Below are 55,362 nucleotides of genomic sequence, written 5' to 3' on the forward strand. Positions count from 1 at the left end.
CTCACTGCTGCTTTCTGAAGATTTCCGTTTAACACCTTGGTGGTGGGGAGGATTATAGCGGCTGGGACGTCACATGCTGGTTGTACGTACTAACAGTCACATGGTGTCAGACACCAATTAGAGAAGCAGAAGCAGGAAGCTAGAGGAAAGGGCATCAGACTTAGCAGGGAAAACACCCCTAGAACACCCACGACACAAACGCACCTAGAACACCCACGACACAGATGCACCTAGAACACCCACGACACAAAACGCACCTAGAATATTCAAACACAAACGCACCTAGTACACCCACGACAGACGCACCTAGAACACCCACGACACAGACGCACCTAGAATATTCAAACACATTCATATTCAACACCTAGACACAAATCTGAGTGTTAGTGCCATATCCAGCTTTGGTAAACAGCGACAAACCTTCTGCTGGATGAAAATCCATCACATGGACCTGATTCGTACGTTTTTCTAGCCGAGCGTAAGAGCGTCGTGCCATCAGTTTACATGCAAAAAGCAGCACACAGCGGCGCCCCGAATACTTTCAGCCGGTAGCTGAAAGCGCACAGGTGACGGGGCGACACACCAAATCGCACTGGCATAAAGAACAACGGGCACCCCTGTGCTCGCCTCTCATAATAAACTCAGCAGAGCCGCAGGTGTCTCTTTTGCAGCAAACACCTACTCGCAAACTCCGCTTCTTGCCGATTTCACTTCCCATTTTACTCTGAGTCCTACTTTGTTTTGGGGTCACAGCTGGGTCAGCTCCCTTTAACAGGCAGATTTCCTGGTTTGCCGCATAACAAAAACACGTATGCGTGAGATACTGTATAGTTACCGTCCACCTATTTGCTTATCTGACCATACACCTGTTTTACATGCCGGTTTGCACGGCACAGGGTCAGGCGGGATGCAATGCCTCTCCCTGGAAGCACAGAGCACAAGGCTTGGGAAATCCAAGCACAGTTAATGACGAAGCACAGCATACATGAGGGTGACCCTCACAAAACACAGGAAGAATACCTGTGTTCTACACAAGACAGAACCTGGAATCATAATAACAATAAATAATAATAACCATAAAGGCTCGTCAACATTTACTATTGGGAACTTTCCTCCAGGGGCATATCTAAGGAGTGCCCCCCCCCCCAAGTTGCCACCCCTCAGCAAAAAATAAAATCAAGACATTTAATTCTGGAACCCAGTCTCACATTTGATCACAAGAAAATTCATGGATAATGCTCACGATTGGCAAATTATATCGGGGTGACCCCCCCCCTTGGTCATTAACGAATGCCAAGGGGACCCCCCAGTAGGCAAAAATTACCAAGGGGGCCCCCCACCCCCTCCGGTCAGCAAAAAATAAATAAATACAGGGGGAACCCATTGTACAAGGTCTGCCAACGCCTCTGCCGTCCACCCACATGAACCTGTACCGATTAGCACTTTGCATTGTTTAATTACTTTCATTTATAATGGTCGTGCAAAACAAAACTTCATATTATATTTCAGATATTTATGTATGATAAAACAATAAACAGATTCAGGTTCAACAACACTCACAGTAACTGCTGTTTATTTTATGCAATAATTATTCCAATTGCAGTCAATAATCTTTATTAAATGACATTTATGTGTTGACTAAACAAGCCGTGCAAAAATCCATTATGCTTATAAATGATTCAGTTACTCTAAATTAATAAACTGTCATTTTAAAATGCATTTTAAATATTGGCTGTTTGTTTGTATCATCTGTGTAAAATAAATTTTTAATATGTACACAGCAGCATGCAGTGTTAATCTGACACGGAGTGTTCATTAAACACAATTTCAGACACTTTTAGTTTTAAATTAAGTCTGGTTGTTTGGTTGCTTTGTGGTTAGTGGGGCACGCAAGTTCAAAAGCAGAACCTCCCTTCTCGATACTGAAAACCTGGGAGGGGGGGGGGCAGGGGGTCACACCCAACCCAGATCAGTTTTACACCAGTGCTAAGAGGCCAGATGCACTGGTGCTGAAACCCTGGGGCCCCCCTAATCGTGCAAGACGCACAACACTGTCACGCCTCTGGGGGTCTGCAGCACCCACCCTGCAGGGCGATATACCTCCCCGCAGCAATGGTAAACACTGATTTGCTTATCTTTTATAACAGTTCTGCATTTAATCACTTTCATCCCTTACGCTCTCACTTGTGGAGCTGCTTTGTCATAAATGAACCTAGATTGACTGAGTGCGGCTGCATTCAAAGTGTAAGCATTTTTAAATACAGATCCCAATCACTGCACATGGCCTGGACAAAAAATGACTACTTTGTCACCGAGGCTGTAACCCTCAAGGGTCTGCCAATAATGCCCATAGCTGTAGGTAAATGTACCTTTTAATAAGGTACAGAAATGGACTCAGAGGAACATTTTTGTACCACTGGGGATACTTTAATGTTGTTTGTACCTTGGGGAACAAAACCGTACCAGGGCTGGCCCCTTTGTTTCTGACAGCGTAGATGTATGTTTCCTTCTTAAGATGTCAGCGGCATCGATCTCAGGGTATGCAGGGACTGTACCAAGACACACGGCCACAATCCCATACTGAGCAAGTCAGTGGTGTAACTCAGGGTGTCACTGAGATAGCAAAATACAACGATGCAACAGCATATCTCTCACAAAGCTCCAGAGGAAAAAATATCTGTCATTCTAGTTACTGAATTTCCTGCTGGCTTTCAATAATTACCTATACCATCCTATACCATAATTACCTACCATCACTACTACAAATACTGCCGTTACTACGAGTATTGCTGCTGCTGCTATTACTTCTACTACCAATACTTTTGCTACTGCTGTTCTAACAAAGGCACGAGTAAATGTGCTGCCTCGAACATTCTATCCAATCCTTACCGCTTCCATATTACGGCTCAACAACAAAATTGATACAAAAAAAAGTTACACATCTATGACGTCACTTGCTAAAATATTCCAGCTATTTTATCCGGTAGGTCTATTTGTGCTAAAGATAAATGAAATCTACATTCGTATTGAAATGTTACTTATGTTACTATTTAGACTTTATTCCAAAAGTCCGGGTTCACTACAAAAAGAAATTAATCCTGCATAATGACTGTGGTGATCGCTATATTATTCCCGGAGAACTAAGAATTTCAAATGAAAAGTTTCTAATGGCTTTAAAGCCACAGGTGACCGTGTCAGCTGTTTAAAGGTGGGCCATACACCTTGGTGAATGTCATTAGAGGGGGTGTTGAGGAAATTGCCGCAGATTGTCAGCATTCAGCAGGAGCAAAGCTATCGCTGGAATAAGTCAGTCCTCCGTGCGAAGCGAAGCGCCGCCGTGCCGAAGGGCATCCTGTGGAAACTCTGACACTAAATCAACATCTAAATGAAAACTCTTCCGTGAAAGAGGGAAAAAAATCAAGATGCACGCACCCAGTGTACACTGAGGCCAATTTGTTATTACATTTATTGTAAAATTATAGTATATTAAGTCTGAGCTACGGATTCCTTTACGTGCTCGGGTGTAAAGCAGCCTACTGTAACGGCACGCAGTTACGTGACACTAACTTTTAATAATAATAATGACAACAAACAACAGTCTTACCTTAAAATGTGAAGCAAACCAGTCGAAACTGAGGGTCGAAAACGCGAAAAAATAACGTGATTTAAATCCAAAACAAGACATAAGCGTAATCGCGTAATGAATTTACAAACAGAACTAAAAGCAATTGAATGATCCACGATCCTTTCCTTGAGTCACTTTGCCCGTATCTCAGAGCATCCAGTTACACGCCCGTATTATAAACCTTATGTGGCGATAATCTCCAGCCCAATGCCACAGTTAAAAAGTTGTTTATATTGCAAAAGCGAGGACATAAATCAAATGCCAGTCACTTTTCTATGCTTTTATAGGTTCCAGCCACTTTCGGTTCCTCCAGCACCCTGGTTAGTCATTGGCCGACGACGTGCACCGCCTCGTTACCCGTGTAAAATAACCAGTAATAATACCATCTCTTTAACGATTCGTTAGCTTGAATTTAAAGTTTAAACATATGATTCATAATTGACATAGAATTTTTATAATGCTAGTTATCATAGCTAAAATGTAGGCTGCTCTTTCGATCCTGTTCCAGGAAACGTGAGATGTTCGTTAGATCTGCTGTAGTATGCAAAAACCCAGTCTCCATTCCTTGTTTTGTGTAATTGCTTGAGTGCGAGTCGTTTGAAGTGCGTCCTTTGATAGCAAAACATGCCTCGGTGACACAGCTCGCCGGTAGACAGGCTGGCACAGCAAACTCCGCCAGCGCAAGCCGCGCCTCTCACATATAGGCCTACAAAATGTAAATACGCGTTTTTAACGCGAGGTATCGTTTTTACCGTACTGTATAAGGAGAATGAGGCAAAAAAAACATACTTTCTTGGCCACTTCCTTTGTAAAATAACTAAATTTTAAACAAATAAAAAACAAATAATGATAGCATAACAATTTAAAGCACTGTATTGTGTATTCTACTAATAAAACTTTACATGCACATTAGCTAAACAGGGACTAGAGTCCCAAGTGAGGTGGGGGTTAGAGTCTTCTCTGAGGTAGAGGTTAGAAGTCCCCTGTGGAGTAGAGGCTAGAGTCCCCTGTGAGGCAGGCGGTAAAGTCTCACGTCTTTAGTGATTTTGTATTTTTTGTTTATTTTTTTGTGCTTATTGTAATTTCTTGTGTGCTTATTTTCATTTCTTTCTTATTATTTGAGAATGTCTGTAAAGCACTTTGTAAACCCTGTGGTTAGAACAGTGCAAGAAGACTGATCTGATATACATATAGAGAACTGATCACCGACTTGTATGTATTAACGATAACTCCGTATATAATACTGTACTGCAGTGGACAGTGGACTGCAGTGGGCAGAGCTAACACTGTCACCAAACACCTCCAGGGTTTTGGGTCTGGGAGTTTGCATATTTCTCTTGAATTATGTGGGTTTCCTCCCACAGACCAAAGACACACAGTTAGCAGAGTCTCTAAATTGGTCCTGGACGCATATCTACAAATACAGTGAGAGCACCGGGTGTGTTTAGGGGGTTGGGGTTCGGTGCCGATTTGGTCCCTACACCCTATGATTTATGTGCCCTGCAAAGAACACACTACATCCTACGTGTACCCCAGGTATGTGCCCCCACACCTGAAACATTGACCAATAAGATCAACAGCTGGAAGATGGGTGGTTGTGTAATTCTTTCAGTTAAAAACTAAAAGCCTGTAATTTATGTTTTTTTTTTTAGGGTTACAAATTTAGCCATTTATGAAACTTCGTGTTTTCACAATGCAGCGGTCTAAAGTGTAATTGTTTTGCACCAAAATCGTTGCGTAATTTCCTGGTAGTGAGAAAAAGAAGAAAAAGCAACTTCATATTTGTTTATTTTTGTTCTCAGAACATGGGAGCTGGTGTTGATATTTGCTTGCTGCGACCTCGCCCATCGCCGATCGCACGGTGCCTTATGCGGGTTGGTTAAGATGTGGTTTACCTACCGCTCAGTGAACGTAATCTATGGAGTCACGTGGGTCCGAACATGAACTCTGCGGCTGTTTATATCCAGTGCTTGCACTTGAAAGCTGTTTCTGTCACTCACCACCCCGATGCTTAATGTTTTTAACCTTTTCAAATGTATATTTCCAGTACGTTTCTCTTCTTCCCAGTAAAAGAACAGAAGCAAATTACATACGTGAGGGCTTCTATCACTGTACCCCTGTTAAACTCACCTAAAACTTTGAGACACCATAATTGTTGCCCAAATGATGTTTTCCATGTCGCTGAAATCCAAAGGCGGTTAGGCTAAAAACTACTCACCCCTTCTGGAGGGTGGGTAAAAGCAGGATTTCTCGGTTAGCTGGGTTTAACTTAGCTAGAAGTCATGACTGTCCAATAGAAATGCTCCTTACCTAAACACTTATTGGACAATCATGAGTTCTAGCTAAGTTAAACCCAGATAACCAAGAAATCCTGCTTCGTGGAACACCCCCTGGTGTCATTTGTTTGTTTTTAATAAAAAAAAAAAAGTGTTGTTGGTCACCGTCTCTGCATTGGAAGGGACACAATCAGCAGCTGAGATGCAATCAGTTACTTCAGGATTCCTCCAACAAATGTACTTTTTGATAGAAGACAAGCCTTTAAGTGACATTAATTGCACTGTCGGAAGTATTTATTTGACATTCTGAATAGCACATGACACAGTGACACACTCCGATGCAGTGGAGATTATGCAGTGGAAGGGTCTTTTTATAGCTTCCAATGCAGACTGATGTACCCCTTCCCTGTGAAAAAGGCCCGTAATCAAAACCGAACAGTGCAGCTTAACAACTGCATGCCGCATTATGAAGAACTCGTAAGATCTGACAGAACTTCTTATATATATGCATACCTTTATGATTATCCATCCATCCATTTTCTGAAACCGCTTAATCCTAAATGGGGTCGCAGGGAGGCCCAGAGCGTATCCCGGGAACAATGGGCGCAGGCGGGAACCAACCCTGGGCAGTCGCCAACTCACCACAGTTATTATGATTATCGATTATATTATTTTTCGTAACCTATCTAGTGAGCAGGAAGCCAACCCAATGAACCAGATAAGTCCTGCTGGCTTCGTCTAATTTCTGTTTGTTTTAATTACTGATCAACATACATCACTGCAGCTCCACTGGATGAGCAGCTATACCAGGGGTCTCAAACTCTAGTCCCGGAGGACCGGAGCCCTACAGTTTTTGGTTCACCATTATTTAACACACTTGATTCAACTCCTTGTGCTAATTACCACACAGCTCTTGTGCTGAATCATTTGTGGTGGAACAGGGAAAGAACCAAGCTACACAGGGCTCCAGCTCTCCAGGACTGGAGTTTGAGACCTCTGAGCTATATAAAACAGGAGATTCACATATGCATACTACGCATCCTCATTACGACCAGCAGAGGGCACTGATACACCGGTATATCATTATATTTTCACATATACTTCAATCATATATGGAAGCTGTATATCGAAATCAGTGTTTGGCATCTCAGAATGTTCTAGAAACACTAAACTGTTATTGTATAATGAGACCATATTTGGACTGCCTATTATCATCTCTAAGACTGTTAAATTAATAGCAACTGATCGTTTGGAAATGAAACATTAGAAAATAAAGAGCAGAGTTCATTAAAATTAAATTCCCAGTGTTTCAAAATCAGATGTTTCAAAATGGCCAGTTACGTTATCCCCATAAGAGAACCAGCCATGGCCTGGTACAGAGTTCTGCTGTGACCTTTCCGCTCCTCTCCCGCCTGGCTGCAAACACTAACCAGCTGGGTCATCGTCCCACACTGCACTGGGAGACGACGGCACTGGGAGACGACGGCACTGGGAGACGACGGCACTGGGAGACGACGGCACTGGGAGACGACGGCACTGGGAGACGACGGCACTGGGAGACGACGGCACTGGGAGGCTCGTGCCGTTTAGATGTAACAGACGCCGCAGACTGGGCTAGTTAGAGACCAATGTGTAGTGAATGTGAAACCATACAAACGGAAGATGGCAAAATAATTTAAACATCCTTTAATCTAAGAGAATAATTCTGTATATTAAATTTTCTGACTATATTGTACAGTCATGTATATCTGAAAAGCACATTGGGACTAGTGTAGACCTTTCGAAGGCACTTCAGCTATAAGCCCTCATTCTGATCAGAGGTAAAGCGCATATCGAGACACACTTCAGCATCAAGGCTAACCGTTACTGCGAAAGGCTTCACCAAGACCGGTTCCCAAACATAACAAATAGTGCATAGCTGGTTCACCACAAGGCCCCCTGCTTCCCGCCCCCTTAAATATTACTGCAAACTGATGAAACCAAAAGTACAATGAAAGTTAAACAATGAGATTCAGAGACAGGCAGACGGACAAACACACACTAATCGGTGCTCCAAGGTTTTCCAACTCAGAAACCTAAAAAGGCTGCAGGACAGAGAAACACGTCACACATGCGTCTCTCGTTAAAAACATAATATACATATAGAACTGCTGGGCCCACATGCTGCCTAGCAGGATTCAGACATGACCGGGGGGTCTCGTCACAACAGGAACCGGGGTTTGAACACAGAGGGGCTGAGGGGGGGGCTCGGCTGGCGGGCACGCAGGATCCGGGAGTAGGGCGTGCCGGAGTGAGCGGCGCCGCGCGCTGGAGTGCCGTCCCGGGACGCGGCATACAGGAAAGGCTTCTTCCCAAGGTGCTGATCCTCTGGATCAGACCCCACACCCCGCTGGCTTCTCTTTCTGCACCAGCCGGTCGCGGTCGGGGCGCCATGCTGCAGGCTGGCCAGACTTTCCGTCTTCTGCCGGAGGTCTGCCTTCACCAGCTGCCAGTCCCTCTGGATCTGCACCAGAGCCTGGTTCTGAGGTGGAGCGGGTTCGAGGGTGGGCGGAGTTAGGGTCCGTGGGGGGGGGGGGGGACGACGAGTGACAGGAGGGAGGGATTCAAACACAGGAAGTGCAGCATGAGGTTAGTGTGACACCCCCTGTCTGGGATTATTATTATTATTATTATTATATGACGAGTGTGAGTTAATTCTGTGTTGGTCAGTCTTCACAAACATGAGTGAGAGTGAATTAAGAAAATGAAACGTAAAGTCAGGTTTTGTGCAGAAAGTAATATCAGGTCACAAATATCACCTTCATCAGGCTTCACTGAATGATTCAGAACAAGTTTACTGTTATAAACCAAAAGCGGGGAAGCCCTCACCCCTCAGCGAGCGAGCGCCATGCCCACCGCCCTCACCCCTCAGAGAGGGAGCGCCGACATTTTCTGAACCACCCAAAATAAATACAAAAAAGAGGCCTGAGTGCGACATGCTGTGGCTTGCAGGCCTGTTTCCGGGTTACCGGCGAGGCACCTGTTTGCCCAGCATCTCCTCCGCGGCGACCAGCATCCCACGCAGCCGCTCGCCACCCGTCTTGTGGCAGCACGCGTGTTCCGCTTCCCGCAGGCCCTGGCCCAGCCGCTGAAGGTCGGCACGCAGCTGCCGGAGGTTCTGCAGGGCGGCCAAAGGTGGCCGGTCACATGGGGTGGGGGAATCTCCACAGACAGGTGGGTTAGGACATCCATTCAGGGACGCACGGGGGGGGGCATGCATCACCAACGCAGACACACAAGGGGACCCCCACGGCAACGAAGCAGACACGCGGGAGAGACTGCGAGGCACGGGTGCAGACACACGCGGGAGAGACTGCGAGGCACCGGTGCAGACACACGCGGGAGAGACTGCGAGGCACCGATGCACACACACGCGGGAGAGACTGCGAGGCACCGGTGCAGACACGCGGGAGAGACTGCGAGGCACCGATGCACACACACGCGGGAGAGACTGTGAGGCACCAACCTTCTGCCCGTCCTCCAGCTTGCGGTCTACGGCGATCACGGTGAGGACACTGCTGGGTGGGAGTGGGGTCAGCATCGCGCTGCATGTCTTCAGCTCTTTGGGGTGGGAGGGGCAAAGATAAACAGTCAGTAACATGCCAGTTATGTGCAGGCTTGCTCCCAGACACCTGGAGAATGTCCCGGAAAGCTTAAAAGCTCGTGCTGTTGCATCACTGCATATGTGAAAGGATTAAAACATAGATGAGAATCAGGGAATGTAGCTTATTACTGCTATAAATCATATATTAAGCTAAATATAATAGAAATGTGTCTCATGTAATGAGCAACCCACCCTCTGGTTCCTCCTGCAGCACCGTCTGGCACTGCTCTCCGCCCGGCTCCCGTACCCCGGAGGAGGCCAAGCGGAGGGAACGGCGGGGCCCCTGAGGGTCCGGGGCCCCAGGAAGAGCCTCGGTCTCCCCCCTGCCCTGCAGCTCAGCAGTCAGCTCCCGGATCTGCTCGTCCCGCTCCTACAGGACAGGGGGGGGGGCGTGTTTGTGAGGCACAGAGCGTCCACCCTCATCCTAACCCCTGCTCCGTCACCACCGAGACACCCACAGAGATGGAAACAGACATAAGCAGGCTTTTAAAATACCCCCGGGGGCAATAGGCCTCTCAGCAGGCCGGATCGGAGCACAAACACGGCCCTGATCAGAGGAACCCGACCACCCTGTTGTGAAATAGAACCTCCACATTTTCTGCCATTCAGCGGAAACTTGTGCACAAAACAACATCTGAAGGACGCCACAGCGGGGCCCTCAGGGAGCTGCAGCCTTCAGACCGGCGTCCTGAGGCCTTCGTCATCGCCGCACACAGAGCACCGGCTCCCTGCCGCGGATTAAGAATCAAAGCCGGGGACTTTATTCTAAGAATAACACCGAGTCTGTTATGCTCTGCTGTATACAAACAAGGCCCCGGCCTCCCGATTCAATGGCTCTGTGTGCAGAGCGGTAAACTGACAAACGGGGCGTGGCTGCCACCTAGTGGCACAACACTGGTACAGCTACAGTTCCCTTAGGGAGCTCTTTCTTCTCAGTTTATCAGGGACGATGTTAAAACTGTCTTCCATCAAGCAAACTGCCGCGGCGGCACCCTGATCCCCGGCAGAATGTCATCGTCACCTTCCTCCCGCCCTGCCCTCTCACCTCCATCTCCTGCACATAGAACTTCCTGAGGCTCGTCTGCAGGTTGGAGACCTTCTCCTCATGCTTCTCCTCCAGCAGCGTCCTCTCAGTCTCCAGTGTCTCGCTGCGGGGGAGATGTGGTAATGCTCAGTGGCAGGGGGGGGGGTCCGGTTCCCCGCGAGCGGCCAGGCTTCCCGACGTACCCGAAGTCGTCCTGCATGCGGCGGATGACCTCCATCATCTCGGAGCAGACCTGCTCCCGCACCCTGGCCTCCAGCTCCTCCTTCTCCCTCCGCTGGCGGTGCACCTCTGCCTTCAGCACCTCTATGGCACGCAGCAGGGTCTGGGGGGGGGGGGGGTACCCATGGTGACGGTGATGGAAGAGCAAGAGCGGGTTTGTCGTTTCAATTCAATTTATTTTTACATAGTGGCCCAGAGCGCTTTACATGGGTGTGTTATGGTGCATTACAACATCATTAAGAGAGAGTAATACAAAAACAGAGAAAAGGGAGGAGAGAGAAAGAAAGAAAGAGAACCAGGTGACATCACAGGAGATGAGGAGAGAACAAAAAAAGAAAAAAGAAAAAGAAAACCTTGATGCCCAACCCCCCTCCCAGGCACGTTAAAAACTAAAATAGCTAGTTAGTAAATCCAGAAGATTGTAGCTAACTAGCTGGTTAGCAGAGCATGTTGCTTCAACAATCTCTTAAATATGGAACGTGTAAATTTTATAGTGTAATGACTATTTGTGGCCAACAGAGGGCCCCACAAAAGTGTGCGGTTTGAGCAGTGGTAAACGCCGGCGCTGCGGGCGATTGGGGGTTTTGGGGACGGCAGGGCAGTCTGTACCTCGCAGTCGAACATGGTGAGGTCTGCCTCGTCTTCCTCGCAGTCTTCCTCTTCCTCCTCAGCCACGGCGCCCACGCTGGCCTGGCGGTCAGACTCTTGCAGCAGGGACAGGATGTAGGCCACTCGTGTCTTGGTGGGCGGCACGTGGACGAGCTGAGGGGACACGCACACGCGGCTCAGGCCCCGCCCACCTGCCATTGCCCCGCCCACAGCCCCACCCACATCCCGCCATTGGCTCCTCCTCACCTCTGTGGCCAAGGCGGAGAACTTGAGGGCGTGTAGCGTCTCGTCGTAGCTGGAAGCGCAGGGGTTGATGTTGACCACCATGCAGGAGCGACCGCGGCCGCAGAAGAATCCCTGCAAGACGCGGGTTAGCTTGCTGTCCCTGAAGGGCACCAGCAGGGGGGGCCGTGACCTGTGGGAAGCAGGTGTGGTTTAGAGAGCAGAAATGTAACCTCATGACCCAAAGGTTGTTGCTTTGAATCCCACCCCTGCTCTGTGTGTGTGGAGTTTGCATGTCCTTCCCAGTGCCTCTAGTGAATAAATATGCCCAGTGATGGACTGGCATCCCAGCCTTTCTGCCCTGTGCTGCCTGGGATCCAGACCCCGTGTGACGCCTGGCGAGGATGATGGGTGGCTTTTGCCGATTACTCCCCCATCCAGAAACCCCCCCACAATAAAATATCTGCATTAATTTCCTAAACTGGTTAAACATTATTTTCCACCACAGTATAAGTTCATGGTGTGAAAATGAAGCCAATCTGAAGCAGCACAGGGCAATCGAGACCCCCGGGTGAGATTATATTAATAATAATAATAATAATAATAATCCATCCACCAATGCATTTTCTGAAACCGCTTAATCCTAACTGGGGTTGCGGGGGGGACCGGAGCCCATCCCTGGGAACAATGGGAGCAGGCGGGAACCAACCCTGGGCAGCTGCCAACACACCGTAGGAATAATAATTATTATTATAATAATAATACTAAATAGTGTTTGGGCAAATAAGTGAAATTCAAGAACAATGAAGTCCTTTCTATAACTTTAGGGTTATACAGGTCATACAGGAAATAAATGAGTAATGGTTCGGTCCCCATTGTGGACGCAGGCGCAGACGCAGGCGCAGACGCAGGCGCAGGCGCAGGCGCAGACGGACTCACCGGCAGGCCTGGTTGTAGCGCAGGGCTGCGATGCAGCGACCCAGCGTGTGCAGCGACGTGTTGATGCTGCCCGCCTCCTTCAGCCGCTCGCCGTCACGCTGCTCCTTGCAGCGTTCGGATCCGGCCAGGTCGCACACGCACAGCCTAGGCACGGGGGTGGGGTCAGGATGAAGTGCTACGGACGACCCCCCCCCCCGCCACGGGACATGGACGCGTCCAGATACTCACTCGCTGATCTGAGGGGCCCGTCCTTGCCCGTGATCCGGGGGCACGTGGAGCAGACGGATGGAGAAGATGCTGTGGCTGTGGGTGAACCAGGAACGGGCCGTCAGAGCAGCACCGGGTGCCACACACCAGGGGCCCGCAGCTCACACACACACACACACACACACCAGGGGCCCGCAGCTCACACACACACACACACACACACACACCAGGGGCCCGCAGCTCACACACACACACACACCAGGGGCCCGCAGCTCACACACACACACACACACACACACACCAGGGCCCGCAGCTCACACACACACCAGGGGCCCGCAGCTCACACACACACCAGGGCCCGCAGCTCACACACACACACACACCAGGGGCCCGCAGCTCACACTCACACACACACACCAGGGGCCCGCAGCTCACACACACACACACACACACACCAGGGGCCCGCAGCTCACACACACACACACACACCAGGGGCCCGCAGCTCACACACACACACACCAGGGGCCCGCAGCTCACACACACACACACCAGGGGCCCACAGCTCACACACACATACACACCAGGGGCCCGCAGCTCACACACACATACACACCAGGGGCCCCCAGTAGCGGGATTTTTATGAGGGTGCGACAGTCTCTGCAGTAATTGGGGCTTCAGGGCCTTGCTGAAGTGCCCAATGATGAAATCATTCTGCCAGTGCTGGGATTTGAATCAATAACCTTCTGATCACAGATACAGAATCCTAACCTGCTGAGCCACAAACCACCCCCAGACCAGCTGACATCTACATGCCCCACGGACACTATCAGGGCGCTGGGCCCTACCTGCGACTGGAGCTGTGGTTCAAGTGGGTGCTCGCAAGGCTCTGGTTCCGCCGGCCCACCTTCAGAACTTTCCAGGCCTCCTCGGCGCTGCGGACCTGCACCCAGGTCAAATCTGCGGGGAAATGGGGATGTCACGCCGGTGCAGGGTGGGGGCGCGGCCCCGGAGGACACGAGGGCATCCCTGATGACCTCACCTTTCACGTAGGGGTTGCCGTTTCTGTCGTCACACAGCCGCAGCGTGGCCCTCTTCCGGGGCGACGGCGCCCCCAGCAGGTCGTACAGGAACTCGTTGTAGATCTCGAAGAAGGACACCCAGATGGAAAAGCGCATGCCTTCCGGAAGGCCCTCCCCACCGCTGCCAGACAGGCTGTTGGCATCCAAGAACAGACTGGCCGAGTCTGGGGATGGGGGAGAGAGGCGCCGGTCATCGGTGCAGCCGAGAACCCGACAGGTGACGAATCGTACTGCAGGGTCCCCCCCCCTCACCCTCTGCCATGGACAGGCCTCCGATGCCGCTGTCACAGCTGGTGCTGGTGTCGCCCCGCAGCCGGGAATTATGGGAAACGGGGGATTCCTCCTGGGGGGGCAAATGAACACACATTTATTTTCAATACCTGCACCAGAATCCTCACCTAAAATCTGGGGGTCTCGATACGGTACCACCCCTATCAAACGCATCACACTGCACACAGACAACCGGGCTCAGGTAATATTCTGGTCCATCATCCATTATCGTAACCGCTTCTTCCCCACCGGGGTTGCGGGGGGGTCCGGAGCCCCTGGGAACGACGGGCGCAGGCGGGAACCAACCCAGGGCAGGCGCCAAAACACTCACACAACTACAGGGCCAATTTAGACACGCCAATCAGCCCACCCTGGATTGTGGGAGGAACCCGGAGTCTCCGGTGAAAACACGGGGAGAGCGTGCGAACTCCACACAGAAAGGACCCGGGATCGAACCACTGCGCCACCGTGCTGCCCACGTGTTCAGGTCCTTTTTAACATTTCTTTAGTAGGCACCCTGGATTAACTGAGATTAAGGGCCTCGCTCAAGGGCCCAGTGGTGAAATCACTCTACCAACCACAGGATTTGAACTAGTGACCTTCTGATTACAAGTACAGTATTCTGACCAACACATCGCCCCCTGGTGGACGTTGTGCTGGTGGTCCAGCAGAGTGACAGGGTAACTGCGCCAGGGTGGGCGGGGCCACACTAAGAAAGGGGCTGTTAGTACTGCTGTCTTAGCCAATCAGGTCATCCCAAAGGTTTCCCAATAAGGCGGTTTGTGTTGAGTCAGCAGGAGAATGACCACGCGCCGCTTAGCTGGGCATCACAGGCAGCCAGTAAGGGTAAAGTCATTGAACCTATAAGCCCCACCCACGGCCTTTGCCCCGCCCACCTCGCCAAGCAGGGCGTCCCTGCGGATCTCTTCGGCCCGGACCTCGCTGCGGCTCAGCCACCGCACCTCCCGGCACAGAACAGGCTTCAGGTCTGGGGTGGGGTACAGGCGAGTCCCCAGCTTCTGGAAGAAGGCCACCAGCGTCCGGGGGAGCAGCCCCGCCTCCCGGCCGGTACCTGAGAAATGCATGGGGGGGGGGGGGGGGGGTTTATGGTCGACACAGCAGGGAATGTAAACACCTAAGGATAGAGGCTCCCCGGAGACTCGTCAGTCTGGAGGAGACCCAACGGCCCATAAACCCCAAATGAGTCATGGTCAGGTTCCTCTCCTCTACACCCTGCAACCCCTAATGAGTCATGGTCAGGTTCCTCTCCTCTACACCCTGCAACCCCTAATGAGTCATGGTCAGGTTCCTCTCCTCTGCACGCTGCAACCCCTAATGAGTCATGGTCAGGTTACTCTCCTCTGCACCCTGCAACCCCTAATGAGTCATGGTCAGGTTCCTCTCCTCTGCACACTGCAACCCCTAATGAGTCATAGCCAGGTTCCTCTCCTCTGCACCCTGCAGTGACCTCTGCTTTTGACTGGGCGCCAAAAGGACTCTGGAGAAATCAGGCAAATAAGAAGTCTGCCTTCCTCCAACACTGCAACACCACTGCAACATCACTGCATGAAGTCTGCAGGCCATAAGGTGTAAAGGAGCACAGTAGCAGCAAAAGACGGCGCACCCCTGCCTTCAATGCATCAGTCCCTTTTCTAGCTGTTAGTCACCTTATAGTAAAAGGCCTCGAGGCAATGAAGTTACATCTCAGTGACCCAGAGAAGCGTCTTTAGACTTGTGAGCAGTACTGTATGTGTCTGTCTGCAAGCGGGCTGCATGGAGGACAAGAAACTGGCTGTTCCGGAAAATCGGAAAGACGCATAGAACAGCTTTGTTGCTTAATTGAGTTTTCATGCCATGCAAGCAGATTCAGGACTACATTCAGGGCAAAACCCAAACTGTAATAACTTATTAAAATAAACAACATGAGAAGGTTAAGAAAGACCTTTAAAGCCCAATCAGCAACCTAAAAGTTGTAAAACTCTTGTTAAAAAAATTCTGGAACTGCCTCTGGTTTAACCATAGGAATCTTGCTTAGTAATGACTGGGAAAAACATCTGCCTGGTAGCATTGGGTGGGGGGACACAAAGCTGTGCTCTAGCAGTGACCCGACAGGCTGACAGGGGTTCTGGGCTCACCCTGCACGGTGTAGGTCTTGCCCGAGTTGGTGACCCCATAGGTGTAGAGCAACCTGTTGTCGCCTCGCAGGACATCCCAGACGGCCTCCTTCATGGTGCCCTCGAAGAACTCCTGCTGTCCCATCTCGGGGCCGAAGATCTGCATGATAGGAAGGTCACGGCATCTCCTCAGCGAATATCAGCCCCCATAAAGGTTACGAGCGACACTCAGCTCCAGGTGAAATGCACACTCTGTATCTGAGGGCCACCTGCTGATGTACTTATGAAAGGTATCAGCACAAGAAGATTAAATTTCACAAGAAATAAAGGTCTGCTTTTCCCATTTCACACAGGAAGCATCCATGTTTAAATGTGATCCTACGTAAATAGCCTTGGGCCTCGGATGTAAATGCGATCAAACATGAGTTGATCAGGCGTAATGCGACGTATTTACATTCTGCACTGGTTGTATCCCAAGACGCTGCCTGCTTGCAAGTCAAACTGAACAACCAGGACATCACAAAGTATTCCCATTTAACATGATGTGCAGAGTGCCAAGCCATCCAACACTGTTTTGGGGGGGGGGGGGGGGGGCGCAGCTAGGAATTCTGTGCCCTATGACAAAATGTCACCTCGTAATTTAACAATTTTATGTATTCAGTGCCCCTGTAAAGGGCGGGGCCTCCAGAATCTGCCACGGTACCTGAGCCCCTACCGCAACCCGACATGCAGTACCTGCGTGAAGGTGAAGCAGTGCTTGCTTTGGGAAACCCCTCTCTCCGAGCTCTTCATGTTAAAGGAGTCCCTCGGGGCTCTGAGAACCAACGTTTGCTTGTCTTGGACACAAACGCATCCCTGGGGGGGGGTGATGAGAATCTCAAAAAGCTTGTCGACACGGTAACAGAACAAAACGCCAGTGGATTCCCAAATGACCTACCTGTTCCTCTCCTCTTTCACCCTCGCTTCCTATCAGAGGGCGAACACGTAAATACACCCGAACTCGATCCCTGCTGCCGTCATCCTGCGCACCGTCCTGTTTTACAGCGACAGGAATTTTACTACCAGCATAAGAGACATAGAAAGCAGCACATAACAGGACACTTTAAAACCTGTCTACACAGATATTTCAAAATGTCCCCTTTAAAACAATCACACAAACAGGGAATTTAAAAACATTTGTAAACAATTACTCCAAAGCAAATGCAGCAACTGCAATAGTTATAGCAAAAATAGTGTCAGCAGATGTCTTTAGTAATTATAAACACATTCATAATACTTCATGAATGCATTATAATGCATTATACACATGGCTAACTATTTATAAAAGGGCACAATACATTATAGCCGTTTATTATGCATTATGAATGCTTTATGAAGCTATTATCTAAAATGCACTACAGATACCTTCATAATGCATTACAAAGAATCCTTAATTCTTATACTGACAATTATAATGGTATCTATAGTGCATAATGGACGAGAGCTTCATAGAGCATTCATAATGCGTAATACACATGGCTATAATGTGTTCTTCCTATTTATAAATATCTATACCCATGTTTATAATGCTTTATGACTGCATTATTATTTGTTATGAATGTGTTTATGAATTACTGAAAACACGGCCTTAAGTAAAGTGTTGCCAAAAAAATCCATCCTGAATGAACAGCTATGGGGTTTTGCAGTGGCTTATTGCAGTGTTATGGTCTGGCAGGAGACAGTCTCTATTTGTCAAAAAAAAATCTGTAAACAATGAATAAAGTCCTGTCAGAGAAGAGTTTGCAAAAAAAATAAAAATAATATCGACACAGACAGACACACACACAACACAAGGGCCAAATCAGATGTGACACCACTTTAAGAAATAAAATCACCATGCCCTGTGGCTAGCCATAAAATACCGGGAATATTATCTTCTGTACGCTAGGGGTTCACAGTGGGCAAACCAGGAGATTTTGTATCACCTCTGCCTTTCGTGCTGAATTCTCCAGCCCAGGTGAGATGAATGAGACCTCAGGCAGGGCGGTCCCACCCTTCCGCGGCCCAACGTGCTCTGCGACATCCGCAGCCGTGGACTCCATGACGGTGGGTGTGGCCTCATCCTCGTCCGAGAGAGCAGCACAGGGTAACGCTAAGCATACTGCCATGGTGTCTAGAGGGGTACAGAAAGAGGAGTGAGAACATCCCACTCCACGGTAATCAGGTGTGCAGCAGCCTACCCTGGGTGTAACCCTGCCCCATATGCTGCCCCCCCACCGAATGAGTGGGTTGTTAATCATAACAACAGATTTAAAGTAGTGAATGGGTAAAGTCTCTGTGGTTGTGATGGAAAGGTTGCTGGTTCAAATCCCACCCTTGACAGAACAATCACGTGTCCTTGAGTAGGGCCCGAAATAAAATGTTAGTTACCTGTTTTTTTTTTATATATATAAACGTCGTTGGTAACGCTCAGGCAAAATATAGCGACTAAACGTTTACAAGTTTAATTTCTTTATTTCTGACTGGGTACATGAAACGGTGAGTACAAGTAGAAATCTCATGAGTACCATTCACAAGTATATATTGTTTATAGTTATATTATTTTCGTCACGTAATGGCAACGAAAAGCAATTCCGGGGCTCAGTGCTGTAATGTTAACGTTCGTTGTTATTGCAACAAATCCGGTTTGATCGCACGTAAGTGAATGTGCGTCAAAGGCTTTATCCCTGGATGTGCGCTGGCAGGGACAGTCTGACTCATGTTAACATGGCGCTTTAAATTAGCTTCGCGCCACTCTCAAATCACATATCTACCAGGGATCGATTATATATTTTTGGGGTTTTATTAACAAACATACACCCGACCCCCATTTAAATCACTTAAGAATAAATTTTGCTTCTGCAAAATGAACTGAACAATAATTATTGGACAAAAGAAAAACACCAAGACACAATACATTTATACATAAGCAGCTAGAAATAGATTATAGAAGTATTACTGTGGTAAGGAAAGGGCAACATTTAAATTAAATGACAGCCAAATGATAAGGTCCGTGACCTGGCACGTTACCCATTTTTGGCTACTTTCCAGCGCAGTGTGTAGAAACATTTAGATTAGGAAAATCTTCTACATATGCAATATTCAGTCGTTAAGTGAAAAGACGCTCAGCAAACTGGAATAGCAGCTATTAACTAGCTGGTTAATTTTGTTACCCGACCAACGAGGTCAGTCAGTTAGTGAACGTTGGGTTTAGTTAAATTACCCAGGGTAATGGATTATGAGACGGATTAGCACAGCGAGCACCTGTACCCCTAGTTACTCACTTTCTTATTTTACCAAAGGCGTAGATCTTCACTTCTCGGATGAGAGGAAAAAAGAAAGGGCCATAAACCGCTTATTGACCACAATGTGACAACGCCGTGCGACATCCAGGTACGTCCGCTTTGAAGCGCTAGCTGGCCACCAAACAATTCAAAGATCGCTTCCGAATGGCGCAGCCAATCAGCGCCCAGAGTGCGCGTAGCTGCCACCAATCAGACTTGGAGCTGCTGGAAGGGGTGGGGACAAACAGGTACTACAAGTGGATATGTGGGAAAGACTCGGGTATTGGGAATATAATGACTACTACTTTTAACTTATACATAATATATCACTTTCTTTATTTATATATATCAAAATTACTAGTGAAAATTAGCCACCTGCATATTCTTACTGGTAACAAACCACGATTCATTGGATTACAGCACTGAGGTACGTGTGCAGTCCAGAATAATATTAGCAAATTAGTTTTTGGGGGCTGCGCACAGCGTAAAATTTGGAGGATGCGGGCATCGATCCCGCTACCTCTCGCATGCTAAGCGAGCGCTCTACCATTTGAGCTAATCCCCCTCCCTGCATGAAAGATTGCTACGGACTAAGGTCAGTGGCGGAGCTAGACTTTTATTTAAGGGGTGGCCAAAGGGTGAGCAAGGTTTTCTCAGATGGGTCCATATAAATATGATAAATGAAGGAAAAAAATATTTAATTTATTTATTTAAATAGATAAATAATAAAACAACACTACAATTCAACATGTGCACTAAAACATACATACGTACAAAGACGCTGTCTAAAAGACGATCTATATCAGCACGAGCAGGGCTCGTGGCTAATTTAAATGAGACATGGAGCAGACAGTGCGCAACGCTTTCATGCTGCTATTTTTTATGTACTGCAAGTGTGTGACCACCTCTCATTAGGAAGGTAATACGGTGTAATATGTTATAAATACCTGCTTAACTCCTGCTGTTATCAATACCGCGGGTGTGTTTTGGATCATGTAGGAACGCGTGCCACTGCCAGGGCTTTTAGCCAATGACATGTCAGTAAGCAGCACGCACAGGGTACTGCTGCGTCGGGATGCGTTCGGGAGCTCTCGGAAATTACAGTTTTCCGTTCAAATCTTTGCCTGATCTCCTCATTGGTTTATTTTAATGTTTACCATTTCCAGCGGGGTGGCACTGGGAGTGGCAAGAGCTCTATTGGGGGTGGCAATTTCTACCTCTGCCACCCCTTTGGCTCCGCCCATGACTAAGCTGAGACTTAGGTGAGTTTCAAATTGTTAAAAACTGTGAAATGTGACTGCAAAGAATTGCATGACATCAGTTTTCGAAATTGTCTTTTGTTTCTTAATGCTGGAAATCTAGTGTAACTGATACTTGGAAGACATTAAGGTCAAATGCATCTGGTCTCCTTAATAGAACAACTGGCCCCAGGTTGAAATGGTGCATAACCGCTACTGTTTATCTTACTGGGAAAAAAAATACGATTCACATGAATCCAGCACTTGGATATGTGTGCAGTCCAGAATAATATTAGCAAATTAGTTTTTGGGGGATGTGCACAGCGTAAAATTTGGAGGATGCGGGCATCGATCCCGCTACCTCTCGCATGCTAAGCGAGCGCTCTACCATTTGAGCTAATCCCCCAACCCACATGAAAGAATCACACAGACTAGGAGAAATTAGATAGAATTAAGTGAGGTTATATATTTGAGCTAAGATATGAGCTGGAAACAGAAACATCCGTACGCGTATTTTCATGACTGACTCCTAACACGCATGCGCCGGATGGTCGAGTCGCTTCACTTGGTGAAAAGCGAAGTTATCGACAGAAAAAAATGATCAAGCTTATGTAAGCAAGAGAGTCTAAACAAGAAATCAGTTGCATATTTGTAAAAACTGCAAAATGTGACTGCAGAGAATTGCATAACATCAGTTTTCAAAATTGTCTTTTGCTTTTCGGCAATCTTGTGTAACTAGCTTAATACTTTGAGGACATTAAGATGATGATGATGATGAAACCCTTTATTGCTGTTGCAATACACCATGTCACTAGTCACAAGTACCAGCGAAAAAAACTGGCCATCAACCAGACCATACATATACACAAACATCACATTATAGGGGGTAGACCGGTCAGGGATATAGGATCAAAGATCAAATGCATCTGGAAACCCTAATAGACAACTGGCCGCAGTCTGCCCCCCAGGTTGAAATGGTGTAGAGCCACTACTGTTTATCTCACTGGGATTCACGTGATTGCACTACTTAAGTATGTGTGCAGCTCAGAACAGTATTAACAAATTTGTGGTCTGGGCAGAGCGTAAAAGCTGGAGGATGCGGGCATCGATCCCGCTACCTCTCGCATGCTAAGCGAGCGCTCTACCATTTGAGCTAATCCCCCTTTCCCTGTTACAGGATTACTCACACAGACTGTGATAATACAGAATTAGGTGTCCACCTACATTATAAGGATGAATCACATTATCATATGAAAAGAATGATAATGAATGACAAAATAAATTAATCAAAATTAAAAGTGCATAATGCATCACATGTGGTACAGCGATGTTTCTTTTTTGAAGTACGGTTGTGGAATTCGTAATACTTCGTACTGGCCACAACTTTATGCAGAAACACGTGGTGGAGATACGGAAAAACTACACTTCCCGTGGTGCGCAAAAGCGGAAGCGACCTTGCGGGTGACGAGGGCGGAGTTCAGTCCCGACAAAATGGCGAGCGGAGTTGGAAGTGAGTATTGTGGTTAGCTAGACTGCTACCTGAAAGCTCTGAGTAAAATTGGCACCCAAGTGCTGTTTACGATGACTGCTGTGTAAATAAGGTGCCACGCATCAACCATGCGTGTAGTTTATGGCTCCAAGATAACTTTAAGTACTAGCTAGCTAGCCGTAGTATTTGTTTTGAAAAATCGGATCGACTTAATGTTATTGTACTGTGTCAGAGTTATAATACGTTATTTTTATTGGTAGCCCCGTATACACATGTCTTTGCAGTTAGTTTCTGTAACATTGTATTATGTCGCTGCTTGTTGGGATTGCCTACGCCCGGACATTAGCGTATTGACGCGAACTAACTGCAGGCATGTTAAAGCCAAAAAGCACGCGCCGCCTTCCATGTCAGTGGATGCACGGTTATCAGCGATGCAACGTGTATAGACCCTCACAGACACTTTGTTACTATAACGCAGTAAAACGGATACTGTGTTTTTTCCCCCGGAATAACTATTTCAAATAAAAGAAATTTGTCGTCTCTCCTGTGCTGTTCAGTTCTGCATTTGACATGGCCACCGTCATTGTCATTCTTTCACCTTCAAACGTCCGTCTCTCTACACCCTGTTTCACTCTGTCCAACATCTGCCCCCACCCTGCTACACACTATCGTTCCCCCCCCCCCCCCCCCCCCCCCCCCCCCCCCCGTTCCACCCTGTCCCTTTCTCTTCTCCACTGTAGAGCACAAGCTGCTGTCTCTGGGCCCCACGGAGCCCTGGTCAGTGAGAGAAAAGCTGTGCTTGGCCTCCTCTGTCATGAAGAGTGGAGATCAGAACTGGTAAATGCGGGCTAGGTTTTTGTCTGTCCTGCACACATTCGATCCAGAGCACGCCGGGCCCCTGTGTTTCCTTACTCTGGACTACAGGAACATCAGCTTGGCTTTCAGCTCCTCGCTGTCCTTAATAAAGTGTTTGTTTTTTTCACCCTTGGTGCCTTTTTTGTTTATCTTGCCACATTACTGCATAGGGTTTTTTTTTTTTTTGGAGAAATCATGTGCAATAGCAGATTTCTCTCTGTCTCATAGGGTGTCTGTCAGCAGAGCCATCAAACCTTTTGCAGAGCCAGGAAGACCCCCCGACTGGTTCTCACAGAAGGTACGGGAGACACACACATACAGCCCCCCCCCCCCCCCCCCCCGAATATGCAGGCTCACTGAACTTGAGGCTAGTGCTTGGTCAGTCCGGGTTTAAGGGGAGTTAACTCAAGGTTGCTGATTAGGAGCCCAGTGTATTATCTGACACTTCTGAAGTGTTTCTAAACCCAGTTCTCAGGGATCCCGACACGGTCCACGCTGCGATGGTGGAGTTCCGTCCCACTCGGGGTGTGCTCTGTGTATCTTGGGATATGCCCCAGAATAGCCATGAACCTCTACTGGATAAACAGATGGGGGAAAAGAATGGATTTATGTTAATAATGGTTCCTGGTTCTGTGTGAGCTCAGACAGAACTGCTGTGTAAATGTTAGAGGAGAAGCCAATAGAAACCAAAACGGCATTTTCAGTTCGTCTTCCAAACTGCTTGCCCCTGTCCTTTTAAAACACATGATAATATGAAGTTTACTTATTAGAAACAAAAGACACCTTTCAGATTGGGGCGAAATAACAATGGGGCCTCACTCCCTTTGATATAGGACAGTGTTTCCCAATCCGGTCCTCGGGGACCCGTAGCCGGTTCACGTTTTTGCTCCCTGCCAGACAGTCCACATTTTTGCTCCCTCCCAGTTCCCGGTCGGGGAAAAAAAACGTGGACTGGCTGTGGGTCCCCCAGGACCGGATTGGAAAACACCGATATTAGAGGCTAATCATTCTCGTCACAGAAATGCTTTTTGGCTGTTGCCGTATCCGCCTTTCATGTTTTTTGGGAGTAGGGGTAACTCAGGCAGTAAACACAGTGCCATTGATTAGGCCACACCCATCTGTGCTGAGCTCTAAGCTTGCTGCAGCATGAATTACTTTACAAACTAAGCGCGGCCACTAGATGGCACCTGTAGCACTTAGAAAACGTCCAAGCCGTCAGCCAGGCAAGATGGGAAATGTAATTACAGTCATGCACTGCATAACGATGTTTCGGTCAGCGACAGACTGCATTTACAACGGTGGTCTCTTAAGATTTATAACAGAGGTGGAAAAATTCATATCACCTGGAGACGTGTTTGTGGTGATGCTGGTGTAAGCAGACCTACTGCACGTCCAGTTATATAAATGTATATAAGTTATATATATATATGGCACAAAATATGTGACAGTGACAACTGTGTTACTGGTTTATGTACTTCCTGTACTTTTTAATTGTTTTTTTAGGGTATACAGAAAAAAAAAATTACTGTAGCTTAGGTATGTAGTAATTCATCTCGGTTTCTGTAAGTACACAGTGATTTTTGCACAACGACAAATTCACCTAACGACGCATTTCTCAGAATGTATCCCCATCGTTAATACCAACTCATGACCGCGTTTCAAGTTCTGGAATGTAAGATCATCAAAATAAAAAATGACAGTGGTCATCGACCAGGACAGCCTTTATATGATGCATTGAGGTGGATTGTAGGTCTGATCCTCACATTCTTGATGATCCTCTTTGTCTCAGCACTGCGCTTCTCAATACTCCGAGCTCCTCGAGACGACTGAAACCCCAAAGTAAGTGGCTGAGCCATCGTTCATGTCACGCAGGCGTGGGGGTTGGGTATTGGATGCTTCTGTTATCAGTGTAACAATAAAAGCACCTAGACTTACACACTGTAAAGTGAAAATTGAAGAAATTAAATTAAAAATGTTTGGTAATGCTTTACATTAATCACATATTCATAATGCGTTCATAGAACACTCAGTGTACCTTCACAATGCATTCATGGAACACTCATTGTGCCTTCACAATGCATTCATAGAACACTCAGTGTGCCTTCATAATGCATTCATAGAACACTCAGTGTACCTACATAATGCATTCATAGAACACTCAGTGTGCCTTCATACTGCATTCATGGAACACTCATTGTGCCTTCATAATGCATTCATAGAACACTCAGTGTACCTTCACAATGCATTCATAGAACACTCAGTGTGCCTTTATAATGCATTCATAGAACACTCAGTGTGCCTTCATAATGCCTTCATAGAACACTCAGTGTACCTTCATAATGCATTCATAGAACATTCATAAGTAGCATGTAAGTATACCTTTACATCCTAACATATATTAACATCTTTAATATACATTAATAGCAAACATATGATTATACAATTACAATGATTTTACTATCATATGACATGGACTGTCTGCAGCTCCTGGATAAGGAGACACTGCCTTAGAGGATATTTTTAGATGTGCAGCTGGCTTAGGAGGGCAGACGGTGGATGGGCTGTTGCTCAGATTTGCAGGTCATGCTTTTCTCCAGGCGAAAGCGCGGGGAGAAGGGAGAGGTGGTGGAAACGGTGGAGGACGTGATCGTGCGTAAGCTCACAGCAGAGAGGATCGAGGAGCTGAAGCGCCTCATCAGGGACACGCAGGAGAAGCACAGGTACGTAGAGGAGGAGACGGGCCTCGCTCCCCTCCCCCCAAGCATTAAGCCCCGCCCTCTGCCTCCGCAGGAGGCTGAAGAAGGAGTCGGAGCTGATCCAAGCCGGACACCTGGACTCCAAGCTGGAGGAGCTATGGGGGGGCATCGTGCAGTAAGACATGTCCTCCTGCCGCCCCCGTGGTCTCCTGGGAGTGGGGGAAGGGCGTTACCTCACTGCATGACTACCTCCCTGTCTCACAGGAAGGAGAAGCAGGAAGAGGAAGAGGCGGAGCTAAAGCGGAAGACCACAGATGCCGCCTATCAGGGTACAGGACATTATCCGATCCCTCCGGTGTCTCACTCACTATTAAATGTAATTAAAAGTAGATCAAATAGTATTTTGTGTGAAGTACACACACTAGGGCTGCACGATCATACGGCGATTATATAGGGCATGTGCAATAATCAGCAGGGCTTTAGGTGACGGATGCAAACATTTGTCCAGCTTTTGTCCGGCTTTTCGATACTATACAGACACATCAACAACCCGGTCAGCAGATCAGCAACGTACATAACACATTAATGAGATGCGAATAGTGACAAACAAAATTTTGTATTCTGTATACATTTCCTGTATTCTTATGTTTAATAACTTTAAACTGCAAAAAGTACCGTCAAACCACCGACGTCTTCTTGCCTTGTTTATCCTCAATATCTCCGCCTTTAAAACATGGTGCCCTGGTGAATATTCCGCATGTGACGTCACGCACCCCTAATTCACACCAATTTCATTTAATGATTGATTAGTTGATTAACACGCTTAGTGCGGTGATGACGTGACAATGCGTGTGTCTGCCTGAAGTCTCACTGGAGCTGTGTTGCAGTTAAAGTGGCCTGTTTCTCAACGTAATCTGAGCGTTTAAGGGATTTCGCCTCGCCCCCCTACCCCCAGCTCGCCTGGCAGTGAAGAACACCCCCAAGCGTGTGCCCAGTGTAACAGTGCGCTCCCCGCTGGGGGCCAGCTCACCCAGCCTGGACTTCCCCCCGGCGGAGCAGCCGCCAGCGGCCCCCGAGGAGCCCAGCGTCCCAGCGCCAGTGAGTGTCCGCTGACTGTTGGTCCTGCATTGATGTGCTGGTTCCGCCGTTTTAGGAGCCGTGTGGCTCAGCAGGTTAGAACGCTGTGCCTGTGATCGGAAGGTTGCTGGTTTGAATCCCAGGGTCGGCAGTGTAATGTCACCTCTGGGCCTTTGATAAGTCAAGTCAAGTCAAGTAGGCTTTATTGTCACTTCAACCATATACAGGTAGTACACAGTGAAACGAAACAACGTTCCTCCAGGACCAAGGTGCTACATGCAACATAGATTTACAACATAAATTAACAGAAAAAACTAAAACTAGCTAACTAAGAGGCCTAGTTAGCTGGCTAGCAGAGACAAGACAGATTGGCAACATAATTTTACAACATAGAATAAAGTGCACGTGCGAATGTGCAAACAAGAGCAACAACAAAAGTGCGATAAACAAGACATAACATAACATAATAATATGGTGTTGAGGTGATGAGTTGAGGTAGTGGAGAAACAGTAGACGGTCCTTAACATAGCAGCAAGAATTTAGGAATTAGTGCAAAAAGTAATCCAGTATTGAATATTGTGCTAAAGAGCATTTACAGGTTGGTGTGTACGATAGTTTGGTAGTGTAGGTCAGTGTGTTTGCGCTTGTGTTGATTAGTCAGTCCAGTCCCAATGTTTTGAGGTAGATGAGGTGAGCTGAGTGATAATGTTTGTGTGTGTGTGTGTGTGTGTGTGTGCAATTATCAGTCCAGTCTGTTTTTGTTGAGAAGACGGATGGCTTGTGGAAAAAAACTGTTACACAGTCTGGATGTGTGTGCCCGAATGCTTCGGTACCTTTTTCCAGATGGCCGGAGTGTGAAGTGTGTGTGAGAGGGGTGTGTCCGATCAGCCACAATGCTGGTGGCTTTGCGGATGCAGCGTGTGGTGTAGATGTCTCCAATAGAGGGGAGAGAGACCCCGATGATCTTCTCTGCTGTCCTCACTATCCGCTGTAGGGTCTTTATCCTCAGTTGCTCTAGGGGTCGTCTAACTCTCCTTATAAGGAAGTAAGTTTGTTGCTTTGGAGAAAAAAAACCGACAAAATAAAAAAAAAGTAAATAAATACAGTTATTGTTATTAAGTTTATGTTTGATTCCTGGCAATCAGAGCAAATGGCCATGTGTCGTCCCTCAGACTCCAGGGGGCGCCGTGTTCATGCCCCTGCCGGAGGCGGCAGCACCTGGCCTGGGGGAGGCGGGTCTGGGCCCTCTCCTGGATGACTCCCCCCAGAAGAAGCTGCTGGGCCAGAAGGCCACACCCCCACCTTCCCCGCTGCTCTCGGAGCTGCTGAAGAAGGGCAGCCTGCTCCCCACCAGCCCCCGACTGGTGAGGGGGGCAGCGGGGAATGACGGTGGGGCAGGGGGGTATTACGGAGCGGGGGGGGTCACCGCCCTACCTACTGTTTCAGGTCGGGGAGGGAGACGGCCCCGCAGGTCATGTGACCGGCTCCCACGGCGCGGCCGAGCTCCAGCTCCCGGCCGCGGCTCTGCCCACCTCACAAGCGGCGACAGGTAACCGTGACGACCGCACCGCGTGAAAAGCACATGCATGCGCTGTGGAGACACGTTAGCGGCCCGTAATGGGGCTTCAGCACACGCGCTACAGATAACCCTGCTTACACCGTTTTAGCGGTTAGCCTGTAGTGTATGGGGGCCCCGAGTGCCGCCGCCGAACTGTGTGCGTGTCTGCCTGCCCGACTGCGCAGTTACTGATTACGCGGCGTGTACGCTGGCGCGCGTGCGTGCCTGTCTGCGCCTGCGCAGCCGCTGAGTCACGCTGTGTCGTTGAAGCCTGCCTCACGCCTACCTGCTGAAGGCCCCGCCCTCTCTGTGCCCCCCCGCTCTGTCTGTCCGTGTGCCAGGTGCCCCCACGCTGTCCCGTCTGCTGGAAGCCGGGCCCGCCCACTTCCCCTCCCCCCTGGGCTCGCTGGCCATTAGCCCTGCGCCGGACACCCCCGGCTCGCTCAACGCAGGTCTCTCTCTCCCCCCTCCCTCCTTCTCTGTCTCTCTCTAACTCAACCCCCTCCCCATCTACAAATGAGCCCCCGTTCATTCATCCTCTGTCCACTCTGCTTGTGTAACCTGACATGTTAACATTATTTAGGGGGAGGGGGGTGATCTGATTTACTCACAGCTTACTATCTGTAGCTGTTTCAGAGTAAACGCTCACCACGGCAAGCGTTTGCTGAAGACTGCAGACAGCCCCATCTGATCACTAAGTTTAGCTCCATCGATTACGCCATCATTTGTTTGCGAGTGACGCCCAAAAGAGGATGTCCTTCAAACTGCTGCATAGTGTGTCCAGGCAATTTCAGGATGAAAAAAGCCAAGATTCCAGTCTGATTCCCTATTGGCTGGGCCACCGCCTTGCTCCGCCCCTTCCCTGCCAGTCTGGTCCACAAGGAGGGAATAGCTTGTTTGTCCATATCTTCATTTCTTCTTTTTGTTTCAGCACTGCATGAAATACTCATAAATATGTAATAATCTGAGCCCTACTTCAGTCCCCCCTAACTCTCAGATCTTTCCCATTTCATTAATATCCTGTCATATTTCAGTTTGGCTAACAGAAATATAAACTTTAAACTTTTCCACTTTGGTCTGTGAGAATCACAGTTATTTCCTCCTGCATTATGCACTAAGTATGATGGAGTACTCCTCTGAGTACTGAATGGAGTACTCCTCTGAGTACTGAATGGAGTATTAGAGAAAAGCTCTTCTCTAAGCTGAGGCAGTGATTTGCATTCCTGAGCTCCTGGCTGGACCTTCTCATCACTGCACGCTCACACTGACACTCGGCAAACCCGCAGGGGACGACTTGGCTGAGAACCCCGCAGGCGGAGAGCGCCCCCCGGCGGCTGAGGGGAAGGAGGCGGAGCTGGGCGATGAGGACCTCGTGACTGTGTCCTACATGGGGGACGACCTGGACCTGGAGACTGTGGGTGACATCATCGCCATCATTGAGGAGAAGGTGACGCAGCGCACACATATACACGGCCTGCAAAAATGTGGAAAGGAATAGAAACAAGTTAGTATCCTTTGTGGATGAGAAGATAGATAGATATAGATATAGATAGATAGATAGACAGACAGACAAAACTGCTATCAGCTAGTTCAGACACTGATGACGAGTGCTAATTCATAATAGTTTAATTAACAATAAAGAATCTGTATCACATAACGGTGTATTCTTCTATGGCCCATGTGTGGCAGTGTGACAAAGCCATTGCCTCCCCTATGGCTAAAAATGTACAGAGACTCCACACCCTTAGGGGGCGCTGTGCTTGTGATAATGAGGTCTCCTGACTGGGCCGTATGGGCGCCGCAGGTGGACGACAACGCAGAGGCGCTGGATGCGGCGGCGGTGGAAGCCGCTCTGTCCCTGTGCGAGGAGGTGGCCGACAGCCACGCCCTAACGGGCCCCTGGGAGGCGGGGCCCTTCAAGCCGCCGGAGCCGGGCCCCGCGGCCCCGACCATCGTTTCCCCGGTTACGTCGGTCACCGATGCCACTGTGGAGGCCAAGACGGAGCCGCTGGAGGAGAAGTGCCGGCCTGCGGGTGCCACGACCCTCATCTTAGCCGCCGCCCACTCCCGCCTGAGCCCCGCCCCTTCCTCCTCCTCCGCTGTCATCACCAGCCTCACACGGGCAGTGACGCCCCTCCCTGAGGCAGGGACACAAGGTGGGGCCAGCAGGGGGGAGGGCCCAAGGGAACAGAGCCCCGCCTCCCCACATGTCACCATCAAGTTTGAGAGCGAGGACTGGCCGCAGCCAGGTGATGACACACCCAGGGCCGGTGAGCACGACGTGGGGCTGCGCTGCACGCCACCGTCCCCGGTGTCACCCTCCCGTGACCCCGCTGCTCTCTCCTCCCCAGACTCGGGAGCTGAAGACTGCTGTGCGTCAGAAACCCCCTCCAAGGTACCCCCGTGGCAACTAGAGGCATAACCTACTGGCTGGTTAGAGAGGCGGCCCGGGATAAACAGGAGGCCCGGGCTAAAGGGGCGGCCCGGGATAAACAGGAGGCCCGGGCTAAAGGGGCGGCACAGGTTAAAGGGGCGGCCCGGGATAAACAGGAGGCCCGGGCTAAAGGGGCGGCGCGGGCTAAAGGGCCGGCGCGGGCTAAAGGGGCTGCGCGGGCTAAAGGGGCGGCGCGGGCTAAAGGGGCGGCCCGGGCTAAAGGGGCGGCCCGGGCTAAAGGGGCGGCGCGGGCTAAAGGGGCGGCCCGGGCTAAAGGGGCGGCCCGGGCTAAAGGGGCGGCCCGGGCTAAAGGGGCGGCGCGGGCTAAAGGGGCGGCGCGGGCTAAAGGGGCTGCGCGGGCTAAAGGGCCGGCCCGGGCTAAAGGGGCGGCGCGGGCTAAAGGGGCGGCGCGGGCTAAAGGGGCGGCGCGGGTTAAAGGGGCGGCCCGGGCTAAAGGGGCGGCGCGGGCTAAAGGGGCGGCCCGGGCTAAAGGGGCGGCGCGGGCTAAAGGGGCGGCCCGGGCTAATTGAAATCACAGCACATTTACACATATAATCATAGATAATGGGCAGTGCGCAGGTTCTCCGGTGTGTCTGGACTGATGCCCCCTTCAGGTGACCTTCAGAAAAAGATCAAAAGGAGACAGAAGAGATGTGAACTGCAGCGGGATAAGCGGAGGGTAGATGGCTGGATGGATGAAGGAGACTGATCCAGATGTGCCGGCATGCCGTGAATAACAATACTGCCCCCCGCAGGACGTGAAGGAGGAGGACGTAGGGAGCGACGCCGACGAGGGCAGCGGGACGGAGATGAAGGAGTGTGGGGAGGGGGACCCGGGCGAGGGGGAGGGGTGTCCCGGCGAGGGGGCGGAGCCCTACCTGTCGGAGGCGGAGTTGGAGCCAGCAGCCAGTGAGAGCGAGGACGGGTGTAGCCTCCACACGGCCTCCTCTCTGCAGCTGCACAACACGGCCGACTCCATCCCCAGCAGCCCTGCGTCCTCCCAGTTGTGAGTACAGTTTTCCAGTCCCCCTCTTTGTCTGTCTCTGTATGTGTGCTTCTGGAGTTGTCCAATGCCTATGTATCTCTCTAGTATTCCTGTGTGTGACTTTATTTTGCTGTAGATCCCCTTTATAAGTGTGTTTCTGCCTGTTCCTGTAGTTCTCCAGCCTTTGTCTGAGTTGCTGCCTGTTCCTGTAGTTCTCCAGGCTATGTCTGTGTTTCTGTCTGTTCCTGTAGTTCTCCAGGCTGTGTGTGTATTTTCAGTATCCTCTGACAGCATCTTACCCCTCCCCGCCCCCGTTAACAGCTCCATGTGCAGTGAGGACCAGGAAGCCATCCAGGCACAGAAGATCTGGAAGAAAGCCATCATGCTGGTGTGGCGGGCCGCAGCCAATCACAGGTGGCCATCGCCTGTGGAACCCCAGGGCAGGTGAGGAAGGTCTCCGGCCGGTCTCAGTGATTAATGGCTGCGTGGTGTTGTCCCGGTCAGGTACGCCAACGTGTTCCTACAGCCAGTGACAGACGACATAGCGCCGGGGTACCACAGCATCGTACACAGGTGAGGTGTGTTTCCTCTGCTCTGCTTCTCCCTCATCCTTTTATGTGCCTGATTTCAATCCGCTTAATCACTTCCTGCTTTCTGTATTTCCAGTCACATCCTCTTCATTCTGACCCATCTTCCCCTTTATGTTAATCCTCTATGCACATTTTTCTCTGTTATATTCTCTTCATCCCAATTTTATCTGTATTCCCACCCCCTTCTCTATGCGTTCTCATACTTCGTTCTTTTCATCCTTGGTGCCTCCCTCCCTTTCTCTTTCCCTTCAAAAGGCCGATGGACCTCTCCACGATTAAGAAGAACATCGAGACGGGCCTGATCCGCACCACGGCTGAGTTCCAGCGCGACATCATGCTGATGTTCCAGAACGCCGTCATGTACAACAGCTCCGACCACGACGTCTACCACATGGCGCTGGAGATGCAGCGTGACGTGCTGGAGCAGGTGCAGCAGTTCCTGGCCACGCAGCTCATCATGCAGACGTCCGAATCGGGCATCAGCGCCAAGAGCCTGCGGGGGCGCGACTCCGCCCGCAAGCAGGACTCCTCTGACAAGGTGGGGAGGGGAGAGGAGAGAGGAAACAGGGACAGGATGGGAGGAAAGGGGAGGTGGGGGAAGAATGTAAAAGGGAAGGAGAGAATGGAGGTGTGGAAAAGTGATTTTTAGGGCAGGAACCTTTTTTTGAGATACTTTGAAACACTTAAGTAAGACAACACCAAAGCACAAAATCGAGAAACGAGATATCAGCTCAAATCAGTGAATGAGAGGAGGCAGAGAGTACAGTCGTTACGAAGCTCCTGTGAGTTGAAGACCCCCAACCTGCGAGACGCCTTCGGTGCTTGTCCTCACCCCCGTCCTCAAGCAGCGAGGTGTCAACCAGAGTAACATCACCCTCCAATCCAGAGAGGCTCCTGCAGGACAGTCCAGCTTCTCCTAGCATGATTGATAGATTCTCCCTGTGTTTCCTGTGTAGTTAGAGATGGAGGCATCTTCCCGTGTTCAGCTTGCAAGCCCCAGAAGTTCTGCTTGGTCTGGAGATGACATCTAATGACTTATTGTTAATCTTTGTAGACATCTTGAATGTTATCATCGAATGAACAGTATTTGATTAGACCAATATTGAGGACAGCCGCCTATTATTTGTCCCATAAATGTATATATTTTTGACGTCTTTATTTCCTTCAGTGTGGACATCATCACAAAGCAATGAAATATGTCAGATGGACTTCACAAGCTCGGATGAGCACGAGGGAGGCACCCGCTCGTGAATCTGACCGCCGCAAGCCGGTTCGCTCCCAATTTCTGCCGTTTCTCAAATCGCGTATCAGCTTCTCAGGTTTGCCGTAGTTCAGTTTGAAAGAGTCGAGGTCTCAGTCAAGGTACAAAACAAGGCGATGTCATGGAAACCTGTTCACGGTGTGGAGGAAAAGCCACGTCTGGAGGGGAGATGGTTGGATCAGGTGTCCTTTATTAAGGAGCATGCCAGGGAGCGTCCTATAAGGGACTCAGGGGATTCCGAGAGGGGACTGTAAATACTACTCAGATCAAAGGTACAACGGATCTGGTGGCCTGCTGTGTCATTTGGTCAGCTGTCTATTTGCATATCCCTTCCTGGGTTGCCAGGTGGGGTGCATGTCTTGGGCACCCTGTGGGCTAGGTGATCATGAGGAGGTCATAGTCTGTGTTTGGGAGAGGAACATGCATCCTGTTCTGCTTCCAATTTGGGTATCTTCCTGCAACCCCTAAAGGAACACTTTCTAGTCATCTGCCCAATGCTCTTTGCTGTCCCCCCCCAATGCCCCGACATTCAAAGCTCCTGATTGCAGACAAAGCCTTCAGGACTACAGACAGCGGTCTGTGAGTTACGTAAAAGCTCTCAGTGCAGGAGAGATGCCTGAAGAACATGAAGAAGATCGTTCATATGTCTGCTGATGAGGTGCTGCTTGCAAAATGTAGAAAGAAGAACTTAAGAACTGCAGAGACCCAGCACATCACGACAGACACTACGATACTGGAGCAGAGGAAGGACCAGTGGAAGAGGAAGGCGGGACACGGTTGATTTGACTAAACATGATGAAGTGGAATTCTGAAGTCCTGGTGGACCAGAGGATGCAGAAAGCAGGAGAAGATATAGTCAGGAATGCTGAGAGGCGGTCTGGGACAACGAGATATGATCAGAAATGCTGAGAAGTGGTCAGAAACACCAAGATATGGTCTGGAATACCAATAGTTCAAAAAAGATGAAAACGTGAAAAAGATCGTTCCGCTATGGTTCCCCCGTATTCGCGGATGACAGCTTGTGTGGGGAGATACAGCGGACAATCCGCGTGAGGAGAATCTCGTTTTTTCCAGGAATTCCAGTGCTAAATATATCAATAGTCCACATTTTAACTGTACTTGAAGAATATTTGTCGAAAGTTACACTTATCGAAATATTTTTGTACCAGATTCCTTATAAAAGAAATCACTTTGCACACCTCCTCTGTGGGGGGAGGGGGGGGTCAAAGGTGAGGTTGTGATAGGGACAGGGACAGAGGGTATTAATCAGGAAGAGCAATGGGAAGATACAGGATGAGCAACTGAAATGTGATGGGGAATTAACTGAAATTGTGTGTGTGTGTGTGTGTGGGGTGGGGGGGTACAGGCAGGACTCCCCCGTCTGTGCAAGCGCCCATGTCAGCAGTTGCATGAGCACTGTGCCATCCTGTTGCCACGTGTCTCATTTGCTTGCACCCGCCATGCGCATGCGCACTTCTGTGAGAGTGCCCTGGTCTTGGTATCACTCCATTCCACACCCATTACCCATAAGGCGTCTCCTTCACCTCCTGCAGCACATCTCCAGCAGCCAGACAAAGATAACCTCACAGGATGTTCCCACTGACACGGTAGAAGCAGGACATGTGCACAGAAATGGAAAAAGTCTTCTGAATTACTTCTACCCAAAGCTATAAATACTATTACTAAAAAAAAATTAAATAATAATAATTAAAGATGGGATCGATCCAATACCCTCCATAGGTAGTGGGCCAATACCGTCAAAAACTGCTGGATCAGATATTGGGGGGGGGGGGGGTAGCAGGCAAGCAATGTACAGTTAGGAAGGTGGGGTTAGCCAGCAATTAGGAGTTAAGGATGTTGTTCACAGGCCCAATGGTGTAATCACTCTGCTGACATTGGGATTTGAACTGGCGACCTTCCGATCACAGACACACCACCCCCCTACAAGAGCAGTAATATGTCAGTATAACACTCAGCAACACCCTGACTCTATGCCCCTTAGCTCTGCCTCTTCCCACCCGCTTCCGTGTCATTATCCGAATGCTCCTGGCCACATTCCCCCGTAACCCCCTGAATAATGCACCGCTCCAGTCAGCCTGTCTGCCGTTTTCCATGGGTGTTTTCACTCCTTACCCTCGTGAGTGATGCCTTGTGGGAGACTCCCAGGGTGGCAGCTTTCTCTAATGTCTTCCTGTGACCCCATTTCCCGTGGTTCTCTTCGCTTTTCCTCTGGTCACTGGGTGTTTTGGTGCCATTCAGGCTCTGGGTGCCTGTTTCTCTCTACCTGCATGTATCTTATGTGTGTGTCTCTCTCCTCACTCACTGGATATTGTGTCTGACATGATTTTAGTCTGACTGCACAGAGAAAGTCGATTGTTTTCTCACAGGACAGTGGATGATGTGTGTTTCCTCTGTCTGACTATCGTTTGTCTTCTCAGAACAGTGGATGGTATGTGTGTGTTTCCTCTGTCTGACTGTATCATTTGTCCTCTCACTGGACAGTTTATGGTGTCAGTGTGTGTTTTCCCTGTCTGACTGTATCGTTTGTCCTCTCACTGGACAGTTTATGGTGTCAGTGTGTGTTTTCCCTGTCTGACTGTATCGTTTGTCCTCTCACTGGACAGTTTATGGTGTCAGTGTGTGTTTTCCCTGTCTGACTGTATCGTTCGTCCTCTCACTGGACAGTTTATGGTGTCAGTGTGTGTTTTCCCTGTCTGACTGTATCGTTCGTCCTCTCACTGGATAGTTTATGGTGTCAGTGTGTGTTTTCCCTGTCTGACTTTATCGTTCGTCCTCTCACTGGATAGTTTATGGTGTCAGTGTGTGTTTTCCCTGTCTGACTGTATCGTTCGTCCTCTCACTGGATAGTTTATGGTGTCAGTGTGTGTTTTCCCTGTCTGACTGTATCGTTCGTCCTCTCACTGGATAGTTTATGGTGTCAGTGTGTGTTTTCCCTGTCTGACTGTATCGTTTGTCCTCTCACTGGACAGTTTATGGTGTCAGTGTGTGTTTTCCCTGTCTGACTGTATCGTTTGTCCTCTCACTGGACAGTTTATGGTGTCAGTGTGTGTTTTCCCTGTCTGACTGTATCGTTTGTCCTCTCACTGGACAGTTTATGGTGTCAGTGTGTGTTTTCCCTGTCTGACTGTATCGTTTGTCCTCTCACTGGATAGTTTATGGTGTCAGTGTGTGTTTTCCCTGTCTGACTGTATCGTTTGTCCTCTCACTGGATAGTTTATGGTGTCAGTGTGTGTTTTCCCTGTCTGACTGTATCGTTTGTCCTCTCACTGGATAGTTTATGGTGTCAGTGTGTGTTTTCCCTGTCTGACTGTATCGTTTGTCCTCTCACTGGATAGTTTATGGTGTCAGTGTGTGTTTTCCCTGTCTGACTGTATCGTTTGTCCTCTCACTGGACAGTTTATGGTGTCAGTGTGTTTTTTCCCTGTCTGACTGTATCGTTTGTCCTCTCACTGGACAGTTTATGGTGTCAGTGTGTGTTTTCCCTGTCTGACTGTATCGTTTGTCCTCTCACTGGACAGTGGATGGTGTCAATGTGTGTTTCCTCTTTCTGACTATCGTTTGTCCTCTCACTGGACAGTGGATGGTGTCAGTGTGTTTTTTCCCTGTCTGACTATCGTTTGTCTTCTCAGAACAGTGGATGGTGTGAGTGTGTGTTTCCTCTGTCTGACTGTATCGTTTGTCCTCTCACAGGACAGTGTACCCATGGCCTCTCCTGCCTTTCTTCTCTCTCTCTTTGTAAGTATCCAGTGTTTAGCTCACAGAATATACAGCACGTGTCTGTGACCTCAGCATCTCAGAAACACATGCGTGTTAAAGCCCCGTGTTTATTTGATTAACACACAGCTCTGCCCGGTTCTTAAGGATGTTTGTCGTCACAAGCCATGAAAAAAATAAACAAAGTGGCGCCCCCTTGTGGTACACACTGACTTAGCCTGACCGTCATGTAAAATGATCCTTTGACACAATCGGTTCACTTTGCCCTTGGCTCTTGTTCACATTTTTGTTCATATTTATTCACATTTTCCATTTCTCAGTTCATTTTTAGATTCTGCTTTTCTACAAAATTGCAAATGGCCACTTAATTCCTCACATCTCACAAAATATTTGTATGCAAATTAGACTGCAAATGGAATTAAAATTTTTACTACAAGTCAGTTTGTGCTGAATGCACAGTGTGATATCTTAGGAGTGAGGTAACTGGGTGAGGTGTATATGGTCTATACCACTTTATTGATGCGTAATGTGTGTGTGTTTCATATATGTGGGGAACATTTGGTCCCCACAATGTGATAAAACCTTTTTTTGACCTTGCGGAGACCATTGTTTTGGTCCCCACAAGGGGAAATTCTGTTTTATAAAAATGTGACAAACCAAAATACTAGAAATGCCGAAAGTCTTGAATTTTGTCTGGTTACTTGTGGTTAAAGTTAGGGCTGGTTAGGGGTTTGCCCATAGAAATGAATGGATGGTCCCCACAAAGATATGAGTACAGGTGTGTGTGTGTGCGTTTGCGTGAAGACAAAGGTGAAGCTGAAATTCCACCCTTACATTGCTCCAGCAGTTTCTCATAATGTATCCCTGCTGTCCGTGTCGATCTGACCGCATCACGGCGCTGACTCGGCCCTCTGCTGTTCTGCAGGACGGTGGCACCAGGGGGCGCCGCTGTGCCATCGAGGCGGACATGAAGATGAAGAAATGATCCCCGAGAGAGGGAGGAGTGTCGCACCGATCGCATTCCTGTTTCAGTTACCAAAAAAAGGCTGGCAAACATGACGGCTCGTTCTGGAATTCACACAAGAATCTCACCCAGGGGGCACAGATGCATATTCCTGTTTTTACGTTGATAGAACAAGGATGTCACAAAAAAATCCAAGTGAACTTAGCGAAAGTGTTTGTTTTTCTGTTGTCTGACTTCAGGGGAGGGTGGGGCTCAGACAGGCTCATGTCTATCTCTTTTACAACCAATTTTAAAAATACGTTGTAATTATGTATCTGTCTTGTGCTGTTGTAAGTGCAGTGTGTAGTTTTGTACAGTCTTGTTGTCTTGTGTACAGATTATACTTTTTTAAAACATAACTTGTGTCATAAACAATAAATCTGATTAAAAAAAGCTCCTCGATTTCTGCCCGATGATAATCCGTCCACCGTTTCGGCAGGAATATGCAAAATAAGGAAAATATCGAGTTCCATCTAACAGGAAGTCAGGAGCACTACAGCACAGACGACATCCCACAGCCATCCGAGCCACTGGGGGTCTCGGTGGTACTAACAGCCCCCCCCCCCCCGTAAAAGATGCACAATGGCAGGAGTAGCTGCTGAGATTCATTGGTCATTGACGTTGACCATGGCTGTGCAACCGCCTTCCTTTAAAAAGCAAGGGGAGCCCAGGTATGTAGCATGATCTTCTAGCAGATTAATTAGACAAATTCCCCACTATGTAAGATTAATTACCTGGCCAGAGACTAGAGAGTTTGTCTAGACTGGAAATGGGTGATTCCAGCCCGGGTACGCTGGCTTTCAGCTGAGCTCCTAATTAATCAGCCTTAATTAAGCTGTTGGCTGAATGAACCGCCAGACTCAAGTCTAACAAACCGGTGGGTATTAGTCAGGCATGACAGTTTTGATTTATGGTAAATCAGGCTCATGGCTGAGAAACGAGAACAGGCGCTATGAAAAATGTGAGTCTGACGAGATCCTTCCTTCGGGAATCATGTTTACCTGTTGGTTGATTATTGTTAGTGCTTAAAGACAGAACAGTGGCCTGTACTACGAAGCGGGGTTACTGTCTTATCGGGGTAACTTGTTGGATTTAAGGTAGTCTGGGCAAAATGTAAGTGAGCGAATATGAAGTCCATTTAAACTGTGGTACCTTAAATCCGACAAGTTACCCCGATAAGCCAGTAACCCCGCTTCGTAGTACAGGCCACAGGCCTTGAAAATACATATATGGATGTTTTGAATTGTATTGATTTATAATTTAGAAATATTTTATAGGACAGTAGCATGTATTATTTTTATTTCTTAAAGGTATTTCTTAACCCTTAAGAGCCGACGGATGATGCAGTGATGCCCAAACGAAGCTTTATGAACCATTTGTTGTATTTTTTTACCCCACTAGATGGCGCCCTTGGTTTACATTGGTGCATGCTTTGAGCCCTTTAATGAACAGAGAGCACCATCTAGTGGGGTAAAAAAAATACAGCAAATGGTTCATGAAACTTCACGCCGTCTGCTCCGACAAGCCTGCATCTGCCCGCCGCCGCTGGAAAGACTCCGCCGGACACACGCAACTTCGGGTCTCCAGATTTATTAAAACGGCACAAGGTCACGCGACTGACGAGCGCGTCCCCGAGAAACACAGCGATCGGGGCACAAACCCAGGGATCCAAGTCCACTTCAAATCCAAAAGCACAACTTCAACTCAATGTAACAATCCGACGGATGCCGACAGGCTGTCCACACGCCACACTGCGACGCTGTGAGCTTGGGGGTACGTGGGATGGGCTGGAGATCGGAGCATCCCACATGCATCTGGGATGGACGGACGGACTGGGGGGGAGAGTGTGTATGGGGGGAGCAACGGGGATTATCCTCCTTCTCAAAGAGATCAGTGAACTCAGGATTTCATCATAAATCATATATTATCATAAATGCAAGTAAGAGTATGGAATCTAATTCCTGACCACACAGCTAAAAGGCGTCTGTTATATACAGTATAGTGTACTAGAATGGCATTTAAACCCCCCCCCAAATGTGCAAATTTATATTATGTGAGAGCATTCATGGACCTTAATGGGAAGGTTCCCTAATATTCCCTTAAAGTACCCATCCCCTCACATTCCTGAAAGTTTAGGACCAGCATACAGGTATCTGGGCTGTTAGCTAAAGGCGTGTTGTCCTGAAGTTAAAACTCCCCCAGAAAGCTCGTATTGCACCGGCCTGGATCCTTCACGTCTCTGCGTCGTCTTCCTGCCAGGATACAAGCTGTCACTCGGTCCATAAATAGAATAAAATACCTAGCTTGCACAACAAACCAGTCTCACGCACGACTCAGAGAAATAAAACGGATTCTGGAAACACTACAATAAGTTACGAAGAGAAGACGCAGCGGGTAGGGGAGGGGTTTGTGATGTGGACTTGCCCCTGTTAAGTGACACTACTCCTTAATGTAAGGAAATGGACAAGCTTCTAGGAGCCCTAAATGAAGGTACTGTTTGTCTCCTCCAGTCATGCTCTGGAGATAAAACTAGCAAATCTCAGGGCTGATCAAGGGTTGCGCCCGTATTCACATGCTGTTGTTTATCCGCTCGGTGAGAAGATAAATTCGGACTGCTTGGAAAGTCCGCAGCCGTCGTAGCGTAACGTGAGCGGTTAACGATAAATAAGAAGAAACTGAAATAAGGATCAGAGATCACGGCTGTCGCTAGCCGGACACCCAGGGGAGATTCGGGGTGTGGGGGCCGTCTCTCATTCGCCCCTCTGTCGCTCGATTATGCGGGACAGCTTCTCACAGTTGTCCATCTTCATCATCTCGGCCTTCTGCTTCAGCCTCTCGTCCCGGTACAGCTGGGCCAGGTTGGCCAAGTCCGACTCTGAGGAAGAGGAGGGAGATCACGAACCGATGCATCACCACGTGAGACAGCTCCGAAACCCCGCTCCAAATGCCAATCCTTCATATGAGGACCAGTCTCCATGCTGTAGGCTTGGCCTCCACATTTTGCTACAAAGTCAGATTTCTTGCTAAATGACACCCCCTCTTCCCAAAGTTCAGATGGGTCAAACCGTATGTCATAAGGTTCTGGATCTATAAAAGGAGCCTTCCCCCCTACTCAGGAAAGGGGGGATTCAAATGGATAGAGAACTGGAGACCTACTCTGCTGTTTCTCCTTCCAGCAGCTGCTCTGCAGATGCTCGATGTAATCGTTCTCCACGGACTTCTCAAGCTCCAGCAGAGAAGCCCCTTTGTACTCCTTCTGGAAGCCCTTGTCCACATAATACGTGACACCCATGTGTTGCGTCTCCCTGGAAACTACCAGGCCCATAGACCTGTTCAGTGGAGAGAGACTAATGCAGAACAGAGCATAGAACATAGATACACACCCACAGAGCATAGAACACAGATACACACCCACACACCGAAAACAACAGCGGCTTCCAGTACTGGCAGCAAGAATAATGCCTCAAAACCCATGGTTGATAGGGTTAACAATCATTTTCCTGGTTTTATCTACTGCACCATTCGGTTCCACAATAACAGACAAGGATCCCCTGTGTGAGGTCACTCCGACAAAACAGACATTTACGCTACAAGCTTTAGCAGTCCTGCAGAGAGGGCGGCAGACAGACTGGATCCATGCATTTTGGAATAAAAAAGAAAACCACGGAGTGATCCACCAATATTCTGCTTCAGATCTTCTGCAACAATTTACTGCTAAACAAAACTCAGGTGTTGTAAAGAATCAGATGAGGCTGGAAGGAGTGACGCGCTCAAGCTGGTTTTCACTATATCTACATTTTACATTTACATGCACTTATCAGATTTCATTCAAAGCTACTTATAGTAGATGGGTTACAATTTTATGTGTGATCCATGGGATCAGAACCCACAACCTTTGCGTGTGTTAGCACAATACTGTACTTCCTGAGCTGCATCAAAATATATAGATTCCTGGTTATCTGAAATCGTTACATGGATAAGAACCACCATTTTTCAGTGCTCTAGGGGTGAAGGACTAGATCTAAGAAATCACAGAACAATAATATGTTTCAAAGACTGTTAGAAAACACCATAGTTAGTGGAGAAATGCTAAAAAAGGAGAATGATAGCAAGCGACGAACTTAACAGGAACGAATAAGAATCTTTTTTTGAGTTAACCAATCCGAGGGCCTCCTCCCAAGGAGTTTTATTGTGTCATGTGGTCCAGGGAACGCAGTGACAAATTTTTGTGTCATAATTGCAAGGGATACAGAAGTTTGAGGAAGGGAGGGAAGGACTTGATCTCTCCCAAACCGGACCCCCAGCCTCAGCCTGAGGTACAGTGCCGTGCTTCTGCAGGCCGAGCTCCGCGCAGAACCCGGACCTTGCTGCGGCCGAGCGGCAACTTACGGTTTGTAGAAGAGGCTGTAGGGGGGGTTGGTGGCCATGAGCTGGGTGAAGACGGAGATGAGGATCAGCACGAGCACGGGGAGCAGCTGCAGGAAGGCCGTGAAGGTGTTCTGCAAAGACACCAGCACTCAGCCTTGGACACCATCCAACTCAACGGCGCAACAGACCTGCCTTGAGACAGCTGACATGCATTTAAATGGCCCTGCACTCTGTCAACACAATGCTTAGCGGGAACAATACTGGGATATAACCGAGGTCTGGACCTCGCTGTCGCCGTGGGAAACAAAGCAATGTCACAAGAATCACGGGCTTGATACTGATTTTGCACCCAGAGTTCATATATAACATATAACCAGGCACACGCACACACACTAGGGGTCATGCAGGGCTGAAAGTCTCCTTAATGACCAAACAAATACATCCAGCTGGCCTCACAATGCTCCTGCAGAACCCCCCACCCCCCGACACGGACAGCACACGGAACGAGAGACTGAAGCCTTCAGTAACGAGAGAGGCACTGCGACACTTAGGACCTTGTGTACAGGGACCTACCGACCTGTCTCAATCAGCAGATGGCTTTGTAACAGCCCACTAGCGAATTATCACTGTCCTTCAGTAGAAAACAACACATCAGCAAATATTATATACCTGCAACTGCCAGGTGAGGCTATTTCTGAACACGACAGTAGGTTTAATTAATCAGTCTAGCATTTGGGGCACAAGTCAAGCCACCGACCTGCCAGCAACCCATTTTCCAAGAGGGCCCAGTATAACTTCAACTGTCCAAACTGGTAAGAGCTTCAGCTGCCCATATCCGGTATGGCCGCTAAGCTACGCTACGCTAACGAAGCACCTTCCGCATACCTGGCTGCGGTTGTCTTCCGCTTCCTCCTCGCGTCTCTCCTGAGCACGCCGGCGACGCGGCTGGTAGTAGTGCGTGTAGGTGGCGCCCCTGTTTGTGTACACGTGGACGTTTCCTGTGGAAGACGCAGGGCGTGCGGGTAGGCCAGGGGACTGTAAACGCGGCACGGCAGCTGATAGCATTTTGGCTAATTACACAGCACCGTTACCGGAATGCGGCCGGGTCAGGGACCTCGATTACATTTCAATCATTCAAGTTGCATTGGACACGCATCTAAATAACAATAATTCGACGTGCAAAAATTAGGTGTTACAGTAAACTGTAAAAAAAAAAAAAAGCTTTAAAATGCTAATGTGTTCTTTGTGGTGCTGTGTTACTAGGGTATTGGGCTAATTCTGGGCGAGATGGATACTGGGCCTCTTTTCAGGCCAAACAGGAGGCGTATAAAACCAATGAGGCAGACTGCTGACCTGTGGGAAACCGGCCCGCAAAGAAAGCATTGAAGAGCTCTTCGGGGGAGATGTCCGCCTTGAAGTCTCGGGCGAAGTTGCGGTGGGGTCCGGGGGCAGGGTGGGCCGTCTGGTGCCGGGGGCTCTCAGCCGATGGCGCCTCGTTGCACAGGTCGTACTGCCTCCGCTTGTCTGGGTTGCTCAGGACCGCGTATGCATTCCCTATGGCTGCGGTCACCATGGCGACCGGGTCACAATCATTCCGATGGTTCCTGGTTCTCAAGCATGCTAGTCTTCAGTTCAACTTCTCTCGTTTCAAAAAGTACATTCACCAAAGCCTTTGCAAGTCTGCCTCACATGAACAAGGATTAAATAGCCCTTCGCGTGAGTCACAGAGAGCAAGTTTTTCTTTTTAGTGGCACATCAGAAGCTACATTGGTAAAGTTCTACAGCTGATTTATCGTGGTATAATTTACAATTTACAAAAGTCGCAATAAATACTGACTGATGACACGATAGTAATACATTCATACAACATTTCAGAACACACATTTTAAAAACTATGTCACTCAGTGATTTGTCCGAGTGGTGCATTGTGGGATACCTGGTTCTGCTGGGGTTACCTTTGAAAGCATCTGTGGCTCCAGGAGCACAGTTTTTGTCAGGGTGGAACTTGAGTGCCAGCTTCCTGTAGGCCTTCTTCAGGTCCTCGTCGCCGGCGTCTTTGGCCACGCCGAGGATCTCATAGAAGTCCTTGCATTTCTTTATCCTGAAAGTTTGAAGGAGACAGACATTTGAGAAGAACCGTAACCAAAATTCTGAGATACAACTGCTTGTCTACACGTTACCAAATGTAATAAGTAGACCTGGGGTGTTTCTCAATCTGCGTACTTGACCGTACTTGTGTTCTCGTGTAGCTGTTTTACGTCATCTTCCATTGCCGAAGACCAGCACCAACACTAAGAAGTACAGAGGACGGTGAAAATCCTCACCTGAGGACCCCCTGACGCTGGTCCTCGCTGAACTTCTCCTCGCTTCCCCTGCTGCTATCCTCCTCCCTCGAGCTCCACCCACGAGCATCGTGAGCGTGGACCTCCTCAGTGGGGCCACCCTCATCCCTCAGGACCGCGTCAATTAAAACTGGGGGAAAAGGGAGGCACACGGTGAAGATTCAGGCAAGGACAAGCACTCCTTCTCCAGCACAGGCTGCCCTATTTGAAACACTGACCTTTGATGGTTGCAGGAAGTTTGTAAGAATAAGAATAATAGCTTAAGTGCTAGAGCTGGAATCCATCTGATCCAGATATACTTAGAGAATGAAAATGTGAACTATTTAAATGAATCACACCCTGCTTCGCCCATGAAGAGACTGTATGTCTCACTGTACCACCTGAGTTTTTTCTGGCTTAGTCCGGATTCCTCCCGCAGTCCATAGACAGGCAGTTACGTGTGGATGTACCCTGCGATGGGGGTGGCGCCCCCTTTGGCCCATCCGGGGTACACCCCAGCCATAGGACCTTTGCTACCCAGGATAGGTTCCATCCCACCCCCTTGACAAATGGTCCGAAGACGAATGGACATTTTGTGTCCTTGCACTTAGACCAGGGATATTAACTGGCACCTTCACAAAATCCCCAGGGACCTTTATGCTGTAACCCACAGCTTTCAAGCAGAAGAGGAAAAGCCACTTTATTTTGACATAAGAAGTCAGGTGTCTGAATCACACAGCATGTGACTTTTACTCTGCGCAGACAGGAAAATCACAACAGAGACTTATTTAGCTCAAAAAAAATCCTTTCAAGTAATTAATTCGGCAGGTTCCCAGCTCTAAGATGACCGGACGGTTCTTACAGTATGGCACTCTGATCACTGGGAATGAGACCGACGGACTTCCTACACTGTGCGATAAAAGCAGTTTTGTTTACTACAATGGCTCGGATTTCTCCATTGTTGTCGCACCCGGATTGGTCGTCAACATGTCCATCCTCCCCTGATTTACTTCCTGGTATATATTGCAGGAAACACTCCGGAGGTAAGGAGCAAAGGAAGAGCGAATCCGGCATTTCAGACTGACTCCCATGGATCGAGTCAAACAAAGGCTTCAGACGCGGAGGTATAACCAGAGACTTACTTTTGCAGGTCCCAGGAGGAGCTCCACCTCGCTACCAGAGCGCGACCAAAATATCCAGCTGTTAAAACGCCAAACTGTAAGATGTATCAGTCCCTTGGGAAAAATGTGGGAGGTCTCTTTGAAGGGGTCAGTTTAATATGTTCACTTTCTGACATACTGATAAATTATAAATCCATCGTACTGGATAAGGGAGTTGAGGATGGAGACACATGAAAAATTACTTTTTGAAATCTTGCAAATCAAACTGCAAAGTATATATATAAAAAAAACTGATTGATTTATTAGTTCCAAATGGCAACATACAATTTATATTTAAAAGTTACCATTTAAAAAATCCATGCATCTTCCATAACTGATTTACGAGTATGTGGTCACTGAGAGTCTGGACTCTGTCCCAGGGCGGGGTACCCAGGGCGGGGTACCCAGGGCGTGGTACCAGTCCATCACACTCATACAGAGACACCGGCTCACCTAACTGCATGTCTTGGGATTGCAGGACGAGTCTCCCATGACGTGTGGAATATAATACCTCGGAGTGGAGTTATAAACCACTGCAAAGTTAGAGTTAATGTCCTCGTGAACCTGGTGAATTAGCTTAATTCCCATTGGTTTACATATCCACTAGTTTGGTCAGTGGCTGGCAAGTTCTGCCTCAACTAATCACCAGCATACCTACCAATAAGTTACAGTCATAGTGGAGTAATGAGATCTACTAAAGGATAATCTCTCTGTGCTTACAATTCCAGGCACGTAAGATTCCACAGTGGCCCCAGGGCAAGTAGCAATATTGTTGTAGCATCTGTCTGTCAATTCATACCTGGCACATTTTCACCAGTAAACATCACCCCTTTATCTGTATTACACAATGACTCGTGACGGCACTTCCATGACACTTCGCAGGAGGCAGATTAGATGGATTAGGTAGGAGGTGTGCATCCAGACGGGATGTCACACAGTAAAACAGGCACACACGCCGACAGGGCGCACTCAGCGTCCCCATAAGCATTACCTCTCGCCCGGGTGCTGGGGTAGACCCTCTGCGCTTCATAGAGCAGCTGAAGCGCCCGGTCCCTGCGCCCGAAGCGGAGACACTGCTTCGCCTTCTCTATCAGCCGCTCCGATTCCTCTTTATCCATTTCTAATGCGAATCTTTCAAACCGCGATCACCCCCCTTTATATCGGCAGAAAGGAAGCAGCTGGCAGTGGAAGGAGCAGGGGCTTGATTTTCCGCTAACAGACCCGATCGGCTATTTAATGTTTAAATGCACGTCCAGAGGCATAACCTTGTTTGTGGATCGCCGATCGTGCCGCTTTTTTCCCAGTGTTGGTTGCTTGAGCCGTGTTTTGTACGACGCATAATTACACGCTCGCACTTAAAGCCCGTCCGCTACCCAAGTGCCGAAAGCAGGCGAAATAATTGCATGGCGAAGGGAAATCTAACACCGCCGCCGAGCGGAGCTGACATTTTCCTCCATGTTGAGCAGGAAGCGGAAGCTGGTCCCGTTCATCTCTCCTCGGCGACGGCGGCGTCCCAGCGCCGGGCGGGGGACGTGGATCCAGCGCTGTCCATACATGGGCAGGTGGACTGGGACCCCCCCTCCGCGATTACCGATGCCAGCTGGAAATAGCTTAACCTGACCACTGTCCATGCGCGTGCGTGTACGTGCGTATGAATAGAATAAAAAAATAAAGGCGATCAAGTATGCAGGCAGTACACCTACTGCGAGATGACAGGCTTATTAAAAACCAGTCATTCAAATGCATCTAAAAAAAGGATTGCCACTCAAGAAGGCCCAGTTTGTAAACATTAAGCCATTAGAACATTAAACCAAAAATTCAGTGTCAGCGTTTTCAAGCACGTGTCAATTGGGCTAAATGAAATCATATGAAATTCGGACACGTTACACGTCAGTTGTGCATGTATCAATTGTTTATTGCTCACAGTGACTATGATGGTCTCTTGTTCAGCAAGACTGGTCACACTGGGCTCACACCTAAAAGTAAAATACAATGACGTGGTCAAAAATCAAGTCATACGTCATCACAATGCAACGCTCCCCAACTCAATATATTTTGTCTGTAACACAACAGGCCTCTTTTGATCACACTCCCCCACCCCACACAGCAGATAAAAGCGTATAATGTATAATGTTGTACAATGTTGCTCTGACTTTGCAGTCCGCTACAGGAATATACATTCAAAAAGGGATCTATACTGGGAAATACTTGGAATATTGAAGTTTATTATGTTGTGTAAGGTGGGTTGAGAGGACCCACCTTGCTGTTCAACAGGTCCTTAAGTATTTCCTGGTCCTCGCTGTTCTGGAGGCTGCTGTTACCCGATGGGATCAGTGGAGTGTCTATATCTGAAGGGACGCGGACAAGATGAGACGCTCGTACTGTATGGGCACACACATGCACACACACACACACACACACACACACACACGCTCATTCCATGTCTCCCGCGAATAACGTAAGGTGGGCAGCAAAAGAGGGGGCATAATTCATATAGAGGGCTCAAGCTTATCATTAGCCAATGACATGTTTTGAAGCAGTGAGTGACAGGGGAGGAGGCACTCTAGGAGCCAATCAGCTTTCAGCTGGGGACAGTGTCTCTGTGACCCCACCCCTGTATACGCCCCTGGATACCGTTTACCACCCCGCGCATGGGGATGTGCTTACCTGTTTCTGCGTTTATCATCTTCACAGACACCAAAGTTATGCTCTCTTTCCTGCCGGTGATTGGGACGTTGCTGGGGTGGCGGGGGGGGTTAAAGATACTGTCAACCAATCAGCAAACAGGCAACAAAATGCTAATGGGCGTAACTTTGCGTTTAATGTTGCAGGCATATCTTAGCATGCTATGCTATGGTATGGTATGCTATGGTATGGTATGGTATGGTATGGTATGATATGATATGCTATGCTATGGTATGGTATGGTATGGTATGCTATGCTATGCTATGCTATGCTATGGTATGGTATGGTATGGTATGGTATGATATGCTATGCTATGCTATGGTATGATATGCTATGCTATGCTATGGTATGCTATGGTATGGTATGGTATGGTATGGTATGCTATGGTATGGTATGGTATGGTATGATATGCTATGCTATGGTATGGTATGGTATGGTATGGTATGGTATGGTATGATATGCTATGCTATGCTATGCTATGGTATGGTATGGTATGGTATGATATGCTATGCTATGCTATGGTATGCTATGGTATGGTATGGTATGGTATGGTATGGTATGGTATGGTATGATATGCTATGCTATGGTATGCTATGGTATGCTATGGTATGGTATGGTATGGTATGATATGCTATGCTATGGTATGGTATGGTATGGTATGGTATGATATGCTATGCTATGCTATGGTATGGTATGGTATGGTATGGTATGGTATGATATGATATGCTATGCTATGGTATGGTATGGTATGGTATGGTATGGTATGATATGCTATGGTATGGTATGCTATGGTATGGTATGGTATGGTATGCTATGCTATGCTATGGTATGGTATGCTATGGTATGGTATGGTATGGTATGCTATGGTATGGTATGGTATGGTATGGTATGCTATGCTATGCTATGGTATGGTATGGTATGCTATGGTATGGTATGGTATGGTATGGTATGGTATGCTATGGTATGGTATGGTATGGTATGGTATGGTATGGTATGGTATGATATGCTATGCTATGGTATGGTATGGTATGCTATGGTATGGTATGGTATGGTATGGTATGGTATCAGGAGTACATACCCTTCTGACACCACAGAATCACAGATCTTTTTACCTGCAAAAGAGAAGGAGAGCTATTCTACTCTGAGATCCCTCGACATTGCAGTTACTCTGCTAGGACCCTGATCCCCAACTCCAAAGGCTGTGATGGTGACATCATCACCAGCAAGTCAACTCCTCCTAGTAGAGGCTTCTAAGGTCACCATAATATTAATATATGTTTTTGTTGCACTGCAGACGTAGCTGTAGACGCTGAAGCTGAAGCAGTTTTGGTTAAGTACTTTGGTCAAAACTGCAAACAGACGTCAGCTTCATTTTGTGTATATCTTTGCACTACATGATATCCGCCTAACAGTTCAGAAAATTCCAGAGCTTTCCGGATTCCGGAGGATTACGGCGAGTTAGGTTATGGGGAGCACAAACACCTGCCTTCACCCTTGTTCTTTTGGCACCGTCCTCTCATATTCACGGCGGTCACCAAAATCACCATGACGACGACCAGGACAAGAATGAAACTCATCACTCCTGGAAGAGAATAAATGGCGACACAAGAACGGCGAAACAGCTGGATGCGAAGACTGACCTCGTTCTCGTTTTCGATAATGTGTCTTGTGGTAAAATGATATCTCTTTGAATAATTAACGATAAACTGAGGCTGAGTTGTGCATAGCCGTTGGGCGTGATGAATAAACACTTTGCGCTTTGGTGTGTACCGAAGGCGATCATGGCCAGGCTGTTCTCCGGAGCCGGGGTGGGAACAATCCCTGTGGTGCTGCTGAGTGACGCTGGCACTACTGCGGATTTCCTTGCAGCTGTTGTCAGCACTAGGGCGACAAAAACCAGTGGAAGCCACCTCAGCATAACCGGCCCTTCCCATTACATTCATCCAGACGCGCAGCCCATCATCGGACAAGTGCATGTCCTCATCAAAGTTGCATAACTGAATGGAAAAATGTCGTCATAGTCACTACAGTCCATTTCCCCTAAACTGCCTGTTCTGGCTTCAGCCCATGAAAAGCACAGGATTTCAGGGCTCCTTGTCCCGGAATAACAGGATACATATGCCAGAATCCATTTTGCTTAATGTTTTATTGTGTACATGCCACCACCACCACCCCCACCCCCCGCCCCCCAAATTTTTTTGTAGGGGTTATTACTGAAACAATGGAGGAAGTGACCTGATCTAGTGGAATGGGAGGGTGTCACGGCCTGGGGGCGGGTCCTGCCTGTAGTGGGCATTGCCCGCGCCGAAGTACGGTTGGCTGTGCTGGTGTTTCCTGTAATATTAGCCAATCGTTAGCATGTTCGAATTACCTTACAAGGGAAACCAGACAAGAGCTCAAGATAAATGGACAATAATAAATTTACTCATAAAAGGGGGGGGGGGGGGTGGCTGGAGGTACCCCTGTGGTACCCCTGTTACACCCCCATTTCTGAAAAGAACAGCTTCAGCATGACAGAGCTAATTCCTGCCATTTTAGCTGATTCATCCCTGATCCCATGAAAAAATATTACCTGGTGGGGTGACCGCCGGGCTGATGTCCCTGATAGTGTTCCTTAACGTTGTGGCAGCTGTACTTGTACAGAGATGAATATGCAACATATTCATAGTAGAAACAAGAGAAAAGTAAAGCAGATGTTATCGGCTAGGGTGAGATTTAGCAGCAAAGTCCAAAAGACAGGCTTGCCTGAGACACTCGATCTGCTTCTTCTCTATTATAGTAACAAAGGTCCCTATTGCTTGTACTGCTTACCATCAATCTGCTAAACCAAACATATAAGCCGGGCATAAAGGTATAGATGTCTACGACTGGAAAGAATTGTTAAATATCGGGACAGTGACCCAAGCAGGTCAGATACCAATGATAAACAGCATGACTTGCGGTGAAATGTTATTTTATGATACTCAGTGACATGAAACACAACAGTGGGATAGCAGGTTTAGAGAGGGTCAGATAAAATAAAGTAAACTAAAAGAATAAACTATGAAATTAAAAAATAAGGAGTTACATATACGATGAAATGTCACCTGGCGTTTCTGACGTTGTGCGATGCATCGGGTCAGATTTTACAGTCACAGGCAGTGTCTTGTCTTCGCTCTTTGATTCCGTCACATTTTTTCGGCTAAACGGGGAAGGTGATAGCCCAAGAATTGGTGGGGTCTCTGAAAGGTGGATGACAAAGTCTGATCTAACCTCCCAGGTTCAGCTACTGACACTGTCTGTCGCATCCTTTTCGAAATATCAGGTTCTAGAGCACATTGACTCAAAGGTGACAGGCTGTATGTTAGCACCCATGATAAAACAGGCCTTAATGGGAAATGCACCAATGCTTCAAACTGAAATCAATGCTGGAACATCTTTAGGGTTTAAAAGCCGCTGAATGTTGCAAAATGAAATAAAGGTGTTGTAGGACGCGCAAGGCATACCTGGGGTGAAGTGCTTATGCCCTGAGGACGTAGTGACATGAGCACCTATCGTCGTCCTGCCAACTGATACCCGGGGAGTTTGAGCTGGAATTAAAGCATGTAAACAATTTATTTAAGGCGTCACTCATCCCCGTCACTCCTCAGCTTTCAAAGATGCAGCTTAACGACACTCCAGTATCCAAAATGTGAAAGATTTTAAGGAAATTCACAAACTCCCCTGAGAGAACATCACCCCAAAGTCTGAACAAGCTGAGAAACAGGGGGGAACAGGAAAACAGGCATGGCTGCCCGTACACAGACTCTTCTGCTTGACTAACCTGTCGAGATGTGGCATAGATGTCCAGTCAGGAGCAGGGTGGAGCAGAAAAAATATGGGTACATTTCCGAATCCAGAGGGTCCTGTGTCTGGGTGATGGTGAGCGAGTGTCCTCCAGCACGTGTGTGCGTGTTCCAGCGCGGGCCGTGTCTCCGCGCCGCTACTGCATGCGTGTGTGTCTTCCTTAAGGCTCCAGGCCTTTGTGATTGTGGAGTGACAAGTCAGTGCCCAGGCCCAGACCCCGTAGCGCTTCCCGGTGGGAGGGATGGGAGTGGCTGCTGTTCTATCGACTTCCTGTGGAAGAATGACAGGAAATATGCAGCAGACTTGCGGAAAAGACAAACAAATTGGTCCACGGCTGGTGATTCAGGTTGAGTGTGAGACAGCTGTGGCCCCAATGGCTCTGTGCCATTCCCACACATGGCCACACAGTCACGACTGACAGATTGTGTAAACTTCCTGCGCGTAACACTGTCCCTCTAAATGGAAAATATTGACACTGTCCCTTTAAATGGAAGATATTGACAATTTCATCAGAAATACACACTGAATTAGTTTAAGAGATGCTAAAGATGATAAAATTCCCCTGTTTTTGAAGACAATAAATGTTTTTCTATATCTCAGTGATTTTCACCTTTTTTTTTTAAAAAAAAAAAAGGTTTTTAAATTTATAATCGCAACTGGAGAAATAAATGTAAAACATAAGGCAAATAAGATAATAGTCACACGAGAGATTTTGGGGTCAGACACAATGAACTGAAGTTAGGAAAGGAAGCAGGTGAGATCTTACAGCAGACCCTGAAGCAGCCATTAAGCTGCAAGCGAGGTGATGAGCTGAAGCATCTGCTGCATTGCTGAGATCTTACAGCAGACCCTGAAGCAGCCGTTAAGCTGCAAGCGAGGTGATGAGCTGAAGGTTCTGCTGCATTGCTGAGATCTTACAGCAGACCCTGAAGCAGCCGTTAAGCTGCAAGCGAGGTGATGAGCTGAAGCATCTGCTGCATTGCTGAGATCTTACAGCAGACCCTGAAGCAGCCGTTAAGCTGCAAGCGAGGTGATGAGCTGAAGGTTCTGCTGCATTGCTGAGCTCCATTTTTTAGATCCAAAAAGAAAATTACGGATGAAATCCAGGAGAAATGCGAGTTAAAACAGTGACTGTGTCTTACTTACATTACTTACATGATCATGTTGAGAAACACACTACTGCTACACAACAGTGTGTCTACTTTAATCCTTAATATTGCCACTGTATTGTGAACGTCATCCCTTAAAACTTACATCTTAATGCTTTGTGGAAATTATGACTTAAAAGTGTCTGGCTCTGTTTCCGAGTTTATAATTCCATGTAATTATGAGACACTGTTGGAACCAAAAACAATGATAAACATTACAAGCCCAAGGAAGAATGTATGCAAATGTCAACAAACTGTTCATTTAGCATCCATCAAGAGCGACCCACTACCTACCAATCTACCGACAAGCCTCTTCCGAATCCAAATGCAGGACCTGCATCGTTGCAAACATGATGACTTTGAAGTACAGTGACTAATTATGTGTCTGATAATAATAAATTAAACAACCACGCTGAACTAGCGATGGCCAAAATGAGGCATCAGGAACCATTTGCTGTATTTTCTGCCCCCACTAGATGGTGCTCTGGGTTTGCTTTGGGGCATGCTTTCAGCCCTTTTTTTTTAACAGAGAGCACCATCTAGTGGGGACAGAAAATACAGCAAATGGTTCATGAAGCGTCATTTTGTATCTTTGTATCAAACGTATCTTTGGTGCAGATTTGATTTTACCTTCAAGTTGACGTTATTATTGAAAAATGAATGAAATTCTTCATGTTCAACAATGTTTTTGATCATCACAGAAGAAATACTCGTAAAGAGAATAATTTCCACAGCGTCATGACAGCAGCTTGTGGCAAACACAGTAATATGCCTATCAGGTTCATTTCGCTGCCACTTAGAGTAAAAACGCAACGGAAGGTGAGCGAGTAACAATTATCAAGTAAAGAAGCGATATGTGTTTGCTGGTGTAAGGAAATATCATGAGACGTGTCGGTACTTCATGCATATTTTATTCAAGAGTAAAAAAGGCTTGTCCCATAGGGCATGCTTACAATGTGTGTATTGTTAGGGAGTCATATGCGAAAACTTAAGTTCCAGAGAAAAATACAAGAAAAATTGTCACAAGTTAAATTCCAAGAAATTCCTTTCTCAAAGTGTACCACATTGAGACCAAACAAAGTTCAGAAAACAGTGGAAGAATAAGGAACAGTAAGTTTAATTATAAGAATAATAATAATAAGAGGAATATTGTCAAGAATTATAATGTGAATATATTTGCCTTTTAAAAGTGAGACACGGGATTTGGGTCAGATTTGTTTATGTCGGAATAAACCATGCGATCATGCTTTGGCAGCCTGAATGTTGCTTGTCACTGAATAATATATTCATTCACACTATTGAACAACTTCTGTACATCAACAGAACAGAAAAAATAAACAGAAGGCTTCACACCTTTAAGAGCGTTTGTGTCTGTACAGCAGAA

General features: G+C 48.0%; 5 protein-coding genes and 3 non-coding genes across 14 annotated transcripts in view; 1 reads left to right on the forward strand and 7 right to left on the reverse strand.

Moving 5' to 3' along the window:
• LOC111836739 (RAS guanyl-releasing protein 2-like) overlaps positions 1 to 4,284 on the reverse strand; it is a 21,744-nt gene extending 17,460 nt beyond the window's left edge. Inside the window, exon 1 of the mRNA XM_023798265.2 lies at positions 3,605 to 4,284. The gene's annotated coding sequence lies outside the window, so the exon portion shown is untranslated. The remainder of the gene's footprint in view (positions 1 to 3,604) is intronic.
• Positions 4,285 to 7,572: 3,288 nt separating this feature from the next.
• On the reverse strand, positions 7,573 to 19,706 carry LOC111836742 (kinesin-like protein KIF20A). Its single transcript, XM_072706713.1, has 19 exons — positions 19,551 to 19,706; positions 18,213 to 18,400; positions 17,186 to 17,281; positions 16,984 to 17,103; positions 16,270 to 16,408; positions 15,031 to 15,206; positions 14,117 to 14,207; positions 13,825 to 14,028; positions 13,631 to 13,742; positions 12,807 to 12,881; positions 12,579 to 12,722; positions 11,664 to 11,832; positions 11,418 to 11,570; positions 10,772 to 10,911; positions 10,590 to 10,692; positions 9,737 to 9,914; positions 9,407 to 9,501; positions 8,921 to 9,058; positions 7,573 to 8,422 (listed from the first exon to the last, which is right to left on the reverse strand). The coding sequence occupies exons 2-19, from the start codon at positions 18,393 to 18,395 to the stop codon at positions 8,102 to 8,104; spliced, it is 2,637 nt and encodes an 878-aa protein (XP_072562814.1). The 5' UTR covers positions 18,396 to 18,400; positions 19,551 to 19,706; the 3' UTR covers positions 7,573 to 8,101.
• Positions 19,707 to 20,042: 336 nt separating this feature from the next.
• Positions 20,043 to 20,115, reverse strand: trnaa-agc (transfer RNA alanine (anticodon AGC)). Its single transcript has one exon. It is a non-coding gene; the product is annotated as a tRNA-Ala (tRNA).
• Positions 20,116 to 21,121: 1,006 nt separating this feature from the next.
• Positions 21,122 to 21,194, reverse strand: trnaa-agc (transfer RNA alanine (anticodon AGC)). Its single transcript has one exon. It is a non-coding gene; the product is annotated as a tRNA-Ala (tRNA).
• Positions 21,195 to 21,878: 684 nt separating this feature from the next.
• On the reverse strand, positions 21,879 to 21,951 carry trnaa-agc (transfer RNA alanine (anticodon AGC)). Its single transcript has one exon. It is a non-coding gene; the product is annotated as a tRNA-Ala (tRNA).
• A 237-nt stretch (positions 21,952 to 22,188) lies between these two features.
• brd8a (bromodomain containing 8a) lies at positions 22,189 to 38,864 on the forward strand. 6 transcript variants are annotated; one of them, XM_023798269.2, is made up of 20 exons: positions 22,189 to 22,298; positions 23,018 to 23,114; positions 23,361 to 23,430; positions 24,922 to 24,971; positions 25,730 to 25,852; positions 25,923 to 26,003; positions 26,093 to 26,157; positions 26,784 to 26,926; positions 28,078 to 28,269; positions 28,352 to 28,454; positions 28,805 to 28,915; positions 29,750 to 29,910; positions 30,268 to 30,733; positions 30,815 to 30,858; positions 31,653 to 31,903; positions 32,204 to 32,296; positions 32,387 to 32,455; positions 32,728 to 33,010; positions 37,445 to 37,489; positions 38,394 to 38,864. In XM_023798269.2, exons 1-20 carry the CDS (start codon positions 22,280 to 22,282, stop codon positions 38,451 to 38,453), a joined length of 2,526 nt encoding a protein of 841 aa, XP_023654037.2. In that variant the 5' UTR covers positions 22,189 to 22,279; the 3' UTR covers positions 38,454 to 38,864. The 6 variants fall into 6 exon arrangements, with proteins under 6 accessions (XP_023654037.2, XP_023654038.2, XP_023654035.2 ...); XM_023798270.2 differs by having other exon boundaries at positions 30,268 to 30,712; XM_023798267.2 differs by having other exon boundaries at positions 30,268 to 30,858.
• Positions 38,865 to 40,045: 1,181 nt separating this feature from the next.
• LOC111836736 (dnaJ homolog subfamily C member 18-like) lies at positions 40,046 to 47,922 on the reverse strand. Its single transcript, XM_023798255.2, has 8 exons — positions 47,312 to 47,922; positions 45,164 to 45,311; positions 44,795 to 44,940; positions 44,193 to 44,399; positions 43,725 to 43,837; positions 42,861 to 42,970; positions 41,628 to 41,800; positions 40,046 to 41,346 (listed from the first exon to the last, which is right to left on the reverse strand). Exons 1-8 carry the CDS (start codon positions 47,436 to 47,438, stop codon positions 41,222 to 41,224), a joined length of 1,149 nt encoding a protein of 382 aa, XP_023654023.1. The 5' UTR covers positions 47,439 to 47,922; the 3' UTR covers positions 40,046 to 41,221.
• A 292-nt stretch (positions 47,923 to 48,214) lies between these two features.
• On the reverse strand, positions 48,215 to 53,021 carry ecscr (endothelial cell surface expressed chemotaxis and apoptosis regulator). 2 transcript variants are annotated; one of them, XM_023798259.2, is made up of 11 exons: positions 52,808 to 53,021; positions 52,491 to 52,574; positions 52,092 to 52,226; positions 51,578 to 51,634; positions 51,241 to 51,339; positions 50,776 to 50,886; positions 50,492 to 50,587; positions 50,084 to 50,117; positions 48,988 to 49,058; positions 48,580 to 48,668; positions 48,215 to 48,296 (listed from the first exon to the last, which is right to left on the reverse strand). In XM_023798259.2, the coding sequence occupies exons 1-11, from the start codon at positions 52,869 to 52,871 to the stop codon at positions 48,291 to 48,293; spliced, it is 846 nt and encodes a 281-aa protein (XP_023654027.2). In that variant the 5' UTR covers positions 52,872 to 53,021; the 3' UTR covers positions 48,215 to 48,290. The 2 variants fall into 2 exon arrangements, with proteins under 2 accessions (XP_023654027.2, XP_023654028.2); XM_023798260.2 differs by having other exon boundaries at positions 52,092 to 52,186; positions 52,808 to 52,858.
• Positions 53,022 to 55,362: the final 2,341 nt, after the last annotated feature.

The sequence above is a fragment of the Paramormyrops kingsleyae genome, chromosome 24 (genome assembly GCF_048594095.1).
Source record: "Paramormyrops kingsleyae isolate MSU_618 chromosome 24, PKINGS_0.4, whole genome shotgun sequence".
NCBI lineage: Eukaryota > Metazoa > Chordata > Actinopteri > Osteoglossiformes > Mormyridae > Paramormyrops > Paramormyrops kingsleyae.

Coding starts and splice junctions, on each gene's coding strand:
- LOC111836742 (XM_072706713.1), bottom strand. CDS start 18,395: ATGGCAGTATGCTTAGCGTTACCCTGTGCTGCTCTCTCGGACGAGGAT. Junction 17,104..17,185: donor GTGAAAGAGGAGAGGAACAG/GTAGGTCATTTG, acceptor ACCCCCCCCCAG/GGATGCGTTTGTGTCCAAGA. Junction 10,912..11,417: donor TCACCATGTTCGACTGCGAG/GTACAGACTGCC, acceptor CCCCCCCCCCAG/ACCCTGCTGCGTGCCATAGA.
- LOC111836736 (XM_023798255.2), bottom strand. CDS start 47,438: ATGGATAAAGAGGAATCGGAGCGGCTGATAGAGAAGGCGAAGCAGTGT. Junction 44,400..44,794: donor AGCCACAGATGCTTTCAAAG/GTAACCCCAGCA, acceptor TGGTGACCGCAG/CCATAGGGAATGCATACGCG. Junction 43,838..44,192: donor TGCGGGCCGGTTTCCCACAG/GTCAGCAGTCTG, acceptor CGTCTTCCACAG/GAAACGTCCACGTGTACACA.
- ecscr (XM_023798259.2), bottom strand. CDS start 52,871: ATGTACCCATATTTTTTCTGCTCCACCCTGCTCCTGACTGGACATCTA. Junction 52,227..52,490: donor GCATAAGCACTTCACCCCAG/GTATGCCTTGCG, acceptor TCCACCTTTCAG/AGACCCCACCAATTCTTGGG. Junction 49,059..50,083: donor GATTCTGTGGTGTCAGAAGG/GTATGTACTCCT, acceptor CCGCCACCCCAG/CAACGTCCCAATCACCGGCA.
- brd8a (XM_023798267.2), top strand. Junction 23,115..23,360: donor AAGAGTGGAGATCAGAACTG/GTAAATGCGGGC, acceptor TCTGTCTCATAG/GGTGTCTGTCAGCAGAGCCA. Junction 33,011..37,444: donor AGCAGGACTCCTCTGACAAG/GTGGGGAGGGGA, acceptor GTCCTCTCACAG/GACAGTGTACCCATGGCCTC.